Below are 72,089 nucleotides of genomic sequence, written 5' to 3' on the forward strand. Positions count from 1 at the left end.
AATTGTTATTCGTTGTCTTTTTTTTTTTTTTTTTCGTTGTCTTTTTGATGATAGCTATTCTGGCAGGTGTGAGGTGGTGTCTTATTGTGGTTTTGATTTGCATTTCCCTGATGATTAGTGATGTTGAGCATCTTTTTGGGTGTCTGTTCTGGCCATCTGTGTCTTCTTTGGAGAAGTGTCTATTCAGGTCCTCTGCTCACTTAAAAATTTAAAAAAATTTTTTATTTTTGGCTGCATGGGGTCTTAGTTGTGGCACGTGGGATCTTCATTGAGGTGTGAGGGATGTTTTGTTGCAGCGTGTGGGCTCTTCATGGTGGCGCACGGGGTTCTCTCTAGTTGTGGCGTGCGGGTTTTCTCTCTAGTTGTGGTGTGCAAAGTGCGAGGGCTCTAATTTGCGGCATGCAGGCTCTCTAGTTGAGGTGCGCAAGATCAGTAGTTGTGGCGTGTGGGCTTAGCTGCCCTGTGGCATGTGGGATCTTAGTTCCCTGACCAGGGATCGAACCCACACCCCTTGCATTGTAAGGTGGATTCTTTACCACTGGACCATCAGGGAAGTCCATGCCTTTTTTTTTTTTTTTTTTTTTGCGGTATGCGGGCCTCTCACTGTTGTGGCCTCTCCCGTTGCGGAGCACAGGCTCCGGATGTGCAGGCTCAGTGGCCATGGCTCACGGGCCCAGCCGCTCCGCGGCATGTGGGATCTTCCCGGACGGGGCACGAACCCATCTCCCCTGCATCGGCAGGCGGACTCTCAACCACTGCACCACCAGGGAAGCCCCATGCCCATTTTTTAATCAGGTTGTTTGCTTTTTGATGTTGTCTGAGTTCTTTGTATGGTTTGGATATTAACCCCTTATTAGATATATTATTTGCAAATATCTTCTCCCATTCAGTAGGCGACCTTTTCATTTTGTTGATAGTTTCCTTCGCTATGCAAAACCCTAGTTTGATGTAGTGTCATTTGCTTATTTTTGTTTTTGTTTCCCTTGCCTGAGGAGACAGATCCAAAAAAATGTTAAGACCTACATCAAAAAGCATACTACCTGTGTTTCCTTCTAGGATTTTTATGCTTTCAGATCTTACATTTAAGTCTTTAATCCATTTTGAGTTTATTTTTGTATATGGCTTAAGAAAGTAGTCCAGTTTGATTCTTTTGCATATAGCTGTCCAGTTTTCCCAACACCATTGATTAAAGAGGCTTTTTCCCCACTCTATATTCTTACCTCCTTTGTCATAGATTGACCATATAATCGTGGGTTTATTTCCAGGCTCTCTATTCTGTTCCATTGATCTGCTTTTGTGCCAGTACCATACTGTTTTGATTACTGTAGCTTTGTAGTATAGTTTGAAATCAGAGAAATAATACCTCTAGCTTTGTTATTCTTTCTCAAGATTAATTTGGATATTAGGGATCTTTTGTGTTTCCATACAAATTTTAGAATTATTCTAGTTCTGTGAAAAATGTCTTTGGTAATTTGATAGGGATTGCATTGAATCTGTAGATTGCCTTGTGTAGTATGATCATTTTAACAGTATTAAATCCTCCAATCCACGAGCACAGTATATTTTTCCCTCTGTTTGTATCCTCTTCACTTTCTTTCATCAACATCTTAGTTTTCAGAGTTAGATTTATTCCTAGGTACTTCATTCTTTATGATGCAACTATAAATGGGGCTGTTTTTTTAATTTCTCTTCCTTTCTTTCTTTTTTTTTTGGCCGCACTGGGTCTTCGTTGTGGCGTGCAGTCTTCTCTCTAGTTACAGTACGAGGGCTGCTCTCTAGTTGTGGTGCATGGGCTTCTCTAGTTGTGGCCTGTGGGCTTCTCATTGCAGTGCATGGACTTAATATCCCACATGCTGTGGGGCAACTAGTTCCCCCACTAGGGATTGAACCTGCAACCCCTGCATTGGAAGGAGAATTCTTAACCACTGGACCACGGGGGAAGTCCCTTAATTTCTCTTTCTGATAGTACATTATTAGTGTATAGAACTACAACAGCTTTCTGAATAATTTTGTATCCTGCAACTTTACCGAATTCATTTTTGTTCTAATAGTTTTTTGATAGCATCTTGAGGAATTTCTATGTCTTGTCACCTGCAAACAGTGACAGTTTTACTTCTTCCTTTCTGACTTGGATTCCTTTTATTTCTTGTGTGATTGCTGTGGCTATGACTTCCAATACCATGTTGAATAAAATTGGCGAGAGTGGGCATCTTTGTCTTGTTACTGATTTTAGAGGAAATGACCATTAAGTATGATGTTGGATGTGGGTTTGTCATATATGGAATTTATTATGTTGAGATGTATTCCTTCTATACCCACTTTGTTGAGGGTTTTTATCATAAATAGATGTTGAATTTTGTCAAAAGCTTTTTCTGCCCTATTGAGATGATCATATGATTTTTATTCTTCAGTTTCTTAATGTGGTGTATCACATGGATTGATTTGCAGATTTTGGGTTTTTTTAACTGAAGTATAGTTGATTTACAATGTTGCATTAGTTTCGGGTGTTCAGCAAAGTGATTCAATTATACATATATATGTATGTCTATCCTTTTTCAGATTCTTTTCTCTTATGGGTTATTACAAAATATTGAGTATAGTTCCCTGTGCTATACAGTAGGACCTTGTTGGTTATCTATTTTATGTATAATAGTGTGTATATGTTAATCTCAAACTCCTAATTTATCCCTCCCCCCGATTTGCAGATTTTGAACCATGCTTGCATCCTGGGATAAATCCCACTTGATCATGGTGTTTGATCCTTTTAATGTATTGTTGAATTTGATTTGCTAATATTTTGTGGAGAATTTTTGAATCTATGTTCATCAGTGATATTGGCCTGTAATTTTCTTTATTGTGGTATCTTCAGAATTTTATTTTTTGTATGGATGATACAGTATGTACTTTTTTTGTCTAGCTACTTTTACTCATCACTGCTATTTTGAGATTTGTTCAGGTTGTTTTGTGTATCAATAATTCATTTTTATTGCTGAAAAGTATTCCATTGTTTGGGTATATCACAATTTGTTTATCTATTTACCCATCGATGAATAGTTAGGTTGTTCCCACTTTTTGGCTATTACGAATAAAGCTGCTGTGAACATTCATATACAAGACTTCATATGGACAAACACTTTTGTTTTCCTTGTGTAAACATGTAAGAGTAAAATGGCTGGATCATATGGTAGGTGTATGTTTAACTGTTTTTGAAAACAGACTGACAATTTCTTAAATAGTTGTACAACTATACATTCCCACAAGCAACTGTCTTTTAGATATTAACTGTCTTTTAGATATTAATATTAGTCATTCTAATAGATGTGTAGTAGTAACACATTTAATGTGATCAATGAAAATGTTAGGTTTACACCTGTCATTTTGCTACATATTTTCTATTGTTCCATCTGTACTTTTGTACATTTAAAAAATTTTCAGCCTTCTTTTGAATGAACTGAGTCTTATTTATGATTCCATTTCATTTCTTTTTTTGGCTTATTAGCTATAACTCTTTGGTTATTTTAGTGGCTGCTTTAGTGTTTACAGCATGCATCATTAAAATGATCACAGTCTACTTTCAAGTGATATTATACCACTGTAAGTATTGAATAAGAATCTTACAATAGTATGCCTCCATTCCTTCTGTTCTGACTTTCTGCTATCATTAGCATATATTTTCCTTTTACATGTGTTATAAATCGCACACTACATTTTTATTATCTTTGTTTAACAATCAATTACCTTTTAAAAGTATTAAAATACAAATTAAAATACCTTATATGTTTACCCATGTAATTACCCTTTTCAGTGCTTTTTATTTCCTTTGTGTAGATCCATATTTCCACATGATATTATTTCATTTTGGCTTTTCCCTTTAACATTTCCTACAATGTGGGTCTGATGGTGATGAATTCTTTCAGTTTTTTATGTATGAAAATTTCTTAAGCCTTTATTTTTGAAATGTATTTTAATGAGTATAGAATTCTAGATTGACATTTTTTTTTATTTCAGTGCTTTAAAGGTGTTGCCCTATTGTCTTCTGTTAACAATTCTTTCTACTAAGAAATCTACATCATTTTTATCTTTGTTCCCCTGTACATAATGTGTCATTTTTTCTGGTTGCTTTTAAGATTTTCTATTTATCATCGGTTTTGAGCAATTTGATTATGATATACCCTGTAGTTTTCTTCATATTTCTTGTGCTCAGAGTTCATTAAGCTTCTTGAATCTGTGGGTTTATAGTTTTAATCAAATTAAAGATTTGGGGACCATTATTTCTTCAAAACATTTTTTCCATCCCTCCCTCCTCATCTCCTTTGGAGACACCTGCTACACAGATATTAGGTCACTTGAAATTGTCCTAGAGCTCACTGAAACTCTGTTCATTAAAATATTTTTGCATTTTGGATAGTTTCTATTGCTATATCTTCAAGTTCATTAATCTTTCAAATCTGCCATCAATCCCCTCCAGTATGTTTTTCATCTCAGTCATTGTAGTTTTCATCTCTAGAAGTTTAATTTGATTTTTAAAAAATGTTCTTGTCTAGCTAATTCTAATATCTGGGTCAGTTCTGACTTATTGATTATTCTCTATATTATGGGTCCTATTTTTCCTGCTTCTTTACGTGCTTTCTTGTTATTAATAAGCTGCCAGACATGAATTTTACTTTGGGTGCTGGATTTTATATATATATATATATATGTGTGTGTGTGTGTGTGTGGTACACGGCCCTCTCACTGTTGTGGCCTCTCCCGTTGCGGAGCACGGGCTCCAGATGCGCAGGCTCAACGGCCATGGCTCACGGGCCCAGCCACTCCGCAGCATGTGGGATCTTCCCGGACCAGGGCACGAGCCCGCGTCCCCTGCTTCGGCAGGCGGACTCTCAACCACTGTGCCACCAGGGAAGCCCGACTTTTTATAAATATTATTGAACTTTTTTTCTGGGAAGCAGTTATTTGGAAAGAGTTTGATCCTTTTGGGTCTTGTTTTTTAAGGTGTGTTAGGTGGGAGCATATCAGTACTATTTCTAAGTCTAATTATTACCCATTACTGAGGCAAGACCTTTCTGAGTACTCTACCCAACACCTCATGAATCATGAGGTATTCCAGTCTGCCTGGTGGGCACAGGCAGTATTCCCAACCCTGTGTGAGCTCTGGACACTGTTCCCACTAATCCTTTTGGGTGGTTCTTTCCCTGGTCTCAAGTAGTTCCTGCACATGCTTGGGCAAATCAATACTCAGCTAAATACTCGAGGGGGACCCTCTGCACATCTCTGGAGTTCTCTTTCTGTGCAGCTCTCTCCTCTCTGGCACTCTGTCCTGTGGTCTCCATCCTCTTGCTCTTCTCAGAATCTCAGCTCTGTTTCCTCAACTCAGGTAGTTTGCTGGGCTCCACTTGGGTTCCCTTCCCTGCATCGTGGCTGGAAAACTCTCTCAAGGCAGCAAGTTGGGTGATCGTAATCACAGGGCTCATCTTGTCTTTCTCATTTTCAGGTTTCACTGTCTCTCATTGCCTGGTATCTAGTGTCTTAAACTGTTGCTTCATATATTGTCCATTGTTGGCTGCTTTAGGAAAGGGAGTAGATTTGGCCACCATTACTCTGTCTTGGCAGGAAGTGAAAGGCAGAAGTCCTCTTCTCCCACCCCCACTGGCAAGTTCCTAATTGCATGTTTATAGCTTTTAATTTTTCTTCCCCTATATGGTCTATGGCCCTATATTAGCCAGAGTTCAATCAAGGAAGCAGAACTACAATGGATATTACAGAATGAGGAATTATTAGAGGAATTAGGCTTTACTCCAGTGGTTCCCAGTGTATGCTCCCTGGACCAATAGCGTCAAGCATTAGCATTACCTGGGGATTTGTTAGAAATGCAAATATCTAGAACCCACCACAGACCTAGAAGCTCTGGGGGTAAGACTCAGAAAGTTGGTTTCAGTAAACCCTCTAGGTAATCGAGATGCCTGTTGAAGTTTGAGAGCCACTGCTTAACATAATTGGAGGAGAGACTGGGGAAGTAATGGTCCAAATGAGGGTGTTAAAAACCAGGGGAAAAATCACTAATCATTAGTTTGGGTGAACTAGTTAGTGCTTTCAGGGAAGTCTGGAAGTGAGACAATCAGCTGCTTGAATGGGATCACACAGGGAACTGGGATAGAAGACCATGGAAGGCTGTTGTCTCTTCATAGCTACGCTCTGTGAATTCACAGCCAAGTGGTCTGGCAATAGGTCTGGGCTGCTATTGGTCAGCAGAGCTAGCAATAAAGAAAAAGAGCTGGACATAGAGCAAGAACAAGGATGTGCAGCAAAAAAAAGAGCAAGGGAAAACTGGAACTTTCTGGCATCTCTCTGTCTCTCCTCACCTCTGACCATGATGACCTTCAGATTGTAATGCCTGCTGCTTCAGTTTCACCTCCCAAATCTTGTGCAAATTTTCTTTTGGCCAACTCTGATCCTGAGCCAAACAGGGAAGGGGATTGTGGGAAATTTAATTTTAGCTTAGTCAAGTTAATACACTACAAATCTACCAAAGTGAACAAGACAGGAAATTCTAGGAAATGTAGCTCCAGATTAGCTAAATGGACAATTAAAAAACCCACAACATTTCATCCCATGTTAATATGACATTCAGTCACACCTCTTTTACACCATATTTAACTTCCAAAGTAAAAAATCTGCAAAATCATGCATCTGATTAACATACTCCTGTCCCTCAAAAAATTAAAAGCATGCTAATCATCTCCCAAAAGAGGATACACATTCCTATATGTCACTTTATTTTCAGGTGATGTTCAAGCCTTTTCTAGTGGGTCAAAACCCTCTTTGATATCTATAATACATCTTATCTTATTCAGTAGGAGAATGAGATGAGAAAAAAAGAGAAGAACTAGTTGATACATACCTGACAGATTTATAATAAAATAAGGAAGAAATACTCATAACTGTTATAGTCCTCATTTCTACAACTAGTCATGTGACCATAAATGTTATCTATAAATTCCTTCTTCCTTCTTCCACTACCCATTCCATATTTCCTTTGCCCTCTGCAAGTACCTTGGAGAGTCCTGATTCCTTGCCTGATGGAATGACCCAAACCTTCCTTCCTGAAGAGTCTGGACTATTACTAATCCAGCCTGCACTAAATTGTTGTAGTTTTCCATTAACTTTTATCACTTTATATGGTAGTATTAAGAGCAGCCCCAGGAGATCTACTGCACTCCAAACAAAGTCTTACTTACCTCTTTGTGTAATCACAACCCAATTTCCCCTTTCAAATTAGGATCAATAGTCACAAAGCTGCCCAATGGTTGGTTAGCATGAGAAGCCCAAAGTGGACAGAAGCCTGGTGTGGCAGGCTCACTTTCGAGTTTAATAGAACTTCTGCTGAGTTCTCTGGAGGAAACATTTCTCTCTTGGGAATTAAGACCTCTGGGCCAGCAGAACCCAAAGTTGCCTTATGACTTGATGAGTCAGGCAATGTCCAAGGGTAACTCAGGTTGCATGGTGACTTGGTAATGCCTGGTGGTCAAGAGTTCAGTTTCTACTAAGGCCCAAGAGCAAGCCAGAAGCTGTTTTTTTGTTTTGTTTTCTATAAATTTATTTATTTATTTTTGGCTGCATTGGGTCTTCGTTGCTGAGCGCAGGCTTTTCTCTAGTTGTGGCGAGTGTGGGCTACTCTTCATTTCGGTGCGCAGGCTTCTCATTGCTGTGGCTTCTCTTGTTGCAGAGCATGGGATCTAGGCACGCGGGCTCAGTAGCTGTGGCATGCGGACTCTAGAGCGCAGGCTCAGTAGTCGTGGCACATGGGCTTCGTTGCTCCGCGGCATGTGGGATCTTCCCAGACCAGGGATTGAACCTGTGTCCCCTGCATTGGCAGGTGGCTTCTTAACCACTGTGCCACCAGGGAAGTCCACAGAAGCTGTTTTTCAAAAGGGGAATAGTTTTCTGCAGAAGATAGCATAGCTTTTCTCAAAATCCTAAACGTCTGTGCTGTCATTCACCTACAGGAGGCTGCCCAAAGCTCTGTACAAGTCTATCTGCCACAGACACTTTGAGATCATTGGATCTGCTGGATCGTAAGGCCCCAGTGTCAGAGCAAACTGTACTGCAGCGTGGACCTGCTGCAGGGCCTTCTCTTGTTCTGGGCCATTGTTAAAAAAGACAAAAATTCAGATTTCTCAGCAAACGACTTGAAGTAATACACCCAAATAAAGTATATATTGCCTTCAAAATGCAAAGAGGCCCACTAGGCATTGTATCTCTTTCTTAGTGGTAGAAGGAGCCAGATGTGGCAATCTGCCCTTTACCTAGTAAGGGATATTGCAACATGCCCCAGTTTATTGGACCCCTAGGATTTCACTGGGGCGGGCAGGTCCATGATTTTTTGGTGGCATCTATTTCCTATCCTCTGGCATGCTTGAATTTTACCAAAGTATCCAAGGTAGATGCCGTATCCTGCTGTAATGTAGTGGGCCAGAGTGATGATAGCCTGTAGAATTCAGTGATGATCCGTCTCTGTAGACCAGCTAGAGAGGTAATAGAGCCCTGACACAGACCAATAAAGTGTGTTGCTGGTCCTGCCTGCTGAAAACCAACTATTTCATACAGTCTTTACTATCAGGTCTAGAGAAAGAAAGTGTTCACTATATCAGTAGCTTTATACCAGGTGGCAGGGAATGTGTTGATTTGTTCCAGCAAAAAACACACACATCTGGAACAGCAGTTGCAACTGGTATCATCACTTAAGTTTATGATAATCCCCTGTCATTTCCCACAATCCATTTGTCTCCTGCACAAACCAGGTATGTGTGTTGAAGGAAGCTGTAGTAGAAACCACTAATCTTTTTTTTTTAATATTTATTTATTTATTTTGGCTGCGCCGGGTCTTAGTTGCAGCAGGCGAACTTAGTTGCGGCATGCGTGTGGGATCTAGTTCTCCAACTAGATGCAGGATCGAACCTGGGCCCCCTGCATTGGGAGCGCGGAGTCTTACCCACTGGACCACCAGGGAAGGCCTATAAACCACCAATCTTGCATCTTTTAAATCTTCATTGGTGGAACTAATCTCTGCAGTCTCTTCAGGAATGTGGTATTGGTTTTGGTTCACTACTTTGGTAGTTAGAGGCAGTTCTAGTGGCTTCTATATAGCATTTTCTACCATAATATTATTCCATGGGTCAGGGAACTAATTTGGTGATTTTGCCTGTTGCTGAGGATGTCAATTCCCACTACGCAATCTAGACCTGGGTTTGGGGACCCAATATGTCAACTGTGAGATGGACCCAAGCCAAAACTCCATGGATCACTTGACCTCCATAAGACTTTACTCTGACCTGTAGCATTTTGGGGCCCCAGTAGTCCTCAAAAGTCTGGTTATTCCCTCTTCCCCAATATATAGTCACACTAGCAAATGGTCACAAGTCCTTTTGAGGAAGGCTTCGTTTTTATTCAAGAGGCTCTGTGTCAGCTAACTGTCTCGCACCTGGAAACTTCAGAGATCAACAGACTGGCTCAAGTCAGAATTCTGTTCATCAGATCCAGAGATTTTCTGTGTATACAAATCAAGTAAAACTTTAGAAGGCTGCCATCTATTTCAGTCCTAGGGACACAGTAACCAATTAGCTAAGGACAAAGCTACAGATAAAGGACCCTCTTCAAAACTCCCGGGGAGGCCTTCTTGTTCTGTTTGTATGTTAATTGCATGTTCATATTTTTAATCTTATGTATGCAATTGAGGCCTTTTTTTTTTTAACCCTGTGCCAAAGAATAAGTTTTAAAAGGCCTACCACTTTTATGTGTGTGTGTGGTTGGTGGACGAAAGGTACAAGGAAGTTATTATTTTTTTTATTGAAGTAAAGTTGATTTACGATGTTGTGTTTCAGGTATACAGCACAGTGATTCAGTGATATATATATATCTATAGATATAGATATATAGATAGATATACTCTTCCAGACTCTTTTCCCTTATAGGTTATTACAGAATATTGAGTATAGTTCCCAGTGCTATACAGTAGGTCCTTGTTTGTTATCTATTTTATATACTGTAGTGAGTATATGTTAATCCCATCCTCCTAATTTATCCCTCCCCACTTTTCCCCTTTGGTAACCATACATTTGTTTTCTATGTCTGTGGGTCTACTTCTGTTTTGTAAATAAGTTCATTTTTATCTCTTTTTTTTAGATTCCACATATAAGCATATCATATGATATTTGTCTTTGGCTTACTTCACTTAGTATGATAATCTCTAGGTCCTTCCATGTAGCTGCAAATGGCATTATTTCATTCTTTTTTATGGCTGAGTAGTATTCCATTGTATATATGTATCACATCTTCTTTATCCATTCATCTGTTGATGGACATTTAGGTTGCTTCTGTGTCTTGGCTATCATAAATAGTGCTGCTATGAACATAGGGGTGCATGTATCTTTTCTAATTATAGTTTTCTCCAGATATATGCCCAGGAGTGGGGTTGCAGGATCATATGGTAACTATTTTTGTTTTTTAAGGAAACTCCATACTGTTCTCCATAGTGGCTGCACCAATTTACACTCGCACCAACAGTGTAGGAGGGTTCCTCTTTCTCCACACCCTCTCCAGCATTTATTATTTGTAGACTTTTTGATGGTGGCCATTCTGACCGGAGTGAGGTGATACCTCATTGTAATTTTGATTTGCATTTTTCTAATAATTAGTGATATTGAGCATTTTTTCATGTGCCTTTTGGCGATTTGTATGTCTTCTTTGGAGAAGTATTTAGATCATCTACCCACTTTTTTTTTTTTTCTTTTTGCGGTACGCGGGCCTCTCACTGCTGTGGCCTCTCCCGTTGCGGAGCACAGGCTCCAGACGCACAGGCTCAGCGGCCATGGCTCACGGGCCCAGCCGCTCCGCGGCATGTGGGATCCTCCTGGACCGGGGCACGAACCCGTGTCCCCTGCATCGGTAGGTGGACTCTCAACCACTGTGCCACCAGGAAAGCCCCAATCTGCCCACTTTTTTTTTTTTTCTTTCTCTATCTGCCCACTTTTTGATAGGGTTGTTTTTCTGTTGTAGGAGCTGTTTGTATATTTTGGAAATTAATCCCTTGTCGGTCATATCATTTGCAAATATTTTCTCCCAGTCCATAGGTTGTTTTATTGCTGATTGTCACAGCCCCTTGATTTCCCTATGCCTCGTCCTTTACCTGCACTTAATCCCGTGGTACTACCAGTGAAAATTTGAATTGTGATGCCACTGTATACCATGAATTATTCATGTTCCATCCCATCCACCAACCCCCATAAGCAGGTTGTCATTGAGCTCATCAAATATAACTAACCCAATCCGAGAATCTCATTTTAAAAGTCTGTTTCCTGGGGCCACTTCTGGTACCAATTACTCTGTCTGGGTCCCAACAAGAAACAGATGGCATAGGAAAATTTGAGGAGAGTTTATTTACATCTGGCCTATTTACAAAAGCATGGGTGTAGGGAAAATCTATCAAGGGGAGAGGATGGTTACCAGAAAATGGAGGGAGAGAGTGACAGACTCAGCTGCAGAGATCTCCAGTTGAGAAACAAAGCAGCTGGAGGCATCTTACGGGAAGGGAATTAAAGGAATACAAACTCCTACCTCACTTTTTCTAATTTCCTGAGGGGGAATCCCTGGTGAGCAAACCGAAATGGGAGCCGGCGAGCAGAGGAAATATTTATGTGGTTCATACAGGTCAATCTCTGGAGACAGTAAAGTGAGGGAGGGTGGGACAAATCCAGAGGCAGAGAGAGAGCCGTACGCTGTTCCGCGATTAGATTAACAGGATAATGGAAATGCACCTAATGAACTAGGAACAAACTGCCCACACAGCATCTACAAGAAAAATTGATCTTCGGCCAGACTGTACACATCCATTCTTTACTCCTTAGATGAAAAGGTTGATGGCATGTCTCCCTACATTTCTTCATTGTAGTGAAAGAACTGAATTTACAGATTTCTCGACTGCTGTAGCTTCCTGTATTTTGAAATCAGGTAATGAGTCCTCCAATTTTGTTCTTTTCCAAAACTGTTATGGCGGCTTGCCTTCCCATATGAATTTTAGAATTATCTTGTGGCTATCTTGTCAAAAAGCTTGCTGGGACTGGAAGGAAATACTCTGAACCTACAGATGAAACTGGGGAACTGACAAAAATAGAGGTGTCATATTCATGGATTGGAAGACTATGTCTTCAGGCCTGATTTCTCTCATCAGCAATTTTGCAGTTTTCAGCATACATGTCTGGAACATTATTTTGTTATACTGAAGTATTTCTTTTGGGGTGGGGGGGCGAGGATGCTGTATCCAGCTTTGTGTCTGGATTTCTCCAATTATTTAGGTCTTCTGATTTCTTTCATTAGTATTTCTCAGTCTCAGAATACAAATTCCATTCATATCGTTAATTCCTAAGTAATTTCTGTTCAACTTTCTAAAATATCTTAACAATTCTAGGAGGTGACTGACTACTAGCAGTCCCCCGGGCATACTGTGGACCAACATCACTCTCCTTTCCAACAACTGATTATCTGTTCTGTGTTTAGGCTATGAAAACAGAGTGAAATGCAAACGGCGGGACAATGAATAAGGCTGGACAAAGGTGCTCATAATTTATTCAGAGGAGTAGTGCTGAGAATCTTACTGCTTTACCAGAATGTGAGTTATGTAAGTAAAAATGATTTCAAAGGCAAGTATTCCTAAACCGCACAGCCTGATGCTAAAGACACACCACACACACATCTGAAGTTCCAGTGGGCTTTTATTGTGATAAAGTAACAAAAATCAAGATTTTATCAACCAGCTTTTAACTTTATAAACTCAGCAGACGCTCTGGTCCATATATGTGTACATACAACATAACACATTCCAACAAAAACAGCCCCACTGGAACATCTGCCAATTAACAGAAAGCCAATTTTCCCTTTCCCCAAATGTTTTCAAAATTGAGTTCCCACTGTTCACTTCTCAGTGGAACTGGTCCCTTGTGGCTAGGGACATTAAATTCTATCCCATTTTGTACTAAACAAAAAATTTTTTTCAAGTTTTAATTTTGTTTCAAAAAAGGGACTAGCGACTTGGTTTTCTCCAGGGACCCTCCCTCACAACCACTGGGTAAAGTACAGCAGCCTGTACCTTAGCAACCCAACCCTACCCCTCCCTCCCCCGCCGCCCAGTATTGTCTACTGGAGAATTTAAACACACTTCTGTTGGAATCTGTCAGCTACGGAGGGGCAGAATCCAGGTGCCAGGCTAGCGCCCTCTTACCTCATGAACTGTTACAACCTTTGGACACTGAACTCTTTACCCCAAAGATGAGTTTTTAGATCAGAAAGGAGAGTGGGTTTTCTTTGGAAGTTTTAAAAAACTACCTTTAAGGATATAAAGTACAACTATAAGCTCACCAAAGTCCACTTAAATTCACCAAAGTTGACTGACGTCAGCTCCCACAAGGCCAATAATTTTGCTTGACAAAGGTTATTTTGCCAGAAAATGATTCCACAATAACAGCTTAAGAGACACAGAACGCTGAAAAAGGAGCAAATTAAAATAACATGGCTTAATTCCCAAGAACTTATTTCATCCTTTTGTTACTCATCTATAAGGTCAGGAGTGTGACTAAAGGCAGTTACTGATGAGGTTATGAGCTTCCAAAGTGTTTCTAAATCCTTAGTGCAGATACCCTCCCTTTTGGGGCAAAGTAACCTCCCTCCCACCCCTATTAAAAAAAAAAAATCAAGTGATCAGAATGAGATGTTTTGATTCCAACAATTTACACTCAAGGCTTTGTGCTGGGTTGTCTGGTTCTAACCCAAGCACGATGGTCTCTAACACAAAGCTCATGGCAAAGGAAAGATGCTCCCATCTCATTCTGAAAACAAATATTGATAACCAGTTGCCTCCCCCCTCCCCCCAGTCTTTGGGGCCAACCCATATTATGATGCTGGGACCAACTTGAAAATAATTTAGAGATTATATTTAGGTTTCTCTCTCCCTTCTTCCCATGGAAGATCATTTTAGAATAAATTTATTCCATTCCATTACTAAGGGAAAAGGCAAGAAAGTTTCTCCATCGGAATGTAAGGAAAAGAGAAGGACAGAGGCAGCAAGCTGTGCAACAGTCCACAACTCATTACACAACTATATAACCACTGGTTAAACCAGGTGCTGAATGTAATTTAAATATTAAAAATTGGGCAAATAGTTTTCATCCAAATGAACCAGTGGAAAAATATTATCATTACTTAAAATAAACACCCAATACTGCAAGGAACACAAAAACAACTTCCAATAGTAACAATGCTCCTTATTGTAAGGGCGATTAAAAAAAAAAAAAAAAAAGACTAGGCTTTGACCTAGTCCTTTGAGCATCTTTCCATTTAACAATTCCTATTCAAGAGACAAGCACCAAAACTGGACAGCTGCCTCTACAAGACTGTGTCCAATAGTGGTGTCCCAGATAGTTTTAAGTGCCACTCCTCATCAGAGGCTGTACTTCAGTAATACTTTCAATTTAAAGTCTGTGCTTTTAGAGGGACCCACAGGCATGTGGCACCAGGCAGAGCACAGTCTGAGGATGGCAAAAAAGACTGCGCTGCTTAGTCACCCACACACTCTAGCGAGACACAAAACTTCATTTATGAGCATTCCTTTTCTTCTATAATGAATGATTCCTCTTATCTCGCCAGAGGTGGGGGAGAAAGAGAGCTGCATCAGTACAAGGGCAAGATTTTTGGTCAAAAGTTGATGCCTTTTAAATTCCCTCCCCCCACCCCTCCCCGGAAAAAGGTTACTTCCTTAAGTAGGCCTTGTATTTAGTAACCAACATTGGCTGGATAGACACATGTGGCTTGGCTACCAGATAAATGGGTTATTCTTTTTGGGATTTGTACTGTGCAGCTCTTGCTACAGTTTTTAAGGAGTTAGGGCTATGTCTGATCAGGAGGCATCTGCAGGATTTTGATCCTCAAGGAATTCTGGGTGTCACAATTTTGCTTAGAACTAGGCAGAGTCAAAAAGCAACTCTGAATAACTGATTTCTTTTTCCAGATGAGTTAAGCATGAAAGTTTATGCAGGACACATCTTGCAATATTTTAGGGTTTTGGAAAACACTGGCATATGGAAATCAAATTTTTTTAATTTTATTTTTTCCTTTTTTTAAAAAAAAATCCTAGATGCCTCCTAATTGACCTAGTACACTGGGTTAAAAGGGAATTAAAAACATTAAAAAAACAGTTCACTGGTTTTGCTTCATCTCACTCCTTTTGCCTGGAGATCAGGCCAAACATCAAGCATGTTGGGAGGGGCACAATTTAAAGCAACACTATTGACTGCAACGCGTTTGCCAGCAATTTACAATGCAAAATGACAGATAATTCTTGTCACAAAGCAAGAGGATGGCAAGCAGCTTTCTGTAGCATCAAAGTTAACAGCTCTCAGGGGTTGCCCATTCCTGCAAGTTTATGTATCAAGGTGGGCAGAGGGCAATACACTTACACAGTACAGGAGAAGATCCACAGAAAGTAAGCCCCAGAACTGCTAATGTCACCACAGCTGGTACTGGCTAATATTCTGAAATGCAAATCCATGCTTTATACATATACTGCTCAAAGAAACTGCCACTCAATCAAACTGCCACACTGCAAGGCAAATTATTCTCTGTCCCCTTTTGCTGAGCTTGAAGTGTTTCTCAAACTTTTAAAAAGGGGGGAAGAAACATTATCAGAGAGAGTGTCTCAAAAATAACATCTTGAATTACAGGTTTCTGAAGCTTCCTTCTCTCTCTGTCAGGCCTCCTCCAAAGGTACTATATGAGACAAAGTGTGGCAGCAGTGATCCCAGACTTCTGGGTCCCCTTCCAACAGAGGATGTCCCTGTAGAGGTCTGTTCTCTACAGTAAGAAGCCAAAGTACTTTTTTAGAATTTAGTGTTGCGGAAAACTGAGCCCCTCTCATCTTTAGCTGCTCCCATAATCAATCTAATCCCCTTAATCCCAGCAACCTTCATCCAAAAAAAAAAAAAAATATATATATATATATGTATATATATATATGAACCCAGAAAAAAACCTATTTACAAAGTTTATACAAGTATACACACCCAATTTTCTATGGGACACGCTTTGCCACAGAGGAAAGAGGGTCAAAGGCTCTGACACGTCTACACATCAAGTGCCATAACTGCTAATGGAGGTGTATGTAAACCAGTCTTTAGTGTTCTGCTATAGAGCACAAAAGGCTTGTCATATGGCTCCTGCAATGATAGACTGCTCTTTCCTTTGGGAGCGATGATGTTGCATCTACTCAGCCCAGAAGAAATTTTTACTTGGGATTGTTTTTTTTTTTTAAATACATGTATTTACAGTGCGGATGAACTGCAGTTGCATATCAACTCCTCCACATAAAGAAAAAGAAAATGGTGTTTAACATTACTAATACGTTTCATCTTCCAGCCCTGGGCTTGAGTATCGGGTAGAAAGGGAAGAGAGAGACTTCAACTTGAAACCAAAACGGAAAGACAAAAATTTTAAAAAGAAAGAAAAAAGAAAAAAAATACTACTGTTGATTCCTTGGGCTGTGTCTAAAAGATGATATTCTGAATGGTCTCATAGCATAAGGCACTTTGCACAAATAAGTAATAAGCTCTTCAGGCTTAAAAAACGGATGAGTAACCAGGGAGAAGTTGAAATGCACTCAAGAGTCAGCTGTTGGAGAATTTTGAAATCGCAGACAAGCTTGTGTTCATCAAGATTCTTCTCTTTTTAGGGTTTATCCCCTTCTCTTCTTTCTCCTCCTTCCTTGTCCCCCTTCCCCAGAAAACATTTTTAAAAAACCAGCAGTTAGTGCAACTAATGTTCAGTCAGCACACAGTGCAAACAAGTGGAACAAAAAAGGTAAATTCCTTTTTAGCTTTTTTCTCTTCACCAATTAAAAAAAAGAAAAAATGTCTGAGCTCTTTTAAGTCTTCATAGTTCCAAAATAAAAGATGAAAAACCCACAAAGAGAAGAGCATCCCCCCAAAATCGATGTGTCACAGATCCAAACGAGCCTTCTGTAGTTTGTCAAAACCTAAAGAAAAAAGAAGCCTAAAATTAATGCCATGAAAGCAATACGAACTAGGATACATAGGTGTTCACAATCCCCATCCCACTGCTCTCTATAACAGCTTCTACTGAGCCTGTCTGCCTACTATAGAATTCACTCAGGATTAAGGAATTTCTGCTATGTATCCCAGAGACAGAATGAAACCCTGAAAGTTCTGGTAACAGGCAGCAGTCTCTATGACAATTAAAAAAAAAAAATTTTTTTTAAACCGTACATGAACTCAACAGCCTACCAATGTATTAGCAAACATGGGCTAGTTTTATATTTGTCCAAGGGTTTTGTGTTTGACATTTAAATTAGGATAAAAAGGTTAAAGTGAAGAGAGTAATTTGAAAAACCTAAAAATAGTAACAGGTAGAATGTTCACTGCTGATTTGGAAACTAACAGCTCTCAAATTAAATCAGAGTTTCCTTAGAGGAATGTAGGCTGTTTTAGGGGTTTTTCCCTATGTTAAGCCTTGTTTTAAGCATTTCTACCAGAGCCCAACAGTCACCAAAAGATGAGAAACCATCTGCAGGAAACCAGAGTGGGCATTTAAAATAAGACAGTTATCATCATAACCTGATTACACCTTTAGCAATAAAATTTTACAGGTAATTTAACATAATTTATTAAGGTTCCCATTAGAAATTAAGAGTGAACACTAACAGAGATGACCAAGTGATAAAGAGCAAAAATATTTTCATATTCAAAATCGCTAAGATTCTTTTTTGTTTCCATTATTTTAGAAGTCTGAATTTGTCTTAGGTACTGCTCACGTACTACATTACTTAGGAAGACTATATTCAAGTGAACCGCATTTATAGATTCGCCAATAAGATCACAACTACAACTTCAAGATACTTCCTGATTACTGTCATTTATGCCAAGAGGTATTTCATCCTTTACTGCTAATTATATATCGTGGAACATCAAATTTCCCCCAGGAAAGAGGACCTTGATTTCCCTTCTTTAAACATTATGCTCACTTTGCTATTTTGTCGGGTACACACATGCTTGTTAAGGTTTCTCATCTTCTACAGGCTCGCTGTGGTATTCTGCCACATACAGGCTCTTGTCAATGTTACTCGGGATAGGTTTGATTTCTGTTCCCAGCTGCTCCTCAATACTTTTCAGGTTGAAGCGATCATCATATGTGATCAAGTTGATGGCTAAGCCAAGATGACCAAAGCGACCTAACAAAAACCAATTTTAATTAATGAAACAGTTAAACATGGGAATCAATGTGCAAGCACTAGTCTATAAGTGGCAAATCCATACAGGATGTATGTTTTGGTTCAGTGCCCTTCTGAGTATATGAACTCACACACACGTTACAACGTCAGGTTTCACAGCCTCAAGTAGCACTGCTATTTTACCTTTGTAAATGAAAAAACGGGTGCTCATTTCTGTCAAAAATTGCCAGAATATACATACTAAACAGTACAGTTAGAGAAGTGAGCTTCTCATTTGTGAATCTTAAATTAAGCATAAAGTTATTTTAACTTTTTAAAATAAGTGTCTGGAAGAGTTGGAAATTAATTTGATATATCAAACAACTAAATTAGTTTTAATTCACTGTTCTAACTGCTACCACACTCTACAAAGGAACAAAATTTAGTGATTAAACTTCTCAAACAACCTCCACAAAGAACATCTCCTTCCTTTTTCCTCACCTGATCTTCCAATACGATGGAGATAGGTCTCTGCCAGCTTTGGGAAGTCAAAGTTTATTACCACATTCACAGCTTGTATATCAATACCTCGGGTAAACAAATCTTAAAAAAAAACCAAAAACACAAAACTCCATTATATCCTTCAATTTGGTGCCATAATACTCTTTAACATGTATTTCTAATGTAACCTAAGCTTCATTCACTTCATCAGTAATTCAAAAGCATTTGCAAATTACTGGCATTATCTGTCATGCACATTACCATAAGCAGCTTTCTGCTCAACAAGTTACCTTTTCCCAGTCCTGTAACAAAGTTTTAAAAAAATGGTCTAAGGTGACTGCGCAAATCAAGGATGACTGATAAGCGATATACTCATAAATGAGTCTCAGGAGTGTAATTTTCTTCAGTCTATTTTTGAGTATTTAATCCAAGGTTAAACAGAGAAAATTATTTTTAAAAATTTTGTTGTGTAACGTAGAATACTTCTAAAAAGACATAATCCTCTAGCAGTAATTATTTATGCTTTGTTTAGAATTCATTCATCCCCTTCTGCTAAATGATTTATAAGAGGCCTGAGGTAAGCTAATATGCAAGGCTATCCCTTCTAATTCTTTTCTAGTCCCACAATTATTATGCTAATTTAGACTTTGAAAAATACAGGTAGGGGGCTTCCCTGGTGGCGCAGTGGTAGAGTCTGCCTGCCGATGCAGGGGACAAGGGTTCGTGCCTTGGTACGGGAAGATCCCACATGCCACGGAGCGGCTGGGCCCGTGAGCCATGGCCGCTGAGCCTGCGCGTCCAGAGCCTGTGCTCCGCGATGGGAGAGGCCACAACAGTGAGAGGCCCGCGTACCGCAAAACAAAACAAAACAAAACAAAAACAATACAAAACTATGTGTAAACGAAACAAAATACTTACCAGTGCAAACAAGATTGCGGCATAAGCCATTTCGGAAATCATGAAATACACGATTCCGATGTTCCTAGGAACAAAGTAACGCATTTGATTTGATTAAAACTCACACAAGCCCCCAAATTGCCATGATTTTTTTCTCCTACCCAAAGTTCTTTATACCCAAATTATTTTTTACATGAATGAGAAAGGAGCCAAATTCAATACACATAAATTAAAAACAAAAGGTGAAAATAATTAACCATAGACTAGTTTCCCATGGGAATAAATATGAATACATATGTATATGCTGCTTATTATCTCAATTCTTAAAGGTATTTTTCGGGCTTCCCTGGTGGCGCAGTGGTTGAGAGTCCACCAGACGATGCAGGGGATGCGGGTTTGTGCCCCGGTCGGGGAGGATCCCACATGCTGCAGAGCGGCTGGGCCCGTGAGCCATGGCCGCTAAGCCTGTGCTCCGCAACCAGAGAGGCCCGCGTACCGCAAAAAAAAAGGTATTTTTCTTTTTTGCTGGAGTGGATTTTTAGTGATAATTTTCACCATACTTCTAAAATATTTCAAACAAAAGATGCCAAAAGTTTGGCTTGACCAAAACATCTACTATTTACCTTTTCAGTTATTATATACAAAAGCTAAAAATAACTACTTTCCAATTAAAAAACAAGAATGAAAACATACACTGACTCTAGCAAAAGCAATAAATCTAGCATCTGGTAAACATTTTTTCAACACAATGTTCTTCCATTCTGAAATATTCTCTTCAATTTAATACATTCATTTCCTGTGACAATTTTAATATTAGGGGCCTACAAGAAGGTATCTGATCCATGACACTAAGCTTCTTTGAAAACCATATGTGAGTTGATTAAGTTCTTAACCCGTTAGCCTACAGAAACTGCTTGCTTATGAAATTTCACAACGTCAGCACAAACACAAAATGTTGTCTTGTGATAGTTTTGAATTTATTTTCTGTTGAATTAAGTTCTGAAATATAGATTGCATCCTTTTCTACAGGCAAATAGTAAAAACAGATGTACCTGAGGAGGTACACAGAAAAATCAGAACCTTCTGCAATGATGGAAATGTTCTGTATCTGTACTTTCCAAAACTGTGACTGCTAGTCACATGTAATACGGCACTTCAAACGTGGTGTGACTGAAGAACTAAATTTTATTTTTTTAACATCTTTATTGGAGTATAATTGCTTTACATATCCCCTCCCTCTTGCATCTCCCTCCCACCCTCCCTATCCCACCCCTCTAGGTGGTCACAAAGCACAAGCTGATCTCCCTGTGCTAGGTGGCTGCTTCCCACTAGCTATCTATTTTACATTTGGTAGTGTATATGTCAGTGCTACTCCCTCATTTCATCTCAGCTTACCCTTCGCCCTCCCCATGTCCTAGAGTTCATTCTCTACGTCTAGGTCTTTATTCCTGTCCTGCCCCTAGGTTCTCCAGAATCTTTTTTTTTTCTTTTAGATTCCATATATATGTGTTAGCATACGGTATTTTTCTCTTTCTTACTTCACTCTGTATGACAGACTCTCAGTCCATCCACCTCACTACAAATAACTCAATTCCGTTTCTTTTTATGGCTGAGTAATATGCCATTGTATATATGTGCCACATCTTCTTTATCCATTCACCTGTTGATGGACACTTAGGGTGCTTCCATCTCCCGGATATTGTAAATAGTGCTGCAATGAACACTGTGGTGCATGATTCTTTTTGAATTATGGTTTCCTCACGGTATATGCCCAGTAGTAGGATTGCTGGGTCATATGGTACTTCTATTTTTAGTTTCTTAAGGAACCTCTACACTGTTCTCCATAGTGGCTGTATCCATTTAAATTCCCACCAACAGTGCAAGAGGGTTCCTTTTCTCCACACCCTCTCCAGCATTTATTGTTTGTAGATTTTTTGATGATGGCCATTCTGACTGGTGTGAGGTGATACCTCACTGTGGTTTTGGTTTGCATTTCTCTAATGATAAGTGATGTTGAGCATCCTTTCATGTGTTGTTGGCCATCTGTATTACTTCTTTGGAGAAATGTCTATTTAGGTCTTCTGCCCATTTTTGGATTGGGTTTTCGTGTTTTTTTGCTATTGAGCTGCATGAGCTGCTTGTATATTTTGGAGATTAATCCTTTGTCAGTTCCTTCGTTTGCAAATATTTTCTCCCATTCTGAGGGTTGTCTTTTCATCTTCTTTATGGTTCCCTTTGCTGTGCAAAAGCTTTTAAGTTTCATTAGATCCCATTTATTTATTTTTATTTCCATTTCTCTAGGAGGTGGGTCACAAAGGATCTTGCTGTGATTTATGTCATAGAGTGTTCTCCCTATGTTTTTCTCTAAGAGTTTTATAGTGTCTGGCCTTACATTTAGGTCTTTAATCCATTTTGAGTTTATTTTTGTGTACGGTGTTAGGAAGTGTTCTAATTTCATTCTTTTACATGTAGCTGTCCAGTTTTCCCAGCATCACTCATTGAGGAGGCTGTCTTTTCTCCACTGTATATTCTTGCCTCCTTTATCAAAGATAAGGTGACCATATGTGAGTGGGTTTATCTGTGGGCTTTCTATACTGCTGCATTGATCTATATTTCTGTTTTTGTGCCAGTCCCATACTGTCTTGATTACTGTAGCTTTGCAGTATAGTCTGAAGTCAGGGAGCCTGATTCCTCCAGCTCAGTTTTTCTTTCTCAAGATTGCTTTGGCTATTTGGGGTCTTTTGTGTTTCCATACAAATTGTGAAATTTTTTGTTCTAGTTCTGTGAAAAATGCCATTGGTAGTTTGACAGGGATTGTACTGAATCTAAATTTTAAATATTGTTTAATTTTCACTTATTTATTTAAATTTTAACTCTTTTAAATTGCCACCTGTGGCTAGTGATTACTGTATTAAATACTAGCCCAAATCTAAGAATACGGGGAAGGAAGGGAATAAAATCTCACATTTCTATTATGCTTGGCAACTTACAAACTACTCATTCATACATAATCTCAATCTTCCTGACAACCCTGTGAGGTAAGAATATGTACTATTAACCCTGTTTGTAGTTAGAAAACCTAACCTCAGAGAGGTTAAAATGAATGGTCCTTTGCCTGCTAAGGAATAATTTATTCTTAAACTCACGGCATTTGGAAGAGCATTAAAACAAAACAAAATCCAAGAAATACTAAGAAAAAGGTTTTTAAAAAAATCTATACAAGTTCAAGTTTTATACTCACCTGCCTCATTTTAGCATGGATATAGAAGCAAGAATAACCCAGTTGAGAAATCTTCTTGGCTAGCAATTCAACTCTCTGAGAGGAGTTACAGAAAATGATCGACTGGTTTATCTGAAGCTGAGCACAGGGGGAAAACAAAACAAAAGATGACGTAAGGAAGGAAAACAAAAACCTTCATTAACTTTGCCAAATCTTGAAAATATCATCTAAGACTTAGAATCTCATAATATAAGAGAGATGCAAAACTGTAAAAATTTTAAGTACTATTTCATTTACATAGCAGTTGAAGATAATTTTTATTGTAGAGTAAGTTTTATTGTAGCAGAGTATTTTTCATAAGGGCTGCATAATTGCCAACAGGAGTAAAACACAGCCAGTTCTCATTACTTGAGGTAGTTATGTTCTATACAGTTACTGGAAACACTGAATTACTGAATATAGGACCACTGCTTCCAGGGGAAATACAGGGTTAGGTTCCTGTGAGGAACACTTAACTTCTTCATCAACGGGCCAACAGATAACCTTGTTTTATGTGTGTTACTGATTTTATTTTTTTTGGCCCTGCCACACAGCTTGCAGGATCCTAGTTCCCTGACCAGGGATTGAACCCATGCCCTCTGCAGTGGAGGCGTGGAGTCCTAACCACTGGACCACCAAGGAATTTGGTTTAAACAGTGTTACTGTTTAAAGACACCTTATTTACTCATGGCCCACAGTTCTGTAACTCATGCCTTTATGAAGTTTATCTAATACATTATCTCTGCAAGGCACATCAGTCTTCTTGTACTTAGGAGCGCTGGACAACACTTCTGCACTATGCCTAGGGGCCATTTAAAAGAGTGAAATCAACAGAAAAGCACAGAAATGTGGGAAATGTGGCACTAAATAGACGGTGAAAAGGGTGCTCATTTATAGTATGAGCTGAAACAAGAAAGCGGGGAAACTGCACGAGGTCTCAAATTTTTCACGTATGTCTGCAAATGACGTCAAGAGCACCTGAGTACTGACTTTGGGGTGACAAGGAAATTTTGGCAAATTTGCAAAAACAGAATCTGCCTACAACGGAACAATTATAATTACTGAGAATAATGAGGATTATCTGTAATTAAGGTCAAATTATTTTAGAATCAAATTAGAAGTACCTGTGACTTGACAATCATACAGTATCAGCTTCAGATCAACAACTCAAACTACCTTTAGGAAAAACTAAGGAATTTTTTTTACATTGAAAATGCTGAGAGGGACTTCCCTGGTGGTCCAGTGGTTAAGACTCCGTGCTCCCAGTGCAGGGTGCCCGGGTTTGATCCCTGGTCAGGGAACTAGATCCCGCATGCTGCAACTAAGAGCCCACATGCTGCAACTTAAAAGATCCTGCATGCCACAACTAAGACCCGGCGCAGCCAAATAAATAAGTATTTTAAAAAAAAAAAAAGAAAGAAAGAAAAAGAAAATGGTGAGAAAACTGATACAACTGTTTGTTTTACTGAGGTTAAGTAGTAAGTAACGGACAACATTCAGCCGCTGAAGCCTAACAGACTTACCCTGGAGAAAAGTGTGTTGAGGCAGTGTACTTTTTGGCGCTCAGTTACATATGCGTAGTACTGGGTTACTCCCTTCAAAGTTAGTTCCTCCATCAGGTTAATCTCATAGGGTTTCTGCAAATGGGAATTCTGAAAAAAAGAAGAGTCTCATATTTAAATGAAAGCAGAGTCTATTTCTTAAACTCAGAATATATCCTCATACATTTCTGCCTGACAAACTCTTAAAGAATGGAGCCCTCTTTAAAACATTATTATCTGTCATGGAAGAAGTAAATTACCATAAAATGGGAGACATAACATTCAGATATACAGCTAAGTTACTATTTTGTACTTTAAATATAGAATTATGCTGTAATCAATTTATCTAGAACCAATGGCTATGTCTGACACCAAAAGCTAAGTGAACAAATAAGAATCAAATTACTTTTGTATCTTAAAAAAAATCAGTTAATTTATGCACAACAAACCTTAATTGATCAGCTGAAGAAAAAGCCCCAAACTTGAAATCAGTGTAATAAAGACTAGTAGTAAGATGTAATTATGGATAAAGATATACTCATGGACAACAGAATAGTACTGCTTCCAAGTACAGGTTTATACTCACCATGAACTTCTGTACACTAAGAGGGAAAGTAGCAGAATATAATAAAATCTGTCTGTTTTTAGGTAGCGTGAGAATAATATCCTCCATTATCTGCACAAAATCCTGTGACAGCAACTTATCTGCCTGTAGTACAAAGAGAAGACAATCTTAAACACAATGAAATAATGTCTAAGGTCTTTGGTTAATAAGGCATCATCCAGCAAGTTCATGGAATGCTCCTGGTTGTAAACAGTAAGTCCTCTACAACACTGCGTAGTCCAAAGGCACCAAGACACGTTACCAGTGATTCAGAAGGGGAAAAGTCTGTAATACTCATCCTCCAAGGAAAAAAAGTCCCAGACAGAAAAAATCCTTGTTCCCATAACAAAATTTTAATGTGACTTCCATTACAGAGACATTATAGTATAGTGGTTAAAAGTACAGGCTACAGAGTCAAACTACCTGGGTTTAAAACTTGTCTCCTGGGCTTCCCTGGTGGCGCAGTGGTTGAGAGTCTGCCTGCCAATGCAGGGGAAACGGGTTCGAGCCCGGTCTGGGAAGATCCCACATGCCGCGGAGCAATTAGGCCTGTGAGCCACAACTACTGAGCCTGCGCGTCTGGAGCCTGTGCTCCGCAACAAGAGAGGCCATGATAATGAGACGCCCGTGCACCGCGATGAAGAGTGGCCCCTGCTTGCCACAACAGGAGAAAGCCCTCGCACAGAAATGAAGACCCAACACAGCCATAAATAAATAAATTAAAAAAAAAAAAAAAACTTGTCTCCTTATCAGCTATGTTGGGAGGTTTCTTAACCACTATTTTAGTTTCCACAATTTAAAAATTAAGATGTCTTCTTACTGTAGTAACTACTTTATAGGATACCTATCTTATAGGATTCTTGCAAAAATTAAATGAAAAAACACGTAAAGCACTTAGTGCTAGCATGCAGTAACTAATAAATGTGCTCTCATTACTCAAAGATAAAAACCTGTTCTGAATAGATCATGACGAAACTGCTCTAGTAATCTAAAACACAGACCAAACAGGAAAATAACTTTAAAAACATCAACGCTGGTTTCTTATATGTGTAAAACACTGCTAGGTCCTAAGGATGCAGAGCTGAATAAGTTCTTAAAAGGCACTTATAACCTGGTGAGATAACACATTATAACAGGGACGAAAAAACAAACAATACAAAGCTGTATGTTAAATGAGGGGTTAGAGACATTACATGCTTCTTAAGATGAATCACAGAATGGAAAGAGACTTTGAATGAACTTGGCTTTGAGATTATTCAACAACTTCTCTCACTGAAAAATAAAAACCTCGCTTTACTAAGAAAAAGACACAAGGCTGATTTAGTCCTATAAATTCCTATCATCTATTGTTTTTAAAGGGTAAAACATGTTTTGTAAGCAAATTACTTTGAACCGACAAGAGTCATGCATTTATTAAAAGGTCATAGGGACTTCCCTGGTGGCAGAGTGATTAAGAATTCACCTGCCAATGCAGGGGACATGGGTTTGAACCCTAGTCCGGGAAGATCCCACGTGCCGCAGAGCAACTAAGCCCACGTGCCACAACTACTGAGCCTGCAAGCCACAACTACTGTGCCTGCGTGCTACAACGACTGAAGCCCGTGTGTCTAGAGCCTGTGTTCTGCAACAAGAGAAGCCAACCCACCGCAACAAAGAGTAGCCCCCGCTTGCCACAACTAGAGAAAGCCTGCGTGCAGCAACGAAGACCCAATGCAGCCAAATATTAAAAAAAAACAAAACAAATAAAAGCGCATAAACACAAAGAGGTTATGCTTCATTCACTGGCAGTTATGAACAAAGCCAGAGTAGTACAGAATAGTATATTTCCAAATGAAGAGACATTACCTCATCCAATACTATCATCTGGACATGATCAACTTTTGCTACTCCTTTCTTGATAAGATCCAGGATTCTCCCAGGGGTAGCTATCACGACATGCACTACACAAGATTAGAAAACATATTTTCGTTAATTTTAGTTGGGGCAAAAAGGATATAGTAAAGGCTTATATCATATATTTTATCAGAAATACTGCTGTAGAGGCAGGAATAATACAAAGAGGCACAGATGTGTTTTAGAATATGGATTTCCATTTCATCTTTGGTTGGCTAGAGAATACCTGTTAGTTTCAGTGCTACATGGGGGTGGGGCTACAACTTCCCAAATCACCTGCTCCAAATTTGTCTTGGGGCAACCCCCAAGGAAAAACAAAAGGTATGCCAAGCTTCTGATACAGTAGCTTGACTTTAATCTAGATCAAGGGTCTTCCGAAGACTGTAATAAGGATCAAATAAAATAATCATTTTAAATAACAGGACAGCACAAAGAATATAATAATTAAACTAATCAAATGATAATCATATGTAAAATTTTGACTAAAATTCTATGTATAATTTTATATAAGTGGATTTCATTCTTGCTGTTTTCTTTTTTCACTAAATAATGTACCATGGAGAACTCTTCATTAAAAAATGAATACAGGTCAGCTTCACTCTTTAATGGCCGTGTAGAATTCCCTTCAGACTATATCCAATGTATTTTAGCCAAACTCCCTTGACATTCAGGTTGCTCCAAGTTTTTCAGTACTACAAACCATGCTGTAGTAAACAACCTTGCATTTGTCCAGTTATTTCTTCAAAAAAAGATTCTTAAAAATATACATTTATAATTTTGAAATATAATGCCAAATTGCCCACCACAGAGATTATATCAACTTATACGCCCATGTTGCAAGACAGCCAACTTCTCCACAAACTCACATTACTGGTTACTAATTAGCCTTGCCAATCTGAATTAACCTTGTCAATCAGACAGGTACAATATCACTTTACTGTTTTTATGTACAATTTAAAAAATTAGTAAGGCTGAATATTCTTTCTATTACTAAAACAATTTGTTTTTTTTGCTTGAATGAAATGGTCATTTCCTTTATTCATTTTTATATTGCAATGTTTGTTCCTTATTAATTTAAAAAACAATTTTAATAAGTTACTGAAAGGAAACACCTGTGTGTGGAATTACAGCGAGCCAGCCACCTTACATCAATCATTTCCTACCTGTATCATCAAGCCTCATTATGTCATCCCGTAAATTGGTTCCTCCTGTGGTTGCCATCACTTTAGCCCCTCCCATGTGTTTGCTGACCTGGATGCAAATTTGACTGACCTGTAGAGCAAGTTCTCTAGTGGGAACAATCACCATTGCTGGAAAATAACAAATAACAGAGAAAACAGAAAAAAAAACAGCATATATTAAGAGTTTAAGAAGCTACAGAAATATTTCCCCTTGTAATTAAGACACTCAAATGAATAAATTTCCTAAAAATAAAAAAAGAGAACCTATTATAGTGTTCCAGATTTAGACTATTCCTCAGTAACAATGCTATACAATTCTTGTACTCTTCTTGTTTACAAACCCTTAAAGGGTTCTTTGAGTTGTCAATTATTAGCCCAAAGTTCATTAATATTTTAGTAAGAGATTCACTAGTTAAAATACCCAAATAAGAAACTCTTGCCACCCAGTTCTATTTATATCATATGAAAGTAAGTAACAGAGAGATGGCAGAAATAATAATTATAGATCAAGAAAGCTGGGGGAAAAAACAGCTGAAAATTTAAGAAAAAGCTTCAGAGATGAAAACTTAACTCTATTAGCTTACTCTGGGTACAGTTATGGAAATTTGTTTCTTCCTTACTGCCTAACCTCTTAAAATCCCCAAACCACAAGGCTTTAAAGAGAAAAAGTTCATGTTTCTACAAGGAACTCTGCAGACACACAGCTGTCACAAGAAACATTTCAGTTCCATAGTTTGTAAGTATCTATGTCAGATAATTTAACTTCTCAAGATCTTAGCTTTTCCTATCTATCTATAGGACGATAATCTTATTTTGCCTATCTCACTGGAATGTTGTCATAGCTGTGTAATATGTAAAAGAACTTTGAAAACTAGAAAATCTCTTTAAAAAAAGTTAGGAATCATTTTTACAAGACAACCAGGCCAAAAACCGTGAAAAGGATAAATACGAATTCCAGATTATTTAAGTTCTGACTAAAAAAAAGATGGTAATCGCTCCAAGATTTAAATCGCCATTTACAGTTTAAACAAACAACTAACCTTGTATATTGTCCTTCTTCAGGTCTAGCCGTTCAAGTAAGGGAATGAGGTAGGCACCGCTCTTGCCTGTTCCGTTTTTTGCTCTAGCTAAAATATCCCTACCAGATAAAGCAATGGGAATGCTCTCCTCCTAGAAGAGATAAGACAATGCAAATTACTTGTGAATAAAAACAGTACATAAGCAAATTCTTCTCTAAAACACACTGAAAGTATACATAGCTCTTTGGTATTATTTTGAAGCATTTTACAAGAATAAGTAGAGACCAAATAAATTAGCAGGAACAGTCCACGTCACCATCAGTATCAACTGACATTTACCAGAGCTGCTTATAAAATACATACTCAAGTAATAAAAAAAACTGTATATGTAAGTCTGCATGTGCAAATGTGTTGTCTAAGGAAGCTGAGCATCAACAACCAAGACGCGTAACTTGGGCTAACATCATGAATACATAGAGGAAAAAAAGCAAAGGACATTTCACAATTAAAAACTGGAGGAAAAGACAGCACAAACAATATTCAAAGGAAAGACTGTAATAAGATATTCTGAGACTAGTAAACCAACTTGACCACAATGAAAAATTGTAAGTTGGACAATTTATCCCTACACAAAACAGGAATCAGCTGGAAAAGTTTAACCTCGGGTCCTATTTGATTTTTTTAAAAATCGTATTACATAATGTCCAATGTCTGTCTCACAGCCAACTTCCGTCCTGAGATGTGCTCAACTGGAGTCTCAACTCTATTCCAGTTATCTTGATCCATGGTCACATTACCAAGGCTGACTTCTCATTTTCATATTTGGCTTAGTTGGTCATATGTGTTTTGAAGAAGATAGTATTTCTTATTAGGACAAATTTCCTAGACAATAGCAAAGGATTCCTAACGATTACTAAATATTAAATACACATATATGGAGAGAAATTTAAAAAGTAAAACAGGTATAAACAGAGAGGAAGCAGAACATTTCGATTTCTAAAACTAAACATTTTAATTTCTAAAACTAGAAAATTAGGAAAATAAATTAGGAAACGAGATTCACAATCACTAAAATAATTAGCTCTTTCTATGCTTGAGCTAATGACCAAAAAAAGTATCTCTAGCACTTTAAAACTGTTACTGAAGGACTTCCCTGGTGGCACCGTGGTTAGGAATCCGCCTGCTAATGCAGGGAACACGGGTTCAAGCCCTGGGCCGGGAAGATCCCACGTGCCTCGGAGCAACCAAGGCTGTGTGCCCCAACTACTAAGCCTGTGCTCTAGAGTCCATGAGCCCCAACTACTGAGCCCTCGTGCCACAACTACTGAGCCCCAACTACTGAGCCCTCGTGCCACAACTACTGAGCCCCAACTACTGAGCCCTCGTGCCACAACTACTGAAGCCCATGCGCCTAGAGCCCAGGCTCCGCAACAGGAGAAGCCACTGCAATGAGAAGCCTGCACACCGCAATGAAGAGCAGCCCCCGCTCACCGCAACTAGAGAAAGCCTGCGCACAGCAACAAAGGCCCAACGCAGCCATAAAAACCAAAAAAACCCCCACACCGTTACTGGAGAAATATCTAAATCATAAGCATCATGACTTTCATTTCCCACCATGACTCTCATTCTAGAACCCCAATCACAGGGGTCAGATGGGTTCCATATGGTCAGAATAACTAACACAGCTGCCAGAACAACTGCGAAAATGATCCAGTCATAATACTCTATTACCTTGTTCCTACAGCCAGCATTAAACAGTCTGCTTATTATGTATGGTAAAGCAGGTCAAAGAAGAAAACCTTGGTTTTGACCCTTTGGTCTTGATCTCTTCCCTCCTACTTTGAGTCAACTCTATTAATCTTTTGTTGTCCTGAAGGCCCGTTATCCCCATGAGTTCATTCTCTTCTATGGTTTTTAAACAGGCTACCTGCATACTACTCAGTTCTACAGCAGAAAAAAAGGCTAGGTAGTCTCCCAGTGACTTCCTGAATCAGGTTCTTTAAAAGGATAAGACTTCTGGAAACCATAAACAAGACGAAAAGACAGCCCTCAGAATGGGAGAAAATATTTGCAAATGAAGCAACTGACAAAGATTAATCTCCAAAATATACAAGCAGCTCACACAGCTCAGTATCAAAAAGACAACCCAATCCAAAAATGGGCAGAAGACCTAAACAGACATTTCTCCAAAGAAGACATACACATGGCCAACAAACACATGAAAGGATGCTCAACATCACTATTAGAGAAATGCAAACCAAAACTACAATGAGGTATCACCTCACACCGGTCAGAATGACCATCATCAAAAAATCTACAAACAATAAATGCTGGAGAGGGTGTGGAGAAAAAGGAACCCTCATACACTGTTGGTGGGAATATAAATTTATACAGCCACTATGGAGAACAGTATGGAGGTTCCTTAGAAAACTAAAAATAGAACTACAATATGACCCAACAATCCCACTACTGGGCATATACCCAGAGAAAACCGTAATTAAAAAAAAACACATGCACCCCAATGTTCACAGCAGCACTATTTACAACAGTCAGGTCATGGAAGCAATCTAAATGTCCATCAACAGAGGAATGGATAAAGAAGATGTGGTACATGGGCTTCCCTGGCGGGGCAGTGGTTGAGAGTTCACCTGCCGATGCAGGGTACATGGGTTCGTGCCCCGGTCCGGGAAGATCCCACATGCTGCGGAGCGGCTGGGCCCGTGAGCCATGGCCGCTGAGCCTGCGCGTCTGGAGCCCGTGCTCCGCAACGGGAGAGGCCACAACAGTGAGAGGCCCGCGTACCGCAAAAAAAAAAAAAAAAAGGAAAAGGAAGATGTGGTACATATATACAATGGAATATTACTCAGCCATAAAAAGGAACGAAATTGGGTCATCTGTAGAGACACGGATGAACTGAGAGTCCTACAGAGTGAAGTGAGAAAGAGAAAAGCAAATGTCATATAATAACGTGTATATATGGAATCTAGAAAATGGTATACATGATCTTATTTGCAAAGCAGAAAGAGATTTGGACGTAGAGAACAAATGTATGGATACAAAGGGGGAAAGGGGTAGGGAGGGAGGGACTGGAATTGACACATATACATTATTGAAACTATGTACAAAATAGACAACTGATGGGAACGTACTGTATAGCACAGGGAACTCTACCTAATGCACTGTGGTAACCGAAATGGGAGGGAAGTTCAAAAGGGAGGGGATACCTGTATGCGTATGGCTGATTCATTTTGTTGTGCAGTGGAGGCTAACAAAACATTGTAAAGCAACCATACTCCAATAAAAATTAATAATAAAAAAAAAAGATAAGACTTCTGAATGAAGTAAGACAGGGCAGAATTAGATTGGGGGTATCCTAATTCCTATTTGGGGTTTATCTTTTGACTTAAAGGCCATTCACTGACTTCTATTCCTCTACTCTGACAGGACTTATGCTCTACAGAAACTGTTTAAGGACAGGACTTTAACCAAGTAAGCTAGTCTGTAAGTTAAGATGCACTGTATTTCATCTCATATGGTGATCATTATGATTAGCAGTCAGGAGATCCAGTATATCCACACCGTCTCTTACTACTGTTTCCTGGGAAGATTAAGTAATATGAAGCAAGAGAATTCAAGTCCGACTCACACAGCTTTGAAACCCAAGAGGAAGTCATGGGGAGCAGCCAGGGAGAAGAGGAAGGAGGAAGGAAGCTAAATAATTTTTAAAAACTTACTGAGATGGACACTATGCTTAGATACTTAACATTAATTATATCCTTTCAAGTTAGGTACGTTTTGTTTTACAACTGACAGATGGATCCTCAGACTGTTTTACTGAAGGTCACAAAGCAAGAAATGCTAGAACCAGGATTTGAACTTCGGTTTGCAGAGAAATTGGTACCTCATATACCACTAAGTACAATGTACAGCCATTTTGGAAAACAGTCTGGCAGTTCCTCAAAAAGTTAAAGAGTTACCATTTGAACCAGCAATTCTACTCCTAGGTATATACCCAAGAGAAATGAAAATATCTCCACACAAAAATTCGTACACCAGTGTTCAAAGGAGTATTATTCATAACAGCTAACAGTGGAAACAACCCTACAACTGAAGAATGGATAAACCACTGTGGTATAGCTATACAGTGGAATATTATTCAACAATAAAAAGGAATGGAGTACTGATACATGCTACAATATGGATGAGCCCTAAACACATGCTAGTCACATGGTCAAAAAAGCCAGTCAAAAAAGAGCATATATTGTATGGTTCCATTTACATGAAATTGTCCAGAATAAGCCAATCCATACAGACAGAAAGTAGATTAGTGGTTGCTTAGAGCTAGGGGAAGATGAAGGGTGATTACTAAAGTTTCTTTTTGGGGTGATGAAAATATTCTAAAATTGACTGTTTTAGTTGTGTGACTGCACAACTGTGAATATACTAAAAAACAACGAATTGTATACTTAAAATGTGTGAATTGTGTGATTTATACCCTAAGGCCACCAAAAACAAAACAACCAAAAACAAAAACAAAACCCACCAAAACCCAAAAAAACAACACAAAAAACAGAAACCTTAACCTTAAACGACCTTAAGGTCTGATTCTGCCACTTTAGCTCTCCAAAGTCCATGTTCCACTGTAAGGTCTAGGGACTGAGCCAGTATGTATTTATTGTGTTTTTATAACCCTACTATCCATCCATTCCCCTTTCTTAGTAGCACCGTAACTCTGAGGAATTACATCCTCCCCACCCCAATGGATAGTCTAGCCAACTTCCTCAGCTGTATGGAGGACAATGACTGAAGCCAAGCCTGGCTGAATCCTCCCTTCTAAGAATTGAAATTGCTATAGTGCATCCTATAACAATTTACAGCTTCCTGAGCCCTTTAGGGCTGCCCTGGTTCTTGGCCAATGCCAAGTGTGTTTCTCCAGACTTCTCCCTAATCTTGTGAATTCCTGATATTCAATAAATTTCCTTTTGCTTAAGTAACCCAAGTTGGTCTCTGTTGCCTACAACCAAAGAATGGGATACCTTCCAATTTCCTAGTACTGAGAGGCATTTTACAAAAGTATAGTACCTGAAAAGGCTCCAAATTGCCCAGCTAGCTGCTTTTAGAGTAGCTGCTTCTTTTTACTTCCTAGGACTAGTTGAATTTAAGAACCTTAATTTCAGGGGGAAAAAATATGGGTACTGTGGAGGAGATAAGCAATGGTGACAACATCTACTGCTACCCAGAAAAAAAGGAGACGGAAGATAGTAATTTCAAAAAGAACATCTCCACCTTAAGGAACACACCCCAATTTTACCATAGTAACCAATGAAGACATGCATTTAAAGACTTTGAGAATTTAGGAAAATAATTCTTTTGGCAATAAATCCATGTTAGCAGGAGGAATGAATTATAAAAGAATTAAGAATGCTCTAATTCTTAACTATAAATTTAATAAACGACCAATTAGACTTGGTTAACAAAATAATTTCTCAAAATAATTTGAGATTCCTGACTTGATATGAAATTTGGTTGCCAAAAGAAGGAACTTCCATGTTTCCCTCAATAATGAACTATTTGTCATTCCATCATCTTCTTACCTAAAAAGTCTTCAAAAGTTGTGCCTAAGGTCTGGAAGCAGCAAGAGCTGTCACCAATCATCCCCAAGTAATATAAGGTTTCTCAATGTTAAGCAGAATAAGACAGACTCTTAGGTCCTCCAAAGAAGTCTCTATTCCTGTAAAGCTAGGCCTCAGAATGGCATGGTTATGCTACTGGGCACAGCATTCAGACCAAGAACTAGAATCACAGATGGCTGTACCAAAGAAAAATGTGTGGAAGCAATCTGTAGTATATCTGGTTCCAGCCTGTCAGTGTAAAATTATATCGTCTCAAAAGATTTTAAGTGCCTCATTTTCTAATAATCTTATAGCCAAAGTGCAACTAAGTCAGATCTCTTAAAAAAGATTCAAATGTATATGACACCCATCTGGTCAAGAGGATTTTATATCTGGAGAGAAAAAAAAAAATGCCTGGATCAAACTGTAAAACTAAGTACTATAAAGACAATAGACACGTTTTAGTAAAAGAAAAAAAAATAACAAAAAAAAAAAGTGAGGAAAAAAGGTATACAAGAAGAGAATAGAAGAATGCCAGTCACGAGGCTGGATTTTACTAGAGGACTTCTAGATTTCTTTTGGTTCTAAAGGCCTAGTATTTATGGTTTGTTACACTGAATGATTCTAAGAAGCATGTTATCTTGTGTTTTCCATGGATCCTCAGGCAAAACAATAGTGCAGGAAAAAGCAATGTGAATGATAGTCTCAGGTATACAGAATAATACTTTATATTCATACTCTGCTTGCTATTTCAAAATACACCTTGGAGCATTGTGGATTCGGTTCTAGATCAGTGCAATCAAGTGAGTCACACAAATTTTTTTGTTTCCCAGTGCATATAAAAGTTATATTTACATTATACTATAGTCTATTAAGTGTGCAGCAGTATTGTGTAAAAAAACAATATACACACCTAAATTTAAAAATAATAACCATCATCTGACAACACAGGGTTGCCACAAACCTTCGATTTGTTTAAAAAAAAAAAAAACACAAAACCAGTAAAAACCCAAACGCAGTATCTGCAAAATACAGTAAAGCAAAGCACAGTAAAACGAGGTATGCCTGTACACAACCTTCGATCCTCACAATAAAAACCCTGTGAGGGAGATCATTTCTACTTTACAGAAAAACCTAGATGGTAGACTGGCTAAGTGGCTGAAGAGTTAATTATCTATATGCTATACCAAACTGAGAATGCAAATAACAAAGTGAATTTTAAAATTTAATACGAAAGTGTGAAACAGGAGTCAGCAAGGGTCCATTAAGAATTAACTCTGCCAAATGAACCAATCTCCTTTTTTGATAAAACTACTACATAAAATAAAACCCCATGGGGCCTTCCCTGGTGGCGCAGTGGTTGAGAGTCTGCCTGCCGATGCAGGGGACACGGGTTCGTGCCCCGGTCTGGGGGGATCCCACATGCCGCGCAGCGGCTGGGCCCGTGAGCCATGGCCGCCGAGCCTGGGCGTCCGGAGCCTGTGCTCCGCGGCGGGAGAGGCCACAGCGGTGAGAGGCCTGCGTACCGCAAAAAAAAAAAAAATAAAACCCCATAACATTTATTGGGTATTTGTCACCTATTAGCCACTGCAGTAAGGATACTAACATGAATTACCTCACTTAATCTTTACAACAACCCCACGGTATACACTATTATATCAATTTTATAGGTCAGAAAGCAGAGGCTTCGAGACATTTAAATAATCTCCTTAGAGAGGAGTGGAGTTGGGATTCAACCTGCGCAGCCTCACCTCAAAGACAGTGCTCTAAAACACTTCTCTAGACGAAGTTCACTTACAGATATCCATTAACCATAATTCCAACAAAGCAATACAACTGAGGGCCTATTTCCTGCCATGCACCTTGCTAAGTACTAGAGATACAAAGTTGAATGATACAGTAGAAAAGTGCCCATAAAATGTTTCACTCCTATAGATAAAATAGATTAACATGAACTATATTATGGAAAAGTAGATTCCTAAATATTTTTGATATCTGCACTCAAATTGCCTGATGAGGTATAACTTTATCTTGATACTTTCTCTAACCACAACAAACTCCTTTCAGTTTGTCCACAAAGGCACACTCTCATCCCCAGGCAATCACCATTCCAGTGTTCCCCACTTGGAACATGGATCACTTCTTCCAGGTTGTTCCATCTTCCCTAGTAGCTACATATATGTGCAATTTCAACTACATATATGTGCCCATTACATTACACTGAAATTACCTGTACAATAAGCTGTCCTTTCCACCAGACTCTGAGTGCAGGAACCCTATTTATCTTGTTCATCATAACACCCTCAGGGTCTAACACTTTCTAGGTCACTTGATACATGTTTGTTCAGTGAAAAAGTACTCAATGATGTCACAGAGTTTGTCCTGAGTACAGCTTGGATTCAACAGCTTCAATTTAAATATGTGAAGACAACAATCACATTTATCAAATCTGTACATGTATAACACATGTTTAGGTCTACAGGCATGTATGTGTATACATACATATATTTCCTTGCTCTTTTCACTGAAAGAGTGCACCTAGTACTTAGCTCTTGGTCCCTAATACTACTCCCCACTAATTGGAATCAGAGTTCCTTGGAGAAAATAGCTGATTCTGAGGCTGGGGAAGGGTGGCTCTACAGATAAGCTTGACATCGTGATACACCAAAAAGGAAGTGCTCAAGAAAAACGAAGGGGGAAGGGAAGGGTGAATAGGTGGAGCACGGAGGTCAGTGAAACTACTCTGTATGATACTATAATGGTGGATACATGTCATTATACATATGTTCAAACCCATAGAATTTACAATACCAAGAATGAACCCTAATGCAAACTATGGACTTTGGGTGATAATGTGTCAACACAGGTTCATCAGTTGTAACAAATATTGCTCTTGTGGGGAATGCTGATAATGAGGGAGGCTATGCATGAGTGTGGGCAGGGATTTACGAAATATCTCTTTTGCTCAATTGCTATGAACTTAAAACTGCTTTATAAAATAGTCTATCAGAGGGAAAAAACAAATGAGGCACATTACAAACACAAAGGAACCGGCCTGAAGGAGCTCACGCTGGCCAAATACAGGACAATTCGAGCACAAAAATACCACTAAAGGGACTTCTCTGGTGGCACAGTGGTTAAGAGTCTGCCTGCCAATGCCGCAGAGCAACTAAGCCCATGAGCCACAACTACTGAGCCTGCGCTCTAGAGCCCATGTGCCATAACTACTGAAGCCTGTGCGCCTAGAGCCTGTGCTCCGCAACGAGAGGCCACCACAATGAGAAGCCTGTGCACTGCAACGAAGAGTAGCCTCCCCTCACCACAACTAGAGAAAGCCCGTGCACAGCAACTAAGACCCAACACAGCCAAAAATAAAAAATACATTTATATATATAAAAAATACCATTAAAAAAAATTCATGAGTCCACACTGATAATATATAGATACATAAGGAGGAGTTAGGGGGAAATTTTTTTTTTTTTTTAGGGGGAAATTTTTATGAAGAGTAGTATATCTGCATTGCCTTAAAATGCTCCCCAAAGACTGTTTATTAGTTTTAAGGTGGTGGGGGGGAGCAATAATTATACAGTAGAAAAATCAAGACACCACTTTGAAAGGGTAATCAAAATTAAAATCACCCTTGAGGAATAGATGAACACTATACCTCCAAATGTGACTTCTGCAGTATTCTGGCTAAGAATGCATAACTTGAATCTAATCACATGGAAATATGAGACAAACCCCAAATGAGGAATGTTCTACTGGAGAAAAAAAAAAAAAGGAAGGGGGCCATATTTTTAACATGTCAATGTCATAAAAGACAAAAAAAGAACAGGGAAATGCTCACTACTAAAAGAGATGTAACCATTATATGCAATACCTGATCCTAGGATGAATCTTGTATGGAAGAGAAAAAAAATGCTTTAAGACAAAATCTGGGGGCCAGTTAAAAATAAGACTACAAATGACAGATGAGATAGAAATACTGCATTAAAGTTAAATTGACCGAACATAACTGTACTATGATTATTCAAGAGACTATCCCTATTCTTAGGAAATACACACTGAAATATTTAGAAATAAAGCGCCATGATTTTGTAACTTACCATTTAAAGGTTCAGAAAGTGTGTATGCCTGTGTGTACATATATATATGTGTGTGTATACAAACTGGAGAGAACTGTTGTTTCACTGTATCATTCCCGCAGATCAGAAAGTGTGTAACGCTTAACTCATAACATTATACATATGATAAAAAAGGGGAAACATACCTGAATAGGAGATGGCTTTTCCCAGCCCATTTCAAAAATTCCCATCAGCAACTCCCGTTTCAAACAGTAATCTTCAAACTCATTTCCTTTTGTGGAGGTCACATCCTGGTCAAACAAAAACAAACAACATCAGAAGAATGAAGTACAATTGGGTTCCTTTGGTAATTAGCATGCTTAATAAAGTGTTGGAGAGACTAATTCTTTACCCCATTTAAAATATAAATATGCGCAGATTAGTTCTGTCTTGATCTATAGTTCAACTGAAAAATAACCACTCTCTTTAACACACACAAGCCATTTAAAAACTATGTTTTGGGGAAAGACCAGCCACCCTGTGGTCATTTTTCTCTAAGGACTGATGGAATACTGTTATTTCTATATAAGTATCAAACCACGAGATATGAAATCAAACCCTAGCTCCACCATTCACTGCCTACAAATATCCTAGTCTAAACCAGGGTTTCTCAAGTCCAGCACTATTGACATTTGGGCCAGAAAATTCTTTGCTGTAAGGGGCTGTTCTGTAGCATCCCTTCAGCTGTGATAACCAGCTATTGCTCCAGCTATTGCTAAATGCTTCCTAGGGGACAAAAATTGCCCTTGGTTGAGAACACTGGGCTAAGAGAACTAACCTCTCAACTTCAGTTTTCTCATCCACAAAATGTGGACAATACCTACCCTGAAACTTACTGTGCTGCTGGAAACAGAGAATTTTGAGAAAACGCCTTGAAAACCATAAAAGCATTCCACAAAAGAGATAAGATATATATACGTATAAACACGGTATTTAATATATAAATTATATATGAAATACTGTATATATAGTAATAATTATTATATTGTATACTGTATATTAACTATTACATTATATATTGCAATAATGTGTATACATACACATTATGACTAATTCCTCCAAATAGTGGAAATTTTGGGCAACTCATCATACATGAGTTATACAATTTCAACCACTTCAACTTACTTAAGAGTAAACACAGTGCCTGTTATCATTAAATAACTACTTCACTTTTAGAGTTTCAGGATCATTTTTCCACTTCAATGTTACAACCAACTTACCGAAGTTTTGATTCTTAGATCCTTTGGAGGGAGTTTTAAAGTCTTTTTCCAGTCATCACCAGGTCTAGAGAGAATACAGTAAAATTGAAGTATCAGAATTCACAGCATTAGTATTGTAAAATACAAAGATAATTCATCTCGATTATAATTCTAAAAAGCACACTAAGTTGAACATATTGCCGTTTACTTAAGAATACAGGTAACAAAAGAGATAAACAACTTTAGAAAAACTGTTTTCTTACAAAGCACAACAATCTAGGGAGAATTTTAAAAAATCAAGAATAGAAGGGAGTAAGGTATCCATCCTCTTAAGAAAAGCAGAGTTGTATACAGTCCAACCATTTTCAAAACTAGTAACCCATATGTTTTGTTTGACCTATATAGCGTGTGTGTATGTTTTTTGTGGCCTCTCCCGCTGCGGAGCACAGGCTCCGGACGCGCAGGCTCCGGACGCGCAGGCTCAGCGGCCATGGCTCACGGGCCCAGCTGCTCCACAGCATGTGGGATCTTCCCAGACCAGGGCACGAACCCACGTCCCCTGCATCGGCAGGCGGACTCTCAACCACTGCGCCACCAGGGAAGCCCATAGTGTGTGTTTTAAATTAGTGGCCAACATTAAAAAATTAGGAGATTTTGTGTAAAAGTCCAGATTCTGGATTTTCTTGAAAAAATCTGGAAGCTTTAGTAACACTGGTTCCAAATTTCTGCATGGCAACAGTTTGATAGAGCTTAGTAAATGGAGTTTAAAATCAAGTGGTTGATGCCTTTTAATAGGGCAAGTACCCTCTAATCTGGCAGTCCCCTATAGGCATCTGAGTTTGTAACTCTTGGTGACTAGTTAAAGCCAAGGAATCTATAAAGTTTCAGACTTGAGTTCAAGCCCTGACTCTTCTACATATTAGTTCTATGACCTTGCAACAGTTACTTTTCTAAACCTCCATTCTCTCATACATAAAATGGGATAAAAATTACATAAAATAATTTCTATAAAGCACTCAGCACAGTGCCTGGCAAAAGAAGAACTCGATATTAGCTGTTAGTAAACATCTCTCTTAATCTTTTTTACTGGGGATGCCTGAAACCACGAAAGAAAATAACAAAGAAAATGTAATAAAAAATTTTCTTTTTGGTCAGGTAAAAACTTCAAATAATATAATATCCAAAGCATCTAAGAGAAAAAAGACTGTCAATAAAGCAGACAATGCTTTCAACTGTGTCTTTAAAATAAATAAGCTTTCACTGATTTAACTGTAACAACTCATATAATTAGAGCACCTCAAACATCTCAAGAGTCTTGATTTAGAAAGATAAGCACATTATTTTACTTAAAGCTAGGTCCCACATAATCCAAGATACTGTAACACAGGCAACTATTTGCTAGCAATCCAAGGGTACTAAAGCCTTTCACCCCAGTCTATACCATAGCAAAATTTGGTATAAACAAAAATGTCAACTGAACATCCTAGTAAGCCAGCTTGCCACATTGCCAAATTCACTAAATCGTGGATAAAAATGCAGGAAGATACAAGGCAAAATCTGCCTACAAAAAAAATTGATTATCTTAGGAGGTTAAAAAAAACTTTTTAACGAGAAAACAAGTGACAGAAATAGGTATTAGAAGAGCTCTGAGCCATGGGATCTAGAAGTCTTCATAAAAGAGATGACATTTAAACTGAGATTTAAAGATCCACAGAATTGAAAAAAAACCATTAATCCTAGGAAAAGCAAAAATAAGGTAAAATCTACTGTTGTCTCAAATCTGAGTTCAAGTACAAAATACTCTCAAAATGAAATGAGGGCTTCCCTGGTGGCACAGTGGTTGAGAGTCCGCCTGCCGATGCAGGGGACACGGGTTCGTGCCCCGGTCCGGGAAGATCCCACATGCCGCAGAGCGGCTAGGCCCGTGAGCCATGGCCGCTGAGCCTGCGCGTCCAGAGCCTATGCTCCGCAACGGGAGAGGCCACAACAGTGAGAGGCCCGTGTACCAAAAAAAAAAAAAGAAAGAAAAGAAATAATGTAGCTTTATGTTTCTATCATTAAGAATTAAAAATAGCCTAAATACTGCTAGCCTATTCATATTTTTTCAAGACAAGCTGCAATTTAGAAAATATTCTTGATTTCTATACTAATTAAAATATTCATCTCAAAAATAATAGAGGGCTTCCCTGGTGGCGCAGGGGTTGGGAGTCCGCCTGCGGATGCGGGGGACACGGGATCGTGCCCCGGTCCGGGAGGATCCCACATGCCGCGGAGGGGCTGGGCCCGTGAGCCATGGCCGCTAGGCCTGCGCGTCCGGGGCCTGTGCTCCGCAGCGGGAGGGGCCGCAGCGGTGAGAGGCCCGCGTACCGCAAAAACATAAAAATTAAAAAAACACTTAAAAAATAATAATAAAATAATAATAGAATATGTATTAATGCCAAATCTCCCAGTGACCAAACCAATTCTGTTGGAAGTTAGGGCTATTTTTCTTTAGTAAGTACTTTTTAAGCATGGAAAAGATCTAGGTTATTGTAATAAAACACAAGCTTTGGTTCCTTGAAAGAGTTTTATCATCTTATGAAGATTTCTAGAGGTTAAATCAACTTACATGGCTAGATTTTTAACAAAGACAAATCTCAAATGGGTCAAGATTCCTGAATGTTAATTTTCTATTAACTGATTCTTTGGAGTCATAGTTACCACTCAAATACTTTAAAGTGTACACTTAAAGATGATAGCCTACACACTTTTAAATTTAAAAGAAAAAATATTCTGTAGTAAGATGAGGCTCTTATGTTTTTAAAAGTCATCAAAGGGGTATGGGACTCTTCAGAGATGTGTTTATAAGAGTTCAAAATCCTGAGTTCCCTATGACATAAACTGCTTGTTATTTTGTGTGCGTGTGTGTAAAAGGAGGAGAAAGTATATTTGAAAAGTAAATAAATAGGGCAGAAAAGCAAAGTGTCATAAACTAAAAAAAAGTTATGGATGAATTTTCTATGAGTATGTTTGAAGTTCAGAAGGCTGGGCAAGTCGTTAAATTTAAAATGTGAAATTGGCTATAACAGCCATTCAAACTAGGATAAGGTCAAGTTCTAACACTAGGGAAAAAGCCATACTGGCAAAAACAAGATGAATCTGAGCTCATTATGAAAGCCAGAAATGTTTCAAAAAATAATCTATACAAAATTAATATGTATTAATCTGTGCCAATCTGTTACTTAATAAACCTGAATTAGTTATGAAAGAAATACATTCTTCTATTGCAAATACCTGCTGGCCATAAAACGAAGTCATCTGTCCTCTATTTGCAATCAAAATGGTTAAACTAAGGTATACACAAAGTAGTCAACAACTAACAAAATAAATCTCCTTGGTCCCCCAAATGTGTTTATTATTTATTCTAACACTTACTTAATAGTGGTGGTCATACTCTGTGCTTGCTGCTGAGTGCCATTATTGATTGTGTTGGTGTTTTTCAGCTGGTTCATCTGTTGCTGTGTCTGTGTGCCCCCTCCTCCGGGGCCACCACTGGGCTTCACAGGGCCCCTCAGCTGACCATTTTGACTGGACAGACCCATTATAACAGGGTTCTCTGTTCTGGCCGTGCTCATGCTGTATTAATTGTAAAGATGTCTCTTTCAAACTTCAAAACTTTTGAAAGTCAGTAGAGAAACTGTAATAACAGTTTATTAGGCTCTCCAAAACGAAGAGATAAATATAAGTCTTGCTCAATATATGAGTCCTTTATTGCAATGCAGGCAAGCACCTGTAAGTCTCTGAACGGTAAGCAGCAGTAACTTGCTCTCATGCACGGAATCAACTCTTTATTTTTTAATAAAGCCCTCTAACAAGGTTGAGTTATATATCTGAATTCGCTCACTTCAGTCTGAAACAAAGAAAAAAGTTAAATTAGCAAACAGAGTAAAATTAGAAAAAAACTTTTTTGTTTCCCTTTTAAAGAACTCCCTTAGAAGAACTCTCTTCTTTTAAATTAAAGAATTAAGAATACAGCTGCACTGAGACCAAATCACTAGCCAAGCCAGGAAAAACACAAAAAGATGAATTGCCTCAAAAACCAAACCTGCACCGAGACCCATCTCAAACATTTTAAACTGTCAGTTCAAATCAACCCAGAGAATACAAAGTAGAAAGATACTGTGATTAAGTTAGCATTAGTTGTCAAATGACAATCTCTTCCCTTGTTTCCACCCTGATGAATTCTCTGAAGTCCCTGCCACCTCTTAAAGTCAATGAGTCATTACATTCAATTGCATTACAACTCAGTGAAGTATCGCACAACTTAATGTAAATCTACAAATGAACAAGGCAAGACAATTCATTAATTTTTTTTCTATTTCTTACAACTGAGAATCCTTGAAGAGTTGAGCTTTTGGCTTCACCTTATGCTTTAAGAAGAACACATTTATGCCCTTGTGAATTTCAACGACAGAAGTTAAACTTTATAAAGAAAAATACATTTTCTTTTTTCCCTTAAGTTTTTGCCCTTTAAAACAGTAACTGAAGCATGTCAAGGGATATAAATATGTCTACATGTCAAAATCTTCTGCTTGAAAAACAGCCAAGAAAACCTTTAGCTACCTTAATTAAATCTGAATACTAAAACTGCTACGTTTTTAAACATAACACTTTTCAAAAAGTATATCCCAACTTGAAGTAGCATTTTTTTAAATTACAAAAACACAAAAAGGAAATGAGCTGTGTTAAAAAAATCTGTTAAAGGGTAAAGATACTAGTAACTTTAATCAAACTTTCCAGGAAACCCAGAGTACTAATTAAGTTAATTAAAAAAAATTTTAAATTATTCCCCAAATAAAATTATTTTTAAAGGAAGTACATGAAAACGTAATTGAAAAGCCAGGGGGAAAAAGGCCAGAAAATAAAGGGCTGCTCTGTTTGCTTTGTTCTTTAACTCCTTTACATTTCTTACCAAACATACACTAGCTTATTAATTAGCGTTTCTGCCATACACCAAGGTTTCTCAAACAATAAAATTTTTTTAGAAAACCTCTTTGATGTCTTTTTTTTAATTGAAAATAAAGTTGCTCACAAGCAAATCCTGATTATCACGTACACAATGCTGTATATTTCCAAGTCTCCCAGAAGCTCAGTGACCTCTTAAGCAGAGGGTGGTTAAGAGCCATCCAATTTCAGTGCAAGGTAGTAATTGGTTTCCTGTATTGACAGGTTTATATTATGATCAGTGATATCACCTACTTCATACCAGAAGACTTACTTATTTGCAAACACTAAGAGGATGAAGGTGGCAACTTCTAAAAATTAAATGGTATCATTACTGTCCATCATGCACGTAAGACCTCATACCTTCCTGCATCCAAAATGTGACTATGTGATAACTGCTCCCCTCTCAATTAAGCTAAAACCAGCACTGCAGCTCTACGTCTCAGGAAAAGAAATATTCCTCCTACCCCTTCCCAATTTAGATTTGCAAGTTATATTTCTACATTTTCAAAAATACGAACGAAACAAAGACGAGTTGGGAGGAACCCCTAGCGGAGTTAATTACAGCACTTCCCAGATCGTAGTTAGCAATTGACAGTTTCACACCCAAAACAGTATCGTCATGTCCAAAAAGACCTTTTGTGTGCGAATGCAGCGCAGTTTCTCTAAGCTTGGTCTGCAAGTTGGAGTGACCGTTCTATTTTGAAGGGGCGAGGGGACTGTTGAAGAGAAAGGGGAGTGAGCGATAAGGGAAAGAATCAAGCCAGTGATTTGAGCCCTATAACCGTAGGCAAATAATTTCTGGTTCCCCTACCCTTCAACACCCCCCCACCAAACCCACACACTTCGAGTCAGCTCCCTGGGCCCATAAACACAAATGGGTTGGGGCCCTGAAATCGTATCTGCGCAACAAGAGCAGGGAACCAGCTCCGCGGGTAGGAAACAATAGGGGCTCCCGCAAAAGGCCCCAAAGAGAAACCCTTAAGTCAGACGGCCCCTCCTTTCTCCATGACTCTGGGGCTCCATAATCACCCCCTTGTTATCGACCTGCAAGGCCTTACTCCCTCAAGCAGCCGGTCCTCTTCGAAACCCAGCCTTCCGCTACTGCATATCCCTGCCGCCCCCTATAGGGCCGCCTCGTACCCTATAACCTCCACGATCTCCCTAAGTCCTTGCCGCCCCCTACGATCCCACCTTCCCTCGTCTCCCACAAAGCTCCTCCGAGGAATTCTCCCGCTCCTCCTCCGGACCCCGCCGGGCACAACAGTGCTCTATCCCACTCCTCCCGGGCGCCCCCGCCCCACAGCTGCCGCCCGCCTTCCTCCCCCGGGCCCGACCAGGCCTCAGGCCTCCGCCTCAGAGCGCCCCCCACGCCGGCCGGGGGAGGGGGTAACTCCCCGCAGCCCCCGCTGCACCACCGACCTCCAACCCCTCACCTCACCCCACTCCTCGCGGCTCGGGCCCGAGTCCTACCACTGAGGCCACTCCCGCTCTGTACCCTCGGTCCTTTATTGTTGACTCGAAGCTCCCAAAATGGCGGCGGCTCCTTCCTCCTCGGAAACCTCCGCCCGCCCCCACCCGGCCCCTCACTTCGGCCGCCCCCCGCCCCGCCCCGCCCCCCGTCCCGCTCCATTCCGGGGGCCTGGGGGCCAGTCTGCCGGCGCTCGCCCGCTCCCCGAGCCGCGCAGCCCTACCTCCGCCGCTGCCCGCTCTCAAGGCGCCGCCGAAGCCGCCGCCCGGGCCGAGCTAACTCGGCTCCCCGCCCCCTCCCTCGGCCGCAGCACCCCCGCCCCTTAGCTCTCCGCATGGCTGCCGCCGCGACTCCTCCTCCGCGCAAGATGGCGAGGGCCCAGCTGCAGCCGCTGAGCCCGCCGCGGCGCCTCTGCCTCTCCTGCTTCGTGGCAGGAGAAATCCGGGCCGAGGAACCTCCCTGGGGCGAAAATGGAGGGTAGTGCTTTCCCACCGACTGGGGGCCCGCGGGGGCCCAAGTTGAGGGAAGTTGAAGGGAAAATACGGGTCCCTTTCTGAAGAGAAAGGAGGGCTGCTTTTTCCACAGCTGAGGAGAAATCGGGGAATGGTGGCTGGGAAGAGTACCCCCAGAATGGATGTCGGGGGCTTGGGACCCGAGGAGGATCTGCTTATTCCTGACCAAGGACCGGGTAGCGGCTCGGGGACGGGAGAGCTGACCTGACATCTCCCGCGGGCCGGGGAAGCTGCTGCAGGACCAAGGGGGTCGCGTCCGTTCGAGCCCCGCGCCTCCGTGCAGGAACGCGCGGAACCACTGGTCCGGAGGCGCCGGCACGCGCCCGGGTGTGGGAACCGGAAGGGGGGCCGGCCGGGACCGGTGCGGCGGGGAGAACCGGGGAGGACGCGGGGCGGACAGGGGGCGCTGTGCGCGGGCGGGCAGGGGCGGGGGTGGAGGACGCTGTAGGAGGATGGCGCGGGGGTGGGGTGCTGGGTGGCGGGGGGTGCGACACGGGCCGGAACCCGGAAAGCGAGCTTCGGGAAGGGAAGTGGGAGACTGGGGCAGCGATCCTCCTCTCTCGGCCCCAAAGGGCAGTCCTCAAAGAGAGGGAACCAAGGAGGCCGAGCCCCCCCCACACCCCGAGGGAAGGAAACGCTGCTAAGGAGTCAGTTATAATGGTAATAGGAGTTGTGTACGGAAATGGGCAATCAGAGGACCGAGGGTGATTCTTTCTCCAGCCTGACCCTCATCAGAAAGACACTTATGTATTTGTTCCCATAAATACTTTCCATATCCTAATGTCTCCGTTTATCCTTAACAGAAATAACAGGAATGCAATCTTGTTCCAGGTAAAACAAAAATCGGAAGCTTGAAAGTTATCCAGGTCAAGGGAAAATAAAAACCTGGGTCTCACCCAGTTGACAGACAATATACAGGGCAATGACGGGACCATATGTTGACAACAGAACTCCGACCCACAACCTCTGCTGCAACCAACACGGGAAGCCAAACCACAGCCTCTGCAGTGATCAGCTTAGAACGAGCAGGAGTCGGTCATTGACTGCCAGCTTCCCAAATTTTTGCCCCTGTTACCAACTCGGGACCAATCAGAGAAAGCCAAATATGTTTCCCCCCCCAACCAATCACGTTAGACGCCCGGCTTCTAGTTAGCCCGCCTCCAGCTTCCCCGAGTTAACCTCCAATCAGAGCATACCCTGAAGCCTACTCCACCCACCCCCTTTTTTTTTCTTTTTTTTTTCCACTGCCGGCCTGTAAGTCCCAAGCTGAGTGAAGGTGGCTGCCTCCCTTGCTGTAGCAAGCTTTGAATAAATAGCCTGTTCTCACTTGGTGGTCTTTGTTTATTTACACACAGCCAATGGAAAGGTGGTAGAGAAGTGTGAAAAGGCTGTTCTTGAGATTTAAAAGAAGGTTCCTTTAACAGTTTTTGAATTAAATTTGTAGCATGGGGTCTCCCACCCAGCTTTTTAAAAACCCACTCATCTAAGGGAATAACCGGCATCTTGTGCCCATCCTGGTGAGAGAATGGCTAAGTGGTTCTTTAATAAAATGTTGAGGTATGAGGCCCCACTGCCTTTCCATGTAGCAGGAATGTGGAGGGGAGAAGGGCAAGGAGTGGGAGGGAGAGGAACCTAAGGATTTAAAATAGGCCACAGCCTGCCTCGGTCTCTTTCCCTAGACCACTAAAAAAATGAGACCAGCCGAAGGAGAAAGGTTTGTGTTCAGAAATAAACCTTCAAAGGGGGCCTGGTTGAAGTCATGACAAAATCCAAAAGTGAGGAGGCCACCAAAAGTAGAATATGGTATAGCTGCCTATTCTCACCTAGGAATCCTGCCAGGGCTAACACCTTTAAAGATTCTGCATAATGTTTTTATAAGATAGTCAGATATCCTTCCAACTGAGTTATTTATGTCAGCCCTTATCAGTTTTTCTGGTGAGAAGTATGGATGGTATAGAATTAAACTATGAAAACTTGGATCTTGGTTCAATTTTAGTGATTGATGGATCCAGTATTCAACTATGTCAATACCTTTTTTTCTCCCTAGTTCAAACAGATTAACAAGAACGATAGAAAATATGACACTTTAGAAATACAGATGAATTATTTGATAATACACACAGTATCCTTATATTTATAAAATGTAAATTTAAAAATATTACATAAATCCAGCCCTTTGACCTTATTGAATATAATAGTTTGGGTGATTCGTGGTAAATATGGTTTTTGGAGAGCATGCTATCCCCAGTGAGGTCACCTAATAACTGTAGTAAAGTGTTTCCCAAAACATCTTGGTCATTTTCATTTTGTTTTTACTCACTCTCACTTCCCCCACCCTACTTTTTTTGAACTATGAAGCTGTTAGCTAGTGTTAGGCCTGGATTGTTGGCTGGCTCCTAGAGATTCTGTCTGTAGGAAAGATATCTTAAAAAAGAAAAAGATTCACAAATAGAGTTGAGGTTTTCAGTATCTGTTTAAAACACAACAGGATTCGTGTGTGTGTGTAAGAATGAGATGTGACTAAAAAATACTACTTGGAATTCGATCACAATAAGGGTCCTCCCAGCGAATGTTGTTTGCCAGCCTCACATCCTATCCCCGGTTATTTAGCTAAAAATAACTAGAAGGAAAAAAAAAAAAATCACAGGTTAATTTACATTTGATTTCAACTTCACTTTATAATATTTAAAATCTAGAATTCTGAGTAATTTGAACCTGGAATATATACATCTGTGATGCTATCTTAAAAACCCAAATATTTTCAACAGCCTAAAATGGATTTCACACTTTTGACGTTCTACACGTTTTTTTAAAGGAAACATAATAGCTTTTTTTTTTTTAAAACTCAAACTACAAGCAAATGTGTTCATTACCTAGAAGAAAAAAAGTTCACCACACCACATCCTCAAGAAAATGATTATGTCACACCTGGCTAAGCTTTCTAGTACAGCATTTCCCCTCCTTCACAATTGGCGCATAATGTTCTGATTTTCCAAAAGAAGGTTCAACAGATAAAGTTCTCTTCCAAATACGCCTGAGCAACATCTGGTAATTACTAACCAAGACTAAAGGCTAATGAGCCCAAGGAGCCAAGTACCATTTTCTTTGGATTTCAGAGCAGGTAAAAGTTGCCTCTTCAGTTTATATACCTGAAGAACATGAAGCAGCGTCAGCCTACTGAGGGCTTAGTAAGACATCCTCAGAGAGGTGCAGGTACTACACTGAAGTTAATGCCGACTAAGCCCATGTCTTTAATCGCTGAGAGACCACACCGGCCACATTTTGTTGGAATAAATGTTCCACTTCCAGAGTAAACTCAAGTTGAAAAGTAGGAAAGCAATATTACAAATAAGGAGGGAAGTGAGTGGGTTATACACATTTTCCCCAAACTACCAGGTTTGGTTCGCAGAATTTATCTTCCCTTTGACAGATAACATCTCCCCCTTCCCAGGGTACCACAACCAGCTAGCTAAGCTCACTAGGTGTCTTTTTGGCCTCATCAGGTCCCAGCATTATTTGTGCTCTGGTCATCATTCAGAGAATTCTAGCTATTCATTTTGCCTCTTCAGTTTTCCTTACTGTGCACCAGCAATTTTAATTTTCATTAATTTGAAAACAACATGGGCTGGGAAGACACTGAAATCCGGAAACTAGTTCTTTAGGTATAAATTTAATTTGGTCTACTCAAATCAGGAAAGAACTGACACCGTCCCCATTGAAGATGGCTTGGTGCTCTTGGGTACTTTCTGAGTTAGGTCAGGGACAGTTGCTAATGAGTGATGTTGATGGGGGTCCCTGACAATCCTGTGGAATTGTCGTGGTGTTGGTATGTGTACGGTGCCTCCTTTGTACCCAACACCTTGTAATAACGTTATATTTCTGAATAACCTTATCTGCAGGGGTAGCAACAATCATGACAAAGTGCCCAGCCCTGCTTTCCAGCCAGTAGTCAATCTGCAGAGCCTTCTATTGATCCTTGAACATAGAACTGTGATCTTAGGTACGATCCCTGGAAAGACAGCTTAGAGCTGAGGAGTGGGCAGTCTGCAGTCCTGAGCGCCATGGGTGGGTTAAATCACATCTGTGGCTACCAGGACAAGACAGGGAACAAAGGAAGAAAAAAGTATTTCAGTGCAGAGGTCTCCTCAGTGACCTTCCTAGATCTTTATCTGCTTGATAAATTTTAAGGTTACTCTTTATCACATCAACCACCTCCTAAATAACCCCTTAGTATCTCCCAGTTCCTTTTTACCACATGGAGTCTACATTCCATTGACAGATTGGGCCTGTCAGTGTGCCTATCCAATCTGATTTCCCACTCTCCCTCCAATGCCCAGGACCCATTCCCTCACCTTCCATCGTTTCCCTCAGAAACCCTCTCATCTCCTTTCCTCGAGGCCCATCTCAAGCCCATTCAAACCCAGCAGATTCCTACAGGCTCTTATCTTCCCTCCTTCCCACTCCCTTGTTCCTGCCCAACCAGAGCTCAGGTTCTAGAGTCAGTCAGATCTGGGTTCAAATCCCAGTTCTGCCACTTGTTAAATCCATAAACTTGGGAACCTTTCTTAACTTCTGAGCTTCGGTTTCCCCATTTATAAAATGAGGATAATAAATGAGGACCTAGAGCTCTGTGAGAGTAAATGAGAATTTGTATAAATCACTTTTTTTTTTTTTTTTTTTGTGGTATGCGGGCCTCTCACTGTTGTGGCCTCTCCTGTTGCGGAGCACAGGCTCCGGACACGCAGGCTCAGCGGCCATGGCTCACGGGCCCAGCCGCTCTGCGGCATGTGGGATCTTCCCGGACCGGGGCACGAACCCGCGTCCCCTGCATCGGCAGGTGGACTCTCAACCACTGCGCCACCAGGGAAGCCCAATCACTTTATTTTTGCAGTTGGTAGCTAGCACTCAAAAAAAATTATGTGGTGTTGCTATTATTATTTTATCGACTTGCATCAGAACCTCTGCTTTTCCTGTCAGATTAGACAATCTGTGGTTGGCCAATTCTTTTCCCCCAACCTCTATCTCCTCTTACTTCTTCAGCCTAGTGCTTTACCAACCTCAGTAAACAAGAGCCATGCTCTAATTTCACAGCTTCTGCTCCAGAAAAGTTGGTGCTGGAGAGAGCCCTGTAACCAGGCTGATTGGCTCAACAACAAATTCCTGCTCCCATACCTCAGCTGAGCCCTTTCTGAGGCCCTCAAACCTCTTTCTGGTGGTTCTCAATCAGGGCTGTTCATTAACAGCAACACAGGCACTTTTGAAAACACCAGTGCCTGGGCCCCATCCCAGAGGAGTTAAATCAGAATCTTTGGGGCTGGGGCTCCAGCATCATTTTTTGTTTTAAGGCTCCCAGGAAGAGCCTAATATTCAACCAAGGGTGAGAAAAGCTGTTGGACAAATTGTTTCCCACGGTAGCGTTCCAAATATTTTCTTCTATCCATAAGCCCACCTTCAAATCAAAGATGTTCCATAGAAGCTTCACTGACTTTCCACCTCCCTCGACAGACTTCTGTTGATCCTGTCTTGGAGGATGAAGTATCACACCTCCTATCTAAGACTATATTCACCTTTACATCTATCCCTTTTTAAATAAGACATTCTATCGGTAACCCCCTTTCCCTTACATTTTTGATATCTCCCTCTCTACTGGTTCTTCCCCTTAACCTGAAAGTGGATTCCTGCCCAGGTTTTTCTCGATTCTAAACAACAAACAGAAACAATCTTCCCTCACTCCCATTACCTGCTGAGTGAGAGGTGGGGAGGAGCTAGCATTTACTGAGGGCCTCCTAGGGATTGGCACTATGCTAGGTGACATTCTAGCATAAATCCTACACATTCTTGCTCTGGGGTATCACTTCCATCTCTATTTCTCCAATATTACTACCACTGTCCCAATCCAGGAGTTTTTTCTCTTGCTTGGACTATTTCAGTAGCTGCCTGGATTTCCTGCTTCAACCTCTTCCCCTCTCTAACCCACCCTATACACTAGCGCCAGAGTAATTTTTGCAGTCATATCACTGTTCTGTTCAAGACTCTTTAATGATTCTCTATTACCTACACAATAAAACTGAAATCCCCTCATCTCTCTTCACACTAAGTAGGAGGCCCCTAAACCTCCTCACCCCAAACCCCATGAGTGGGAGGTTGGGCCTGCTGACCTTCAGATCACTGCTGAGATAAGACCATTTTGGTGATTTGTTTTTTCTTTTTGTCTTTCAATTTCTTGATTCTTCTCATCGTTCAAGTTTCAGCTTAAATGTTACTGCCTCTGAAATGTCTTCCCACTAAACATGCTTCTTTTTTTTTTTTTCTTTTTTGGCCGTGCCATGCGGCTTGTGGAATCTTAGTTCCCCAAGCAGGGACTGAACCCGGCCCTCAGCACTGAAAGCGTGGAGTCCTAACCAATTGACCACCAGGGAATTCCCCTGGCCATGCCTTTTAAAGTAGTCCCCTTCCCCACCCCCCCACCCCCACCCCCCACCCCCCCCACCCCCACCCCCATCTCTTTACCCCCTTAAGCTACCTGAAATTATGTTGGTTACATGCTTATTGCCTGTGCCCTCCCAAGCAGCAAGCCCAAATTATCTATTTCTAGCCTTGGGTTTCGCTGATTCAGCCCCCTGGCTCCTTTGTGCTTGGCCACCACTTCGAGCTCTCTCCTTGCCGAGGTGATAACAACCTGGACTGTCCAGAGCAGTCTGGGTTTAATGCCTGGGTTGTTCCACGGTAATTATTAATAGTGCTCCTGTTTATTCTCAAAAGCATCCCAATTTGGACAATAAATTATACAGTCACTGTTGTGTAAAGCCCTGTATCATAGCCATTTGTACACGTGTCTTATTTCTAAGCTCAATGAGGAGAGGAACAAAGTAATGTTCCTATTTCTTTCATCAATAACACCTAGTATTTTGTATAAATATAGTAAAAGCCCAGGAAGTGTTTGTTGAATAAGACTGGATGATGTATTAGAATGAGATCATGTATGTGAAGAGTCTAGCACAATATCTAACACACTGTAAGTGTGTTAGGCTAAAGAAAAGGCCAATAAATGTTACTTTCCTTTGCCCCCAGTTGACTCCAAATGTCATGTCTCCCAAGCTCTTTGATTATAGACTGTGCCACACCATTCAGTACCCTGGTACATACTAGCTAGTTTGCTTTTATTGAGTTTTTTGTGATCTTATTTCTTCTACTAGACTGGAAGCTCTTTGAAGGTAAGTATCATGTCTTATAATTCTCCATTCCACATAACAAAACTAGTTCATATTTATAAATTGGTTGATAACTGAGATGCTCAATACTTATTGGCTGGTAATTTGTAGGAAAGAGTGAAGTGATGACAATGGTAGGAAATATCAGGTTAGGTGCCCACAGTCAGTGGCACCAGGGTCAAAGATCACCTTCCCTATTTGTAGATGCATGCCTCTGTGTTCTTCCAGCCAGCAAAAGGAGGAGCTTCGGATATCTCCATCCTAACAATTTCAGTAAGGTTTTCAGGGTACAGGTTCAAAAGATCAAATAATGGTTATGCAAAAGCATAGTGTGTTTTGGAAGTAGGGGAAGAGTGAAAACTATGCATAGTGTTGAGATCTAACTTTGGAATAAAAAGACCTTGAATTCCTAAGCTATTTAACCTCCCTAAACCTGTTTTCTTATCTGTAAAATCAGGATGATACCTCTGCCTCTGGGGTGATTATGAGAAGAGTTTATGAGAAATACATGTAAAATGCTTAGCATAGGGCCTAACTCATTGCAAGCCTCAATAAACAATAGCTATTTTTATAGTGAGTGATCTAGGCAGCTAAAGGTTTCGATGCTAAAGGTTGGGTAGCTAAAAATATAACCGCTATCAAATTTTTAGTTAAATCTTGTTTCTAGTGTGAATGACAAGCTGTAATTCTTTACTTGTTCATTCATTCAACCATTTATTCTTTTGTTCATTTATTCACCATTCATTCATTTATTCTATACCAGATACACAATAAATGCTTATTAAATGCTGTTGAATAAGGGTGAGGGGAAGAAAGAAATAGGCGGAGAGATTAAGAGGTACGAACTTCCAGTTGCAAAATAAATGAGCCACAGGTGTGAAACGTACAGTGTGGGGAATATAGTCGATAACGATGTTCTTTGTATGGTGACATATTGTAACTAGACTTACTGTGATCATTTTGAAATGTATAGAAATACCAAATAGCTATGTTGTGTAACAGGAACTAACATAGTGTTGTAGATCAATTATACTTCAAAAACAACCAACCAACCAAACCCATAGAAAAAGAGATCAGATTTGTGGTTACCAGAGGGGCAGGTTGAGGGAGGAGGAATTGGATGAAGACAGTCAAAAGGTACAAACTCCCACTCATAAGATAAATAAGTACTAGGGATGTTGTGTACAACATGATCAATATAATGAACACAGCTGTATGGTAGATATGAAAGCTGTTAAGAGAGTAAATCCTAAGAGTTCTCATCACAAGGAAAACTTTTTTCTATTTCTTTAGTTTTGTATCTATATGAGATGATGGATGTTCACTAAACTTATCGTGATAATCATTTCATGATGTATGGAAATCAAATCATTATTCTATATACCTTAAACTTATACAGTGCTGTATGTCAGGTACGAATAAAACTGGAAGGAAAAATAAAGCGTACAATTAAAAGTGTTGAATGAATAATAGAGTAATAAGTAATGTGTGGGGATGCAGACATTTTTGGAGATATGCTCTCAGTGATATCTCTGGATGAGTATAAAATGCCCTGTGACTAAGGTCAGGACATCATGCTGGTTGCTGAAGGTGCAAATCCAGGTACTTCACCTACAGAGAACACAACTAAGAATATATAATATTCCTTCAAGTCTTCTAACCTATTACTGACTCACAGCAGATGACTGCCTCCTGCTTCGTGGAAAAAATCAAGTTTACAGAGCTCAGTCTTTTTCAGTTTCCCTTCTCCACCTCTAGACTCATCTTCCAGAGAACCTGTCCTTACCTCCTTCCCTGACATCCCTTAGTTAATGTCAGTACCCCAGGCAGAGTGAAGCACTCCCACCTCAGTGCTACCATTGTGCAAATTTCTATGACTGTGCAGATCCCTTGCTATCAGAGTTAATTTGGTTGTAGGTTTGCCTTTCACAATGATTGGATCTATCTATGCCTTATTCTTTGTATGTCCAACACCTAACATAAGGCCTAGCATTTGGTAGGTGCTCGGTAAGTGTTTATTGAAAGGGCTCTTGGACTTTCCTGGTGGCGCAGTGGTTGAGAGTCCGCCTGCCGATGCAGGGGACACGGGTTCGTGCCCCGGTCCGGGAGGATCCCGCATGCTGCGGAGCGGCTGGGCCCGTGAGCCATGGCCGCTGAGCCTGCGCGTCCGGAGCCTGTGCTCCGCAACGGAGAGGCCACAACAGTGAGAGGCCCGTGTACCGCAAAAAAATACAAAAAAAAAAAAGAATCTGCCTGCCAATGCAGGGGACACAGGTTCGAGCCCTGGCCTGGAAAGATCCCACATGCTGCAGAGCAGCTAAGCCCATGCACCACAACTACTGAGCCTGTGCTCTAGAGCCTGTGAGCCACAACTACTGAGCCCATGTGTGCCACAACTACTGAAGCCTGCACTCCACAACAAGAGAAGCCACTGCAATGAGAAGCCCACGCGCCACAACGAAGAGTAGCCCCTGCTTGCCGCAACTAGAGAAAGCCTGCGTGCAGCAACGAAGACCCAACGCAGCCAAAAATAAATAAATAAATAAATAAATAAATAAATAAATAAATAGTCACACAGTATGGCTCATAATGGACAGGGCAAATGTAAAACATTTCGATGATCACAGAAAGTTTTACTGAAAAAAAAAAAAATCCTTCCAAAAGAATTACATAGTATCTCAATTTCTACTTCCTCAGCCTAGATCTTTCCCTCATCTCTTATATCCAATCCATCACCAACCTCTAAAATATTTCCTGAATCTGTCCACTCCTTTACCCCATTGCCTCCAATCTCAACCAGATAGAATTGTCTTTCACTGGCCTGTTTACTGCTGTTGTGTCCTAACTTGGGCGCCCTACTTACTCCTTGTCTTACCCCAATCTATTTTCCACTCAGGCTTAGTGATATTTTTTCATGTAAATGAGAGCATCAGTACCCTGCATTGTTAATAGCTTCCCAATATGCTGAGAATATGCTCCCAATTCCCTGCCCTGGTCTGCAAGGACCTACATGATCCGAGTCCTACCTACCCTACCCCTCCTACTTCAGTTCCTGCCACTCTCCTAGTTGCTCATTCTACTTGAGCCACAGTGGCCCTTGGAAGTTCTTAGATCAGCTAAACTCTTTCCCACCTCAAGACCTACTGTTTCCTCTAACTGAAGCACTCCTCTCCTCTCCTTACACAGCTGGCTTCTTGTTATTCTTCAAGTAAATATCATTCCTCAAAGACCCTCCCGCACACACACACACCGTGTCCCTTATCACAGGATCTTGTTTATTTTCTTCATACTTCTTATCATAGCTCTAATTATTTTATTTCTTCATGATGACCTGTTTATTGTTTGTCTTTCCTGTTAGAATATAGGAGAGCAGGGACAATGTATATTGTCTTCCCCCTTGTATCCCAAGTGCCTAGTACAATCCCTAGAGCAAAGAATATACCAAACAAACATTTACAAGTGAATACCGTACACGACTGAGTGCCCTCACTATTTTTGAGTGCAAACTGTCTAGCTCTTCTGATTCCTTCCTTTTAACTTGCAAATGGGTATGACTCCCCAGACAAAAGACAGACTAAAGACTAAAGACTTACCCTAGACTTTCTCTTCCCCTTGCAGCTGCAGCCCTGTTTCTTCTTCCCTTACTTTACCAAAGAGTAGATTGTCTGTCTAGACCTCATCCACTCCCACTCTGTGAAACAGCCCTCACTAGTACCATGAATGACCTCTTTGTTTTGAAATCCACAGACATATGCTCCAGTTCTCAGCCTACTTGACCTTTCCACAGCCACACTTCCTCAATTTGGTTCTGCAGAACACTAGTCCCTAGAGTTGCTCTGGTAAAAAAGTGAGTTCATGTTCCTCCTATTAGACGCTGCTGTAGTACCTTGTGCGTCAACTCTGTAGCATGTAGCTCAATTGCAGTTAATTTGTTTAATTAGTTAATATCTGACTTTTCTGAGAAATGCACGTTCTTCAGGGCAGGAACCCTTATCTGTTTTGTTACTGAATAGCCCCATAATTCCAGCACGTAAAAGGTGTTTAATATTTGTCGAACTGAAAGAATGAATGAATGAATGAATACATTTCCCTCTGGGAAATTCACAGTGTGAATATGTACATGTAAAATCCTGCAACAGAAAAAAATTGTTCAAATTTGTTTAGCACAGGATTTTCCAAACTCGATCACCAGTTGCTCTCTTTGTTCTCTCACGTTCCCAGTAGTAGAATACTGTCAAACATCCCAGGGGAGTTCATAAAACACACACATGGGAACACGTTACTCTCCAGTGTTAGATATTGTTGAGTACCCACTATTTCTCCATATCTTCCTTCCTTGGCTCCTAGGATTCCACTTTTCCTGGTTCTCTTTCTTCCTTTGAAGATGATCTCACCCATCATGAGGTCACCAGGCATTTAGTGTGTTAATAACCACCAAATGCATAACCCCCAGGCTTGTGTCCCCATCTAGTGACTAGGTACATCTATTCTGGCTGCCTCACTAGCCTCTCATTCTGACTGTGTCCCAACCCCCCAACATCCCTGCCCTTCTTGCATTGTGTATCTTGGTTAATGGTATCACCAGCCATCTAAGCCAGAAACCTAGAAGTCTTAACCTTCATTCCTTACCCCTCTGAATTAAATTGATCAAATTTATTTCAGAAATACTGTTTACAGCTTAGCTCCTTTGTCTACACCCACTGCCATTATCTTGATGTATACATTTATTATCCATTGCCTACATTATTGCAACAGTCTTCAAGTCTGCTTTTAGAACTGGCTTCTTGAAACAATTTTTTTCTACATCACTCCCCAGCTTGAAGATTCTGCTGGTTCCAAATTTCCATAGGGTAAAATCCAAGCGTCGCAGATTGGCAAACAGGTGCCTTCTCCCAACCTCTCCAAACTTAGCTCCCACCTCCCCTCTCTCTTAATATTCCCTTTTCCTTCCTCCTCAAGGCCTCATCTGAGGCCTCAGCTGAGCTTAAAAAACATTAACTGTACATCCACTATGTGCCAGGCCTGACATTTGACTCTGGGGGAGCAAATATGAATGAAAAGGAATTTACACTCTAATAGTAGCAAAGATAAACACATTAACAAAATAACATAATAATGCATTCTATAATAAAAACATGTACCAAGCTTTAAAATAAGAAAACATGTACTAAGCTTAAGAGGAGTACAGGGAGTAAGTAATTCTGCAAGGGGGTAGGGATGCAGTGCTTCAGGGAAGCTTTCAAGATGAAATTCTGAGCAAGATGCTGAAAGTTGAGTAGGAATTGATCAGGTGGACTATGGATTAAAGAGCATTACTAAAAAAAAAAAAAAAAAGAGCATTACTGACAGAGTCAACAGCAGGTTGACTAGGATGGGGAGTGGGGTCCCACAAGTAGCTTAGGTGTGTAGGTGTGTGTTGGGAAAATAAGTGACTATAGCTGAAGCTGGAGGGCCTGTCAGGAGTCACTCTATAAACAGCCTTTGTCAAGCATTGAAGGTTATACATTAACCTACAGAGTCTGAAGATGAGGGTGACTTTATGGGACTATAGGAACATTACTCTCTGGAAATTCCCTGGCAATCCAGTGGTTAGGACTCCATGTTCTCACTGCCAAGGGCCCAGGTTCAATCCCTGATTGGGGAACTAAGATCCCATAAGCCGTGTGGTGTGGCAGAATAAAATAAAAGGAATATTACTCTGACAGCTGAATAGAGACGGATTTTTGAGGGGCCAAGGAGATCTGTTAAGAGGTTCCCCATCAAAAAAAAAAAAAAAGAGGTTCCCCATCGTCTCTCATTTAGACTACTGAAAACACCTCCTAACTGATCTCCTTGGTCCTTATAATCCATTCTCTACCCAGCATGAGGGTTGACAAAGAGAGACAGATTTGGGAGATCAATAGTAAGTTAAACGACAGAACATGGGAATAGATTGGATGTGGGGAAGAAAGGTAAAGGAGGACTTCCCTCGTGGTCCAGTGGTTAAGAATTCGCCTGCCAATGCAGGGGACACGGGTTTGAGCCCTGGACCAGGAAGGTCCCACATGCTGCAGAGCAACAAAGCCTGTGCGCCACAACTACTGAGCCTACGCTCTAGAGCCCACAAGCCACAACTACTGAGCCTGTGTGCCACAACTACTGAAGCCCGCATGCCTAGAGCCCGTGCTCCACAGCAAGAGAAGCCACCGCAATGAAAAGCCCACACACCACAACGAAGAGTAGCCCCCGCTCACTGCAACTAGAGAAAGCCCGCGTGCAGCAACGAAGAACCAACACAGCCAAAAATAATAAATAAATAAATAGATAGATAGATAGATAGTTAATAAAAATAAATTTAAAAGAAAAAGAAAGAAAGGTAAAGGAGGTGGAAAGAATGATGTCTACATTTCTAGGCCTGCAGACTTGGGAGGTTGGAAGCAACAGCCACTGTCAGAGAGAACCTAAGAGGAAGATTAGGTTCATGGTGGGGATGGTAAGTGATACTTTCAGAGATGGCTAAGTTGAGTACTGAGTTTGACATGCCTCTTGGGCATTGTCTTAGTCAGTTCAGGCTGCTATAACAAAATACCATAGTCTGAGTGGCTCATAAACAACAGAAATTTATTTCTGTCTGGAGACTAGAAGTCTGAGATCAGTGTCAACATGGTCAGGTTCTGGTGAGACCCTCTTCCAGGTTGCAGACAGTTGACTTCTCATTGTATCCTCACATGGTAGAAAAAAGAGCTAGCTAGCTCCCTGGCATCTTCTTATAAGGGCACTAGTCTCATTCATGAGGACTCCACCTTCATAACTTAATTACCTCCCAAAGGCCCTACCTCCAAATACCACCACACTGAGAGTAGAATTTCAATATATGAATTTTGGAGGGAAGCAACCATTCAGTCTATTGTAGGCATCTATCTGGAGATATGGAACTGAAAGTCCGAGGAGAGGTCAGAAGTGGAAAAAGGAAAAATGTCTTCTTCGTAGAGGGAGAGTTAAAACAACAGGAGTGGGAATGATGTCCCAGGAAAGGTAGGTGGGACTGAGGCAGAAGGACAAAGGATAAACTCAAAGAAGAGCACATCAGGGGAGTCAGGCAGAAGAAGAGGATGTGGCAAAGAAGTCTGAGAAGAAGAGACAGGCCAAGGAAAACAAGGAGAAAGTGGGGAGAAAGGGAGAGGGAACTTCAAGAAAGAAGTAGTGGGACTTCCCTGGTGGTACAGTGGTTAAGACTCCGAGCTCCCAACGCAGCGGGCCCAGGTTCAATCCCTGGTCAGGGAACTAGATCCCACATGCATGCCACAACTAAGAGTTCGCATGCCACAACTAAGGAGCCCGCCTGCTGCAACTAAGGAGCCTGTGAGCTGCAAATAAGGAACTGCCTGCTGCAATTAAGACCCGGCGCAACCAAATAAATAAATAAATATTAAAAAAGAAAAAAGAAAAGAAAGAAGTAGTGCCAAGTGTCACAAGAGTTCAGCAAGATGAGGACCGAAAACTACCCTTGGATCTGACAATTACAAGGTCATTGATAACGTAGGCCAGAGCATTTTCAGTAGAGTACTAGGCAGAATATAGATTTCAGTTGGATAATACTAATGTTTATTGAACATTTATTATCTGCAGGCCTGTGCTAAGTGTTTTATATGAATGATCTAATTTAATGCTCACAGAAACCCTCTGAAGTGAGGCAGGCACTGTTATCTCTTTTTATGGGCAAGGAAATTGATGCTTAGAGAGATCAAGCTCTTTGGGTTACTAATAGCAAGAGTCAGTTTGGATATTAACCCAAGTATTCTGACAGTAAAATCCATACTCTTAATCACTATTCTTTACCCTATCTTTCAAATGAATGGAAGGTGAGGAAGTGGAGACAAGTCTTTTAAGAATCTGAGCTGAGTAGAGGAGAAAAATAGGGTGATTCTGAGAAGGGAAAATAGGGCTGACAATTATTGTGAAGGCATGTTTATGTGCTCAGTGATATGTATTAAAAAAAAATAGAGCGCTAAATACTGATAAGGTAGTGACTTCTCTATATTCCCTGTAGGGGATGTGTGGTACCACAGCAAGTCAGTATCTGATTTTTCAGTATGTGTTGAACAAATGATGACAGTGAGCAGGATGGTTTGAAAGTAGAGGGGCTTTCAGAGAAGGTGGAAGGACAATGGTGCAGAGATGCCAGATAAAATATAAGACACACAGTTAAAAATTAGAATCTCAGATAAGCAGAGAATAAGTTTTTAATATAAATATGTCTCAAATATTGCATTGGGACATAGACAAGAAAATAATTTCTTATTTACCTGAAATTCAAATTTAACTTGGCTTCCTGAATTTTTATTTGCTAAATCTGACAACCCTACCTGGGAGAAGCTATGGGATGCCATGAGAATGCTGCTCTGTCTCCTGGCTGTGTGCACAACAGATCATGAAAGAGTGAGTGGACTACTTACAAGGGGACTGTGAGAGAGCAAGTGCCTGGGGCAGGCTAGGACTTGGTCCAGGAAGGCATGGATGGCTGTTTCCTGAACTAGACTAAAGATGTAGCAACCTAAATGGTTGGGAGCAAGGTTTCAGGATCAGGCAGACTTGTATTTGAATCCTGGATCTGTTGCTTAATAGCTATATGATTTAGACCATGTTTCTTCATTTTTCTGAGACTTAATTTCCTCACCTAGAAAATGTGTATTATCATGATAATAATATCTACATCCAGAGTTATTGTGAGGACAAAAGGAGATTGTGGGGGGGTATATAAATATCTATATATTTATATATAGCTTATCCCAGGGCCTGACCTATCATTAGCTACTAAATAAATGTATTTATTAATTCAGAAATATTTATTGAGGGTCTCCTATGTGTCAAATACTGAGATACATTTTGGAGACAGAACAATAAACAGGTAATTAGAATATTGTGTGATAGAAGAAGTAGACAGAGTTCCCTGTGAGAGCCAGCAGGAAGGGCAAATAACTGGTAGGGCTCCCCAAAGGAAATTATGTCTAAATTGAAACTGAGGTGTGAGTCAGAATCAGCCAGATGAATGGGAAGGGGAGAATGAGAATAGCACACGAAAAGCCCTGAGGCAAGATGCAGTTTGGCAAATTTGAAGTGAAAGTATTCAGTAGTTCAGGTTGGAGAACAGAGTTATGGGGAAAGATGAGGCTGGAGAGAGGTGAGCAGGGCCAGATCATGAAGGCCTTGTAGGTCAGATAAAGTTTGTAGTTTACCCTATGGCAATGGAAAATGGTTAAAGCAGGGGATCAGAAGCTCAAATGCCTTTAGGGGAAGGCAGGTGGCCTAAAAAATTGTCCTAGAGGAAGTGATGGGGCCTGCAAAGACTTCCAGAGTACACACTCACCTGAAAGCATTCAAATTTGAATTTTAAAACCATGACCCTGGGGAAGTGCCACGATCACATTTGTATTTTAGAAAAAGAAATTAGATGCATAAAATGGAGCTGGACTAGAGGCAGGAAGATCAGAAGGTACAGGTGAGAAATGAAGGTTTGAGTGAGAATCAAGTGTTGAGGGAGAGAAGGAGCAGGCTCTAGAGATATTTAGGAGGAAGAATCAAGAATTTAGCCTTGGGGATAAATTTGATGTGTGGCTAAGGGATGATGAAATAAAATTCATATTTTATGGCACGACAAGGAAAATTTAAACATAAAACTTTTCTTTGTCCATTTGAGCCTCCTCCTTCCCCTTTAGTATGTATCGTACATGTGCATTAACCAGACATCCTTAGGAGATAACATTCTTTCTTGATCTCATCAAGGGTCGCAACTTGGGAGATAGCCTTGCTTCTTAAATCTTGTAAGGGGCCACGATGACCCACAATCTGGATTGTGTACTGTCAGTAATACCTCATTTAATGTAGAGCCCTCTGTCTCAAAAACTTATATAACTGTACTTTGACCTTTAACAGGCTGAACCATTCTCAGAGATTTCAGAGAGGCTGTTCCCAAGTTGTAATCCTCAATTTGGCTCAAAAAAAATTTTTCCATTTCTTTCTTAGATTGACTGATTAATTTTTTGTCAACAGGGAGAAGTCAAGATTTCTTTATTACTGTTATTGCTGTTATTGCAATGAGAATTGTATAGGACACAGTGAAAGAGATGGCAAAGAGGTCAATGGTAAGAAGAACCAAACAGAAAGAAACACAAAGAAGTAAAAGGATGAAGGATTAAAAGAACACGCAATCCAAAAGAATTGTATTTGGGCTTTTGACCCTCGATACTGAGTCATGAAGGCAAATTAAAAGCCTGAAAGTTCAAACTGGAGTTCCAGTAAGAGATGCCAGATTAAACACACACTTAATTCCACTTCCTTTCAAAACTCTACTCAAATGACAGAAAAGAGACTTTTAAAAAACACTTCTTAAGAACAAAAAGGACAGGAGAGGAGATGAATGGTAACCGGGTTAGCAGAGCCAGGAAACTGGTGTCCTAACTGACAGAGAAGTCCAAGAAGCAACTATATTTTCACCCAGAACTTTCAAAGGCTCAGGAACTGCTGACACGGGTACCTCTGGAAGTTGCGGTGAGAAGGGACTATAAACAGGAGGTTGGTTGAAAGTCCGGTTAAAATGCTGTTAGACATCCAGACCCCCTCGCTGACTCCAAGCTGCTGGGCAACTGCTCCTCCCTCTTCCCTCATTCCAACAGAAAGCTGGAGGTTTAGTTTCTGGAGCAGATAAAAGAGACAAGATCTAAAGATGTAGCCTTTGGACATTCCTCAGTGAAATAGCCCTGCAAGATCAGTAAAGTGTCCAAATCATAAGCAAACACCCCCTCCACCTCCCCCCACAGACAACCAGGAATCACTAGGTATCTGAGAATGTCCTCTTATATGAAAGAGAGACCAAAACAAACAGAAAAAAGCTACTTAAAGAAAATAGACTAGGTAGAAACCTACTTCCTGTCTTCCTGTCTTCCATTCCTCTTGACTAATTTAGTCCCAAAGCCATTAAACCGGCACGAGCAAGTAGGTTATCTATGAGGGGCTGGGGGAGTATTAGAGCAGGGTGAGCAGGACTTCTGTGGGGTGGGGGTCAGGGGTGGTGGCATTGGCAGCCAAGTATGGGGAGTTGGAGTCTAAGTAGAGTGACAAGGAATCCACACAGGTATTGAGCCCAAGTGGGATAAAGAAAATATTTGCAGAGGGAGTGGGAGTGGCAGCAGCAGTAACCTACCAGTGTATTAGAGCCCAGATGAGTCAAAGAGGCCATCAGGCATTGAGGGGTGGGTGGCAATAGCCCCAAGCTTGGTGTCAGCGCCTGGGCAGGGCAAGGAGGGTGTCTGACCAGGGGAAGCAGAGGCAGCTATACAGCTCGGGAGGTCAGAATCTGAGCAGAGTAAGGAGTCATGTCCACAACCCGTGTGATATGTTGGAGCCCAAGTGGAGGGAAGATAGCATCTGTGTGGGGTGGGAGGCTGTATGTGACAGTGGCCCAAAACAGGTTATGGGTACCTAAGCAGAATAAGGAGAACAACTGGGGTCCAGGGGAGGTGAGTGTCTGCAAGTGGGGTTTTTGATACACATATTCTCTAGCTTCATCCACTGAGAGAGAGTTTGGAAACAGCATTACTCCAATGGCAATGAACACCTCTACTGCCCAAATCTTAGTCTCTAAATACCATCCTCTACTAAAAGAAACCAGGGACCCTTGGAGAAATGATTGATTCCAGGGTTGAGATAGGGAAAGTACAAGATAAACCTGGACCACGTTTCTGTGTCAGAAATAAAAAGGTGCTTGAAGAGTGACGGAGACATATCAAAAGAACATAGAAGGAGCTTGATGGGGACTTTCATTAACAAAATTTGAGCATCGGTGGCGCAGTGGTTGAGAGTCCGCCTGCCGATGCAGGGGACACGGGTTCGTGCCCCGGTCCGGGAAGAGCCCACATGCCGCGGAGCGGCTGGGCCCGTGAGCCATGGCCACTGAGCCTGCGCGTTCAGAGCCTGTGCTCCGCAACTGGAGGCCACAACAGTGAGAGGCCTGCGTGACACACAAAAAAAAAAATTTAAAAAAAAATATATAAAATGATAGTCAAAGGTCATAATCCATTGAATAAAATAGGAAGATATATGTCCATACTGATATAAAAAATGAATAAATAAGTGAATGGGCAGAAGAGAAAATTTTTCCTTACTATAGAATGACAACTAAAAAATTAAGGAATAATAAATTGGAAAATCGCCGTTTGGCAACCATCATAGTAAAAATTCATTCAGTCAAAAAAACTAGTGACTAAAAGTTTGATGAGGAGCAGAATATATACACAGTCTCAAAGTACCTCCTCACAAAATTCTTACTAATTACACGGAGCAAAAGAGTAACTTCACAATGGAGAAACCTAGCAGACACCACTTAATCAAGTGATCAAAAACAGTCTCAATAATGGGACAAATTGAAACCAGTTATTATCTGACAGGAAGTAATAAAAAGAACACCGCATCACTTTTATGCTATTCTTGTCCCCCAAAAGCATAACCTGAATTCAATCATAAGGAAACTCAAGGTGAGGGACATTCTACAAAATAACTGGCCTGTAAAAGAATTGTCAAGGTCATGAAAGCCAAAGAAACAGTGGAATAATTGTTCTAGACTAAAAGAAACTAAAGAGACAGGACAATAAGTGCGATGTATGGTCCTAGATTGGATCCTTTGTTATAAAAGGCAGCATTGGGACAACTGGAGAAATTTAACTGGGGTGGTCTGTGGATTAGACGGCAATCATGTATCAGTATTAATTTGCTGATTCTAATGATTTTGTTAGGTAGAAGCATGGCCTTGTTTGAGGAAATACATCCATACTAGTATTGGTGATGATGGGTATCATGTTGGCAATTTACTCGCAAATGATCCAAGAAAAAATTTCTTTAAACTATTCTCACAGTTTTTTGAAAATTTAAACTTCTTTCATGATAAAAACAGAAATTAAATTAAAAATCTATCACTAATATCCTCAGAGAAATAAGGGGATCAAATTAATGAACAGTATGCTATAAAAAGAAACTCATAAGCAAGAAATAACTGCTGTAAATTAAAAATATGACAGCAGAATTTTTTTGTCTAGTTACGATCTGTCACCATACTAAGATATTACGTAGTTATTGACTACATTCCCCACACTGCACATTTCACACCCGTGACTCATTTATTTTACAACTGGAAGTTTGTACGTTTTAATCTCCCTCGGCTATTTCTTTCCTCCCCCCCCCCACCCCCTTCACCTCTGGCAACCACCTGCGTGTTCTATCCGTGACTCTGTTTCTATTTTGTTATGTTTTATTCATTTGGTTTGTTTTTTAGATTTCACATATAAGTGAAACCATACAGTATTTGTCTTTGTCTGATAGCAGAAATTAAAAAAAAAAAAAAAACGCAACAGAAAGTTTACAAGACAAAGTTGGGGAAATCTTACAGGAAAAAAAAAAAAGACAAAGATAGATTATAAAGGGGTAAAAATCAAAAACAAAATAAGCCCCAAAATAATTGGATTAGACCAGGAGATCCAGCATCTAAACAGGTACTCAAGAAAGAGAACAGAGAAATCAGAGAGGAGAAAGTTATCAAATGAACAATTAAAGAACATTCCCCAGGGGCTTCCCTGGTGGCACAGTGGTTAAGAATTCGCCTGCTAATGCAGGGGACATGGGTTCAAGCCCTGGCCCAGGAAGATCCCACATGCTGAGCAGCAACTAAGCCTGTGCACCACAACTACTGAGCCTGCGCTCTAGAGCCCACGAGCCACAACTACTGAGCCCGCACACCACAACTGCTGAAGCCTGTGTGCCTAGAGCCCGTGCTCTGCAACAACAGAAGCCACATCAATGAGAAGCCCACGCACCACAACCAAGAGTAGCCCCCGCATGCCGCAACTAGAGAAAGCCTGCGCGCAGCAACAAAGACCCAACGCAGCCAAAAATAAATAAATAAAATTTATGAAAAGAAAACATTCCCCAGAATTGAAGGACTTACCACATTGAAATGTCCCACCTAGTGCCAGCACAGTGAATGAAAACAGACCCACAACAAGGCACATTACATCATCAAGGCACATCAGAAAATCAGGGATAAAGAGAAGAACAGGTCCCAGAAAGGAAACAAAACTCATCAAAAGTAGGCCACATAGAAAGATTTAGGAGCAAAACTAATCAAAAATAGGCCACAAAGAAAGACTTAGGAATCAAAATGACTTCAGACCTATTAGCAGTCATACTAGAAGCTAGAAGGCAATGAAGAGATACCTTTAAAATTCTGAGGAAAAATTATTTATAACCTAGTATCCCAAATATAGCCAAACTATCAATGAAGTAGGAAAGCAAAGACATTTTCAAGCATGCAAAGTCTCCAAAAATTAATTTCCCAACTACAGGAAATTGTAGTTGTATTCAGGAAGCTACTAAGGGATGTACTTCACCAAAATGAAGAAATAAATCAAGGAGGAAAACATGGACTGGAAAGTCACAACACAGAGAAAGGTGAAGGGAATCACAGGATGATGGTGAAGAGAGATCCTGGGCAGATACTGTGCAGCTGGGGTCACAGCAACCAGTCTGGATTGGAGTGGGTCCAATGGCTCCTGGAGAGATGTTGCCAAATGAAAGCACTAGAACCCCCAAAGCACTTAATGTATTGAGTGAGGATGTAATGGCTGGGGGAAAGTTTGGAGATGAATTAGAAAACTAAGCATTCAAACAAAAAGGTTAATTATTAACTTCCGGGAAACAAAAAGTTTTGCAAGAAAGGAACACTAATCATAGTACATTATATGACTCACTTGTGAATAGCATTTACATAGCCTTAATGACTTAATAATCTTAATAAGACTAAGTAACCAAAATTATGATATAATTATATTAGGGAAAGGGGAATGGCACATATAAACCAGTGGTGATGATGGTGGTGGTAGTGATGGTGTGTGTAAAAGAGAGATAAATCTTCATCTTCATAATGGGGAAGCCAATAGATAATAATCTAAAACAGAAAAATCGGTAAGTAGCAGTCTAAACATGTTATTCAAAATATGCTGGAAAATACAAAGGAATCAGTTAAAAGAGCAAAAAGTGAGGCAAGAAAGTGGGGTGGAGGGAACAAGAGGCTACATTTTTTGTTTTTTGTAATAAGTCTTTCAGACTCTTTTCTAGAACGAAAACTAAATAATAGAAAGAAACCAAAAAAGAGAAAGAGAGAGAGAGGGAATTGCCTGGCGGTCCAGTGGTTAGACGCTTTCACTGCTATGGACCCAGGTTCGATCCCTGGTGGGGAACTAATATCCCACGAGCTGTGCATGTGGCCAGAAAGAAAGAAAGAGACAGACAGAGAGAAAGAGGGAGACAGAGAGAAAGAGGGAGGGAGAGAGAAAGAAAGAAAAGAAAGGAAGGAAGGAAGAGGGAGGGAGGGAGGAAGAAAGAAGGAAAGAAAGAAAGGGAAGGAAAGAAAAGAAGGAAGGAAGGAAGAGGGAAGAAAAGGAAGGATGGAAGGAAGGGAGGAGAAAGAGACTTTATCCATTGGGGAAAAATGTTCAAATTAAAACTCTGTTGAAAACTTGTTTTGAGAGTCTTTATTTTTGAAAATCTGTCCCCCAGGAAGTCCTGGAGCCCCTACTGACTGGAATCTTTCACTGAATGGTGAGAGTTTCTGACATGCTGCGGGGTGCGTTAGATTGGAGTCTGGCCTCAGCAAATCTGTCCCCAAGTGCTCATGAAGCATTGATCACCCCATGATGTCTTAATTGTGGGCCCTTTCTCAGAGCATACTTTCTCTTGTTTTATATGCAATTTTAACATATTTGGCTATTTGAAAAGGAATTTAATATAGCAAAAAAATTTTTTTAAATTTTTTAAAAAGCTCCAGATTAAGAAATGTGAAAGTGTGAGAGTGAGACCTGGGTTGAAGTTCTTTTTCTATTTACAATGACGTGTATTCATTTATGGAATAAGTCATTAGTTTCTCAGCCTGTAAAACCAGTAATAATATCCCTATTATCTCAGAGTGTTGATGGGAAGTTTGTATTTGTCAGAATTCTTTTGGTTACAAATGAGAGAAACCCAGAAGCCCAAGTCAAGCCAGTTTAAACACAACAAAATAGAAATGAAAATGGATGTGCATGGTGGACTGGGTGCAGGCTCTCATACAAGCTGAAAAGTCCAGGATTCAGATGTTCCAACGATGTTGTTTGCAGGTCTATCTCCCTCCATCTCTCAGCTGTTTTTCTCTATGTTAGGATCTTTTCATAGGCCATAAGATAGACTTGGGCAGCTCCAGGTTTACCTGATTTTATAGCATTAAGATAAACTTCAGGTGAACTGCTTTCTTGATCACCCTGACAAAAATCCTATGACAGATTCAATAGGCCCAGCTAGGGACATGTGCCCATCCCTGAACCAGTCATTGATGAGAGAGATGGAATATTATGATTGGCCAGGCCAGGCCCTAGGGTTATGACTGACAGACAATGATGTCAACTTCAAAGGTCAGATAAGCACTTTATAATTGCTGAAGGGTGGTTCAAATGTAAGTGACAATTATCATCTGCCTGTAGCAAATTAGAAACTGTATTATAAGGGAAGACAGTCTGTGATAAGTAAGCCCTACCCTAAGAGCAAAGGGAAGTGGGCGCCAATAGCACGGAAAGTGACAAGAAAAACTATAAGGGGACTACATAAAACCTTTAGGGGACTTCCCTGGTGATGCAGTGGTTGAGAATCTGCCTGCCAGTGCAGGGTACATGGGTTTGATCCCTGGTCCGGGAAGATCCCACACGCCACGGAGCAACTAAGCCTGTGCGCCACAACTACTGAAGCCCACACGCCCTAGAGCCCGTGGTCTGCCACAAGAGAAGCCACCGCAATGAGAGGCCGGTGCACCACAATGAGGAGAGGCCCCCCGCTCGCCGCAACTAGAGAAAGCCCGTGAGCAGCAACGATGACCCAACGCAGCCAAAAATAAATTAATTAATTAAAAAAAAAAACTTTAGAAGTGCAGCATTCTGAGACATTTGGTGTACAAACAGTTTTACAAATTTTATTATACCCTATTGTTACCAATTTAGAAAATTTTTCTATACGTTAAAAAATCAGTGCTTGCCTACATGTTTAACTTGTCAATCTAGAATGACTTTTCTCCAAGTTCCCAGATAGCTGGTGATTTCACAGGGACTTTGTCGTAGAGGAAAATTAATCTCATAGGGAAGATGGTGTCGATTTATTACAAGACAGTGTATTATGAGAACTAAATCAGTCATTTATACAATAAGTTCTTCACAATAATTAAGTTTTCACTTCCACTCTCAAACACAGAATATTGATTGGGTGGGTCTGTTGAAGTAGGGCAATACTCATGTTTTCACGTTAAACTTGCTTGGCCAGAACTTGCTACCCTAAAAATATACTCACTTTATCTACATATAGCATGTAAATACACCTCTCACAGGAGATCTGTGTTCAATCTTCTGAGTTCTCTTTTGCAGTTTCCTCAATAGTAGGGCGTGTGTTGGTGGGACCTGCTCCTGGCAGCACAAAGCACAAGAAGGTTTTTCATGCTGACAGTGCTTATCACAGAAGATGAAATGTTTCACCCATTCTCCCGTATCACAGACAGCTCTGACATTAGGTCCACCAGTTGCTACAGGACATTCCAGGAGTTTCTGTTCAGAGTCAGATCTCCTCCCCAGCTGATCTGTATTGCATCCCATTAGGAATGTCACCATACTTCATGCAATGTCACCATACTTCACATCACGTCCCAAGTTATGACTCTATTAGGAAGAAGAGGGAGAATGAGGAGAAGGAAAGAGAAAGAATGGTTTCTTTCTCTTAAATGAA

At 40.4% G+C, this 72,089-nt stretch overlaps 1 protein-coding gene and 1 long non-coding RNA gene across 6 annotated transcripts; one reads left to right on the top strand and one right to left on the bottom strand.

Moving 5' to 3' along the window:
- Positions 1 to 12,746: 12,746 nt before the first annotated feature.
- Positions 12,747 to 46,836, bottom strand: DDX6 (DEAD-box helicase 6). Of its 4 annotated transcripts, none has more exons than XM_060160528.1 (14): positions 46,770 to 46,836; positions 43,507 to 43,981; positions 40,114 to 40,177; positions 39,040 to 39,144; positions 29,179 to 29,308; positions 28,121 to 28,267; positions 26,910 to 27,004; positions 25,047 to 25,169; positions 24,443 to 24,571; positions 22,902 to 23,018; positions 19,682 to 19,745; positions 18,764 to 18,865; positions 18,077 to 18,283; positions 12,747 to 17,071 (listed from the first exon to the last, which is right to left on the bottom strand). In XM_060160528.1, the coding sequence occupies exons 2-13, from the start codon at positions 43,704 to 43,706 to the stop codon at positions 18,108 to 18,110; spliced, it is 1,452 nt and encodes a 483-aa protein (XP_060016511.1). In that variant the 5' UTR covers positions 43,707 to 43,981; positions 46,770 to 46,836; the 3' UTR covers positions 12,747 to 17,071; positions 18,077 to 18,107. The 4 variants fall into 4 exon arrangements, with proteins under 4 accessions (XP_060016511.1, XP_060016513.1, XP_060016510.1 ...); XM_060160530.1 differs by lacking the exon at positions 46,770 to 46,836 and adding an exon at positions 46,517 to 46,589 and having other exon boundaries at positions 18,101 to 18,283; XM_060160527.1 differs by lacking the exon at positions 46,770 to 46,836 and adding an exon at positions 46,517 to 46,589.
- Positions 46,794 to 48,384, top strand: LOC132526359 (uncharacterized). Of its 2 annotated transcripts, none has more exons than XR_009542538.1 (2): positions 46,794 to 47,718; positions 47,890 to 48,384. It is a non-coding gene; the product is annotated as an uncharacterized LOC132526359 (long non-coding RNA). The 2 variants fall into 2 exon arrangements; XR_009542537.1 differs by having other exon boundaries at positions 46,794 to 47,023.
- The last annotated feature ends 23,705 nt before the right edge of the window (positions 48,385 to 72,089 follow it).

This window comes from Lagenorhynchus albirostris, chromosome 9 (genome assembly GCF_949774975.1).
Source record: "Lagenorhynchus albirostris chromosome 9, mLagAlb1.1, whole genome shotgun sequence".
NCBI lineage: Eukaryota > Metazoa > Chordata > Mammalia > Artiodactyla > Delphinidae > Lagenorhynchus > Lagenorhynchus albirostris.

Excerpts from the sequence above, each read along its gene's own strand:
- DDX6 (XM_060160528.1), bottom strand. The coding sequence starts at position 43,706 with ATGAGCACGGCCAGAACAGAGAACCCTGTTATAATGGGTCTGTCCAGT. Across the intron at positions 27,005-28,120 it reads AATGAGGCTTGATGATACAG|TGCATGTCGTGATAGCTACC; the intron begins GTAGGAAATGAT and ends AATCTTGTGTAG. Across the intron at positions 19,746-22,901 it reads TCCATGCTAAAATGAGGCAG|GAACATCGGAATCGTGTATT; the intron begins GTGAGTATAAAA and ends CTTTGTTCCTAG.